Here is a 72089-nt window from a genome sequence, read left to right as displayed (position 1 = left end):
CTGAGTCACATAGGTAGCATTCATATCATGGCTGAGCTATCTACACCAAGCCACCATGAATCTTTATCTTCAATCTAGAGAATTATTTTATTGTAGAGCTTTGTCATAGCATTGCACATCCACCCAGCAAGCCCAATCCCCCAATAGCATATAGATCCATCAAACCCAACGATACATCTCCAGCTCAGCACTGTCGTGTCATCCCTAAAGTCCATTCAACAAGTGCTTGGAAAGATGAGTATTTCTCTTAAATTTTCATCATCTGCAAGCATCTACCATGTTCATTGCAAATCCTCATCTTTAAATAGGGAGTGCTCAATATATTCTACTGCACCTTGAAAGAAATCATCTCAATGTTGATTGTAATAGACATTTGATGTGCAGGCAGAACATTGTATCAGTAGATTAAGCACATCATGTGAAATTTCCTTGAAGCAACCATATTCAAGCATCATGTGATCCAAACTTTGATTAATCTGCAATGCCAGAACAAACATCAAACATCGACAGTGCCCACATTTGGTGCTGACTTGAGCACTGACATTAATCAACCATTGGCATTCTAACATTCCCAAGTCGTGGTGCCTATGAGCATTGACATCGAACATTAGAACTTGAGCACTGACATTAATCAACCATTGGCATTCTAACAACCTGAACATGGATTGGGAGCTACAAGTGGTCCCAAAATGTGCCACAGATGCTAAGAAATCCATGCGAAGAGTGAAGAAGCATTGTATATACATTCATGAGTGACATAGAATTTTGATTCATCATTGAAGCTTTCCATCCTATACTATGACCTACACAAGTACACATCCAAACATTGATCTCACAACACTGTGCAGGAGATCTGAAACTTGGGACATGTGCTCTCACTTCCTTGTCTCACCACATGTGCTCCAAATATTCATAATAAGTTCAAGTTTATCAGCAATCCATTTTTTATTCAACTTTAGTCCTTCGAAAGACCCCTAAGATCGAGTAGCTCTAATATTGCAATTTTAAGGTGGTGTTGAAATACTTCCTCTAATGTTAACGCCCTTCTTCCATTATTGCTTCATGAAGTTATTTTCATATAGGACAACTAGAATCCTTTTCACCTGCCAATTGACTATCCTACTGTAACTTTTATGTCTTCCAGATTTTGCTCTGATACCAGCTAAAATGAGATAGTTGATTAAGATGATAAGTATTGTTCTGCAAATATGATGATCTTCGAACTGTAGGAAGTATGTCACATTTATTGATTTCAATGTGTATCTTCCCATCAAGAAAGCATATATATATTATATTCAATAGCAACTTTAGGATCGGTCATGGCTCTTAATTGTGAAAGGTCACGATTAGTTGGTGTTCGGTAACTCACTGAATCCAATATAATTGATCCATATACAAGATATTGAATATATATATTATGCGCATGATTGAACTTACTTAGATATGAAGCTAGTATAGTTTTAGACTTGTTATGAAGATAATCTGACCAAAGCTATCATATATCAACAGATATGAATATCACAACTAGCATAGATGTCACTTTCAACTTAATGTTCATAATTCTTCCTACATAAATGTCATTACAGTTTTTGTACTCACCCATTATGTTTCTTTATGAAATCAGTTTATTTGCATGCTTCTCAAGTCACCAATGTTGCTCATCAATAATTTATCGTGTAAGGCCAAATCCTATGAAATTTTACCCTTTGCCAAACTATATGATTGAAGATCAATGCTGGAGACAACAACTTTTTTATAATTTCGTAGTATCAAAATATTTCTACGCATCTACATGTTTGTCAATTACGCACTCCACTTCTTTATTAATGGTATGGTTAGTTGATTAGTTTCTTCATCATTGATTTCTCTAAAGTCTATATACATGGTGTAGGGAAAGGGCTCTGAGGATATAGGATAAGTTAATGTTTTTGTTTAATATTGATGCTTGTCCAATTTGAAAATCTCCTACCTTGAATGGCATGGCTAATGATCATTGAATCGCCTTCTGCCTTTACATTGCATGCACCAAGTTTTTAATATGCATTAAGACTGAGAAGGGGACATGTCCCTTTTTTGAGCTAAAAATATTATTATATTAGCAATTTAGTTAAGTTGACCAAAAGGTAACTATAATTGGAAAAACTATATTAAACTAGGTTGGCTTTCCTGCTTATTGGACTTACAAAGTAATGAAATGTGAAGTAATGTCATATTTCTTGGCTTAAGTCTGACTGGGTTATATGTTCATTATACAATTTAATCTTTCATATTATTATTTTGTGTTCTTTATTGATTATTACAATAGCATTTGGGTGCTTTTCCAATATTTCTGTTAGAAAAAGTAGAGCACATAACAATTTGCTTGATGCATTGATGTCCTCTTTTCTTATTTTAGGAAGTTCAACCATCAACATCAGGAATTGGGCCATTTTTCAGTAGTGCCATTAACTCTGCAAGTACAAAAAAAATTTCAGGCTATACACTTCCTTCAGTAAATGTAAAAGAAGAATCATTTGCAGAGCCTCTGATAGGTCAAGTCAATAGTCCAAGCACAAGCTTTAGTTGGTATAAAAATAACAAAGCTGGAACAATCAACTTGGTGACATGACTTGGTGGGCTTGGCGAGCCAACCTGGTGTGCGTACTTGAATAGTAGACTTGGTGAGCTGACTTAAAGAGTCAACTCTTTGAGGTGACTCAGTGGGGGTGACTTGGTGGGCTGACCTGGAGAGTTGACCTAGGGCGGACTTGGTGAGCAAACTTAAAGAGTTGACTTGGTGAGCATACTTGAATTGTCAGCTTGGTGATCTGACTATGAGAGTCGGCTTGGCAAGTTGATATGGTGAGTCGACTTAAAGTGGCAACTTGGTGGTGCAAGTTGGTGAACTGACTTATCGAGGCCACTTTGTGAGGTGACTTCGCGAAGCAACTTGGTGAGCTGACCTACTAAGTGTACTTAAAGACTAACCTTGATGAGGTGCTTTGGTGGGGTGACTTGATGACAAAACTTGGCATGCCAACCAAGTTAGTTTACATGGTGAGTGAGCTTAGAGAAGCAACTGTATGGGGCAACTTTGTAAGCACACTAAGTGAGCCCACTTGGTGGGGCAAGGTGGTAAAACCATTGGGTGAGTCGACTTTGTGAGCTGACTTAATGAGTCAAATCATTGAGGTGACTGGGTGGGGGTGACTTGGTGAGCTGACCTGAAGAGTTGGCCTAGGGGGTGGACTTGGTGAGCAAACTTAGAGAGTCGACTTGGTGAGCGTACTTCAATTGTCAGCTTGGTGAGCTAACTTGGCTAGGAGTCAGCCTGGCGATCTAACATGGTGAGTGGGCTTAAAGTGGCAACTTGGTGGGGCAAGTTGGCGAGCTAACTTAGCAAGGCCACTTAGAGATGTGACATGGCGAGCTGACTTGGTGAGTAAGCTCGATGAGAAGACCTAAAGATTGACCTTGTTGAGGCACTTTGGTGGGGTGACTTGATGACCGAACTCAAAGAGTCAACTTGGCGAGCATACTAGTGCATTTGGGTTCATTTTTTGACCTTCATTGATCAAATTTTTGACCAAATTTGACCAACCCATTGGTCAAAATTTATCTGGTTGAAATTTTGACCAACTCACTGGTAAATTTTTTTTCAGGCATTCTATAAAACAGTCACATGTCTTGCATATGATATGACATTTTGCATGTATCCTGCACTCTCTCTCATCCAGCTAATGATGGATTACGTAGAGTGATCTGAAACCATGATACTAAAAAACACACAATCAAATCCAAAATGAACATGCACTACAAATGGATTGTGGAAATTTGATATTGGTAAAATTGCATGCATGTCTACCAGGACAATCACAACTTAAACATATATTTGTCCTGGTAGACATGCATGCAAAATTAACAATATCAGATTTCCACAATCCATTTGTAATGCAAGTTCATTTTGGATTTGATTGTGTGTGTTTTTTAGCATCATGGTTTCAGATCACTCTCCGTAATCCATCATCAGTCGGATGAGAGAGTGCAGGATGCATGCAAAATGTCATATCATACGCAAGACATGTGACTATTTTATAGAATGCCTGAAAATAAATTTACACCTTTCTGTTGGTAGAAATTTCTACCTTCGTTGGTCAAAATTTTTGACCTTTATTGGTCAAAATTTCTACCTTTTTTGGTTCAACTTCTTTGACCTTCGTTGGTCAAAATTTCTACTTTCATTGGTCAAAATTTTTGACCTTCACTAGTCAAAATTTTTGACCTTCATTGGTCAAAATTTCTACCTTAATCCACGAAATTTTTAACCCTCGTTGGTCAAAATTTCTACCTTGCTTGGTCAAAAATTTTGACCTTTATTTGTGGAAATTTCTACCTTTATTGGTCAAAATTTCGACTAATTCCTGTCAGAACTTGCAAATGGAAATTGAGGTTTTTCGACCAACGTATTGGTCAAAATTTCAACCAACATAAGGTTGGTCAAAATTTCGATCGAAAAAATTCTGACCAATGGGTTGGTTGAAGTTGGTCAAAGTTTGGTCGAAAATTGGGTCAAAATTTTGACCATTAATGGTCAAAGAATGGTCTCAAATGTACTAGTGAAAGAAGGCGTTAGAAAATCCTCTTCATTAAAAACTGTCAGATTTTGACAAACAGAAATAGGGGGTGTTGATTTTTTTTTTTTAAGAACCAACCTTTTTTGTGTGAGTTTTATCTTTGGATAATACCGCTATTCTTGGAGGCATATTTCAGCCTATGAGGGTTTAGCACATTTCATCCCACTTAGAATCGTGTCATCATCTAAACTGATAGCCTCCCTTTGCACATCTTGCAACCTTTGCAACTTTAATCGTAGAAGCAAGAATTTAACTTTAAATTGCATGGTAGCAATGAATATACACAACTAGTTATTCTCACTTGGCTGGCTAGCTAGAGGAATCTTACCAACACTTCTATTAAATCTATCAACAAAATCTCTCATGGATTCCCCTTCTTTGATCTTAATTTGAAATAAATTTAATAGCAACTCAACAACATCAACCGTAGGCATAAACCTCTATAGAAATTTTACCTCAAGATCATTCTAGCAAGTGATGCAACTATCTGGTAAATTCTGAAACCAATCAGCAGCATTTCCCACAAGGCTTTGAACAAACAACCTGATGGATACATTTTCTTCTTGCACACCAAGAATACCACATGCAACAATAATTGCTTTAATGTGGTCATTTGGATCCTGAGTCTTATCTCCACAAAACTTGGGAAGGTATTCCCATGATCTTTTAGGCAGGGCTAAATATTGGAACAAGGCAAATAGTCTGATTTGAGCCCCCCATGGCTGAGTGGCAACCACAACCATAATAAACACTAGAACTCCAACATCAAGATTCAGTAGGTTTGAAATATAGAGTCCCCAACCTCCATCCTTAGGGAGGTAACCTTCAGATTTCAAAGAAAAGAAAAGCACTAGAACTTGCTTTCTTCCCCAGCAGAGTTGCCAAAAACTGTTAGTAAACATTTTTGTCCTTCCAAAATTAAATACAAAGAATGACTCAAGACACCGAAATAGAAGAACAATTTCCACCTACAATTGGAAATACTATCATGAGATTGATAGCTTTCCTCTGAATTGAGAGGTACAACTCCCTCTTAGAAAGATATTCAAAGAATTTAAATAACTAGTTAACATAAAGGTTTTATAGCATTTACCCATCACTATGGGATAAATACGATTATAAGATTTAAAAGTTGTACAATGAAGAAAGAAAATGAACAAATAGCCACAGGACTACCTATCTAGTTTCTCGTATAACAAGGAAAGTACAAAGAAGCATTACCTTATTTTGTTGAATATGAATGATAATGAAAAAATATACCTAAAACATGAAAGAAATGACTGTAAAATCATTTTCAATCCAAGCAAACCATATTTAGACTTTAGAATCTGATGTATGAAACTCTCTTTTATTTCAGATGCATAACAAAATAATAACAATATTATTTTATCTCTGTCATTACAATCAAGTTGTAGAAAAATAGAAATAACACTGCTATTCCCCTCCCTATTACAATCACTGCACATAAAATGTATTCTCTCTTTTCTGTAGCTATAGAACTTCTAGTGAAGAGAAGAACCCCTACTGCATCTGAATCTTGCAATAAATAACATTTTGAGTTGTCTTTTGGTTTCCATAACCGTTTCTTGAAAAATCAGTTTAATCATTCTCATGACTCCTCTTCTTCTTTACCCCTTTGAAATTTAATAGCTAGGCCACTTTAAAGTTTCATAAATTATAACAAATCTTTTTACCAAATTTAAAATGAATTCCTTGTGCATTCTTGAACAGATGGCATGTGTTGGTTACAGATTGCAATCATAATCTTGTAACTGTCATTAATATACTGCTGCACTTAAACAGTCATAAATTTTGATCCGTCAAGAACCTTGCAAAATTTCTTAGAGAGGATTTAGATAACTAGGTTTCCTCAAACATATCCATAATTCAGCTCAATCCTATAGTCGGATTAAAAGTTGTGGGCCCCGCAACATGACTATTTTTCTTACTTCAGAATATTTGCATTTGCTGGTGCATTGACAAACCTACATATAGTTCATTATAACTTTTGACTTTGGCCAAATTTTGAAGATCTCTTTAGTGAAGATTTAGAAAACTTGATTTTGCAAAACATATCCAAAATTCAACCAGATCTGATGGTGGCGCTAAAAGTTATACCCCCCATATTGTCACTATTATTTTAATATTGTCAAAAATCTGTGGTTACTGGCTGTATTAAAACTTATAATAGTATATACATCAACACCTGCACATAAATCACATGTTGGAATTTAATTGTAAGTTGCATAAGAGCCTTCCTATTATGTCTCCACCATAAATTCCCATATTCATTTACGAATTTATCAAGCACCTAGAAAGCCAAAATATATTACTAATAATGAAATAAGGCCTGATTTTGAATTCATATCCTCCATTCTCATCAATGCATCTTTCATGGCAGATAACAATGATTTCCTTTGAATTCCATCTCATCTCATTATCCACCATCCTCTTCTAGCCTTAGGTCTTAGACTTGGAACCTTGAAATAGGATCTGAGCTTGATTTTGAATTTGAGCCACAAATTCCAACTGCTGAATGTGGGCCATTGATCTGTGAACTGCATACTTGAAACTGTCCATGAGCTTTGAACTTAAGAATGGTGGATTCTTTTCAGGCTTCACCATTTCAAATACAATTTTTAATCTCCCAATCTTGATTGAATCATAATGATTCTCGAACTTCTAATTGCTAGGGCTAAAACTAAAACTTTGAACTGAACACTGCATTTTGCACTAATTCCAACATAAACTCGTAGTTGAAGTTGAACTAACCTAAAACTTCAACTTCAACTTCAACCTCCCCATATGTGAATAGGAATGCTGAAAAATAGGAGAATGACTAGCCTATTTTTAACATTTTGTGCTAATGACAAAACTTAAACTTGAACTTGAACTGGCTGAAAGCTTCAACTTCGACTCCGACACTTGAAAGTATATATGAAATTACTAAACTTGAAGTTGAACTAACCTGAAGGTTCAACTTCAAGTTCAACTTGGGCACTCTCATGACTTAAATGTTTGACTTTAAGGCTGAAGAAAAATATAAGTGTAATAGGGAAGATTTTTCCATTTTACTAAATATTCTTGAATGATCATGTTCCTTAGTCTCCTGTCACGCCTTTCAAGAATAATCTCAGGCTCCAAAATGAGCTTTCCTTCATTGTCTAATGGTGGTAGATCAACACAAGGATTTATATGCCTTCCAACGACTTTCTTAAGTCTGGATACATGAAAAATATTATGAATCTACCTATTTTTAGGTAGTTCTATCTCATAGGCTACTTCTCCTATTCTCCTTAGGATCTAGTATGGTCCATAGAAATGTGGTTTTAGTTTTTCTACTCCATTGACTTTGAGTGAAGATTGTTTGTAGGGTTGTAATCTCAAAAATACCATATCCCCAATTTGGAATGACCTTTTACACTCATTTTCAATCAGCCTATATCTTCTATTGGTTTTGAGCATGGTGTAGGTTGTCTTTGAGAATTTTCATAATATCAATGCTTTGTTGAATGAAGTCCTTGGTTCCTGGTACCCTGTTCTCTTGAGCGATCAGATCCCCGAATATAGTGGCCTCATATCCATATAATGCCTTAAAGGGACTCATCCCAATTGACATGTGATGGGTATTATTATAACAGTATTCACCCAAGTACAACCATTTGGTCCATGCATTTTTTTGTCCTGTTACATACTTTCTAAGGTAACCTTCTATCCATTTGTTAACGATTTCGATTTGAAAATCTATTTGGGGATGATAACTAGTGCTAGGGGATAATTCAGTTCTTGCTAACCTAAAGAGTTATTTCCAAAATAAGCTAAGAAATTTTCTAGCCCTGTCACTTATGATATTCCTTGGCAACCCATGTAGTCTAAAAATCTCTTTGAAGAATAACTCTATTGTTTGTGGTGCCTTAGAATGTACGGATATGGGAAAGAAATGTGCATATTTGGTTAGCCTATCTACCATTACCAAGATGGAATCTTTTTCTTGTACCTTAGGTAATCCTATAATGAAATCCATGGAAATGCTTTCCCATTTTTTATTTGGAATGGGTAATAGTTGTAATAAACTAGTTGGGTAATTATGTTCAAATTTATTTTTTTGGCATGTTATACATTCCTGGACATATTTCACAACATCCTTCTTTTGGCCTTTCCAAGAGTATTTATCCCTTATCTTCTTTTAAGTTTTGTAGAATCTAGTATGTCCAAATAAGGGGTTGTCATGGTACTCCTTCATAATCTTCCCTTTAACTTTGGAATTTGCTGCTAGTAGTATTCTTCCTCTGTATAGTATGAGTTCTTCCACAATTTTAAATTCATCATTGGTTATGTTTCCCTCCATGATCTCCTTAGTCCTTGGATCTTTAGCATACTCTACAACAATTTCATTTTTCCAGTCACCTATGATACTAGTAAAGGTATTCAATTGGCCCTGTCTGGATAAAGCATCTACTACCATATTATGAGTTCCTTTGACGTACTTAATATCAAAATTATATGCTTGGATTTTACTTACCCATTTTTGCTGGCGATCATTAAGGTCTTTTTGATTCATGAAGAACCTCAGGCTATTATGGTTTGTTTTAATGTTGAACCTTCCACACACTAGGTATTGTTTGAATTTTGCCAATGCATGCATGATAGCCAACATTTCCTTATCATAAATTGCGTAGTGACATTCTTTTTTTTATAGTTTCTATCTTTTGAAAGCAATAGGGTGTTTGTTTTGCATTAGTACGGTCTTGATTCCTTCACCAGAAGCATCACACTGTAATTCAAAAGGTTGGGAAAAATCTGGAATAGCTAAGATTGGGCAAGAACTCATTTTTTCTTTTAACTCTTCAAAAGCCTCTTGTGCTACCTCATTCCATCTAAAATTCCCCTTTTTATTAATTCTGTTAAAGGCGATCCTAACTTGGAAAAATTCTTCACAAACCATCTGTAATAGCTGCATAAGCCCAAGAATCCTCTAAGTTGTGTTAGGGTTTTGGGTTTTGGCCATTCCCTTATTGCTTTAACTTTTTCTTCATCCATGCGTACACCCTTGGCACTAATTTTATGACTAAGATAGAGAATTTCTTCTAATCCAAATTCACACTTTGATGCTTTGGCAAATAAAGATTTAGATTCCAATATGCTTAGAACTTCTTTGATGTGTTGGAGATGTCCTACCCATGATCTGCTATACATAAGTAGGTCATCAAAGAAAAGAAGAAGGAATTTCCTGAGTTGTTTCCGGAAGATATGATTCATACATGATTGGAAGCTGGTTAGGGCATTAGTGAGGCCAAAAGGTAGAACTAGAAACTCAAAATGTTCATGATGACACCTACATGTTGTCTTTGGAACATCCTCCTTCCTCATTCTAATTTGATGGTCTCTTGAATGTAAATCAATTTTAGAAAAATGTATTGCTCCATGAAGTTCACCTATGAGTTCATCCACCCTAGGAATGGGATAGCAATTTTTAATAGTTTTCTTATTTAGTGCCCAATAATCTATACACATTCTCATTGTCCCATTCTTCTTTTTCACTAGTACTACTGGAGATGCAAAAGGACTGGAACTAGGTTGAATATGCCCCATTGCTAGGAGTTCTTGGATTTCCTTTTCAATTTCATCTTTTTACTTTTGAGGATGTTGGTAAGGGGTGGTGATCACTGGTTTAGCATCCTTTTCTAATTCTATAATGTGTTCAAATCCTCTTTTGGGTGGCAATCCTGGTGGAATTTCTTCAAACACCCTCCGATGTTTCTTAATGATAGGTTCAATATCTATATTGTGTTGTGGATTTGTTTAATACTAAACATTGTGCAACCCATTCTCCTCGACCATGCTATAGTATTCTTTCTATTCTTTTGCATGAAACTAGTTTTGTAGAATCATCAGGTATTCCTTCCAATGTTATTTCTTCTTCCTTGTGCTCAAAATGGATTTTCAAGTTTGGAAGGTCAAACCTAAAACATCCCAAAGAAAATATCCATGGACCTCCCAAAAATATATCTAAATCTAGTGGAACCACATGTAGGTCTTCTCTAATGGTGTGCTTTCTTCCTAAAGTGATTTCTTGTTGTGGAATCACCTTTATACATTGCACTAATGGTCATGTGGCTTGAACAGTAGTAAAACCTTTGAACTTCTCAGTTTTTAATTTCATTCTGTTAACAAATTTTTCATCAATGTAATTATGGGATGCTCCACTATCAACCAGTGCAATGACTTTCTATCCATTAAGAATGCATCTAATTCTTAAGACTCAATTTTTGGAGGGTTGATTCATAGTGGCTATCAATCCATATTCTTCTCCCTCTATCTCTTCTTCATTTCTTTTTTCATATTTTGCCTTTTTTTTTACTTTTTCTTCCTCAAGATCTTCTTTCATTCTTTAGATGTGGCCTCTTTTTTCACATCTATGCTCGGGTACCCAATCTATTCCACAATGGTGACAAGTATTTCTTTCTTGGTTGCACTTATGGCCTGGTTCCCATGTCTTTTGGAATTTAAAGCATAATTTTTTCCTCTTTAGTTCTACTTGATCCTTCGTAAGAATGAACTTTTGGTAGGATTTATCTTTTTTATGATTTTTTGTATTAGGTTTATTCTAGGATTTGTTGTTTGTGGTTGAAACTTCCAATCTTAATGTTGTTTCAAAAGCATCATCTAAAGATGAAGGTTTTAGGGCACTTACTAGACCTTTTAATGAATCTCTTAATCCTTCTATGAACAAGTAGGTAGAGCATTCGTCATCTACTCTTGTGACTTGGACTGATATCTTTTGGAATTCTTTAATATAATCCTCTATTGTTCCTTACTGCCTTATCTGAGTTAATTTTTTAAAATTTTCTTGAGGATGCCTTCTATCAAATCTCTTAATGAGTTTTTGAGAAAATTCTTCATAGGAAGTAATATTTTGGTGTCCTTGAGTAACAAGACCATGATGCCACTAGTCATGTGCTATGTCTTCTAGGTGAAGGATTGCGAATTGAAGTGCATCTTCTTCTGTCGTTGGACTAAGGGTAAGATAAGTGTTCAATTTTTGTAACCAAGCGCATGTAGTAAGCTTTTCTAATCCATCAAAATTTGGTAATGTTATTTAATTTATTTTACTTATAAAGTCTTGAGTTTGATGTCTTTTTTCTTTCTTATGAGCTTCTTGCCTATTGGCTTCATAGAATTCTCTGAATGTTATTAACTCTCTAATTTCTAGTTCAAGGTTGGCATAAGCTCTTGCATTCTCAATAGCAATATTGGTTGCCTATCCCTCTTCTTCCATTGTAGGACCTTCCCTAGGTAAGAAAGGGGGTTTGGGTACTTGAGATCGTGAAACCCCATTATTTTTTGAATGGTTTGACCTTATGTCTCTTCCACTAGAATTATTGTTTTTAAAATTGTTTATGGAATTTCCCATGTTTTGCAGTGCTTGAAGAAGTGCTTGATTTGATCTTTCTATTTTCTTTGCTAAGGTTTGGTTTGTCTATTCCATAATATTTCTAATTTCATTAGATAATTGTTTGCTCATTTTTGCTCCCTTTTTGATTTACTATATTTTAGGATGGTAGGATCGAGCTCTGATACCAATTGTAATGACCTCTTTTTTAATCTTCAACCTGATAATAAAATTTTAGGCATAAATTAGGAAGTCATTCAAATTAAAAAACCTATGATCCTTACTATTATTAAAATATTGGAGGAGTTGAGCATTAAAAATCAATTGATTGGTTTATTGGAAGATTTCTCCTCATAGTGCCAGATCATCTTCTCTCATCAGGTGACGATCATCTCGAGATAGTAGAATCATGGTGCAGAGGGTGCGTGAAACAAGCTCCAAGTGATTCTGACAAGTGCTCAAAATTACTTCGCCTTTCCCTTCACCAACTCCCTATTTCAAGATTTCATAACTCAGGTGAGGATAAGATTTTATGTACTATAATTTGAAATGCATCTCAATGTTATTTAAGTCTTAAGAACATATATAATTATAATGTACCAGTATCCTTTTGATTGTAATATTTAATATTTAGTATATCACGTGTTAATGTCTACTTGAACCCTATATCATCACACACACACACACACACACACACACACACACACACACACACACACACACACACACACACACACACACACACACACACACACACACACACACACACATATTTGTTATAATGTTTTAGTGTTTAAATGTAATATTTATTTATATATAGTTCATGCATTCATTTTGAAATGTTTACCATTATATATATATATATATATATATATATATTATAATGCTTGATAACATGTATTAATTTAATTCTATTTAAATATGCATTCTCATATCCATGCAAAAATCTTATTAATTCAAAACTATAATTGAAATAGCATGAACTAAATTTTGAACCACATAAGTCATAGGATATACATATCATTCAATGTTAATACCATATGTCACGAATCAATAGTGATTAATTTTAATATTATTGCATTTGATGTTTGAAGCATACGGGGTTAGGTATACCTGATCTTTAGTGCAGGGGCATTGTTTGGCAACATCAAGACAATGGAACAGATGTGCTCGTACTTCAGGGCATAGTTATAAAGTGTTTTTTGTGTGGATGACCAATCGTCCAATAATTTTATTACTGGGAGTGTGATATAATATTATTACTCCTTATTTAGTCTTACCTCTGCTTTAATTTATGGTTTTTCCTTTTTTTCTTTTTTCTGTCTTTACGTACTACACACTATGATTATTAATATATTTTGGGTTTGTCAGGATGGAAAGTCGTGTCTGCCAACTTCAATGTTTTAGGGTTAGGTTTAGGGTTTTAATTAAATATTCATAAAGTATAGTAAAGAATTAATTAATGTATTAAATTCAATATGTAATTTATGATGTTTGGTTTAATTAATATATTCTTAATATATATTGAAGAAAGAAATTAATTTATAAGATAAGAATTAATTAGAAAGACACCACATATAATAATTTCAAATACATAATTAATTAAATAATTATAATGCATGAATATTTCAAGGAATATTAATCAAATACATTAATGAAGAACTCTATTAATTTTGGTTCATGACAAATTTCATCTAATTTGATCTTTTCTTCATTCTTCCGTGGGGGCCCACATAGAAGGTGGAGTTTACTTTAGTAATTAGGAGTTAGACTCAATTTTCTAAGTTAAGTTTAGAACTATTGTTCCTGTAGCCACTGGAAATAGGACTAATCACTGTTCCTGTAGTAGTAGGTGCATAGATATACAATTAAGTAATTAGAATTTCCTTCCAAGCATTTGATAGTTGTCTTTCCTTTGGATAAACTAGATTTTCTTAATGGTTATTGCATTCAAGGTAGTAGTGACTTTTAGTGAAAACTAGAACATATACTTTGTAGACATCATCTCAAGTTCACGCTCTCAGATTGATATTTAATGTAGATCAACATAGTACTTTGGTAGTAAAGGATTTCCAATCCTAAAACTAAAAAGGTGTTATATTGGCTCGACACTGCTTGTAGAGAAAAGCTTCCATTTCTCTTGGATTGATAACACACTATTTTACACTAGACCTGATCAAGTTATGCATAGATGTGTACGAGAAGATAAGACATACAAAATTCTACATGCATGTCATAATGAACCATGTGGGAGGCACTTTTTAGCAAAAAGAATATCATCAAAGATTTTAACAACTGGTTACTATTGACCTACACTTCATAAAGATGCAGCTAATTATACATAGAAGTGTGATAAATGTCAGAGGATGGCCCAACCAACAAAAATAGATGAAATGCCTCTTAATCCACAACTAGTGTTAACACCATTTGACAAATGGGGCATGGACTTCATTAGTCCAATAGATCCTCCATCTAATGGGAAATCATATATTCTTGTATGCACTAACTACCTGACAAAATGGGTTGAAGTCAAATCCATGAAGCATGCTCATGATTATAAAGTTACCAAAAATTTGTATGAAGAAATCTTTACTCAATATGGCATACACAGAGAACTTGTCACTAACTAGGGTGCTCAATTCACTTCCAATCTAATCACAAAACTCATGAAGGAATATAATACCAGACACCAAAAATTAAGCCCCTATCACCCTCAAACTAATGGACAAGTAGAAGTTACAAATTAGGAGATAGAAGCCATCTTGACAAAGATAGTTCATTTGCACCATAGGGATTGGAGCAATAGACTACTAGAAGCCCAGAAGTTGTTTGGGCATACCAAACAACATGGAAGACTACCATACGGTTTACACCATTTGGACTATTGTATAGAAAAGTAGTAATGCTACCCATTGAGTTTGAACACAAAACTTTAAGAACAACACTAGAGTTGAACATTGAACTTCCTAAAACACAAAGAGAATGCCTACTGCATCTTAATTCTTTGGATGAGATGCACAATTCTACCCTAGAATGTACTGAAATTAAACAAATCAAAGGAAATAATGGCATGACTTCCACATTAAGAGTAAGAAATTTCAAATTAGTGGTTGGGCATTGCTCTATGATTCTGGATTTAAAGACACACCAAGCAAGCTATAGAGAAGATGGCTAGGCCCCTATGAAATAAGCCATGTCTTTGAGAATGGAGTCATTCAGTTAACCACAATTGATCTAGTACACTTCAAGTTATAAGTCAATTGACATTGACTAAAGTTGTATAAACAGCCCCAAACAAAATAAGACTTTTTGCAGCAATTTCAATAACTAGTTTCAAATGCACAACAGGTAACACTTCATATAGTAGAAGGTGATGACCTTCTACCTACAACTCTTCAATAAGAATTCCTTTGAATATGCCCATTATTAAAAATTTATGTCCACATTAAGTTCAAATTCTCCATTCAATTTCTAATTTCTTCTTTTTCAACTCATCTCATTTCTTTCTCTACCACCCACCCATCTTCCACGTCATCATTTTACAATGCTTTCAATAACATAGAAAGTTTACTGACGTATGTTGTCACTGGTGACCTTTGACTCTCATCGCCTTTATCTGGCATGTGCAATGATCAATTAGTAGGTATAAGCTTTTCAAATTTTATTCATTTTTAGCGCATAGATTTTGTTGGTTATATCTATTACTACATTAAATATATTGTTGTAGCATTATGCTAGTTCTATACCTTGTGCCAAGTATGACAAGTGAGGATACTTGTCCTTTTCTCATAGGGGGTAGGGAAGGTTACTAAATCCCAATGACATTTATACTTATTCATTAAAGATCCTCAAATCTGTACTCTCTCTTTGTTTGATTAAAACCTAGCAGCCATAGTACACAAGTGTTAAGTGCCATACCCTTATTCAAAAATAATTCCTCATTGTTAGGCTATGATATGACCCAAATTCAATTTTGATGTGACCCAAATTCAATTTTGGGATGATTCTTGCATATCTACGATTTATTGCTCATGATGAATTATTCATGATAGAAATTCACAGAAAAGAATGTGAAATGTAAAAAGGGTCAGAGGTTTTAAAAAATAAAAGAAGGGCTGAATTTGTAGAAGGGAAGAAGGTAATAGCCCAAATAGAATAGAGATAGAAATTGGCAAAGTATAAATGGAAGGATAGTTGTAGTGACGAGAACTAGTGGAACATAGTGTTTTACTTTCTGATATAGAAGTAGTGAGAATATTTAATGCATGTGGTCAGCTAGGATATTTCTTGAAACTAACAGAGTTTGATGAAGAAGTAGCTACTAAATTTATATGTACATTTGAAGAAGCTGAAGCAATAGTATGGGGATTGACAGTTGTTTCCACAGAAGAGTGGATAGTAAAAGTAACTGGGTTGCCAGTGGTAGGAGATGTTGGAATTAAAGATAGAGTAACTGAGAGGGGGGGGGGTGGGGGGTGAATCATTACAAAAATTAATCCACAAATCCTTTAGATGTCTTGATGAACTAGTTACTGCTGATACTTGGTAAACAAATCCTACAACTCGATAAATTAAGCTATTACTTATCCTTTAGCATTCATACATGTAACTGAAAACAAAATGAACACAAGAGACACTAGATTTAACGTGGAAACCCAATATGGGAAAAACCACCAAGTAACTAGTCACCAGTTTTCACTCTTCTGAAGTGAGCCCTGTTAGGAGCCAACCCTGTTAAAGGTTACAATGCACACTGTTAGGTGTGACCTTGTTAGAGGATTTAATCACCCTATTAGGAGTGGCCTTGCTAGAGGTCTTTAGAACAATTTAGCTAAACTGTCACCTTGTTAGAGGATTTACAAAATCGTTGTTAAACCAACTCTATTAAGAGATTTGAAATCATAGCTACAATGGTTAGAAAGAAACAATGAATTGACCTAAATAAGATTCAACTAAATTTTGCTAGATACAGGTCTCTGTTCAGCATCATTAGATCATCCTTGATCAAATATGGCTCTATTGCTCCTTAATGATCTTTGATCATTCTTCAAATTCGCTTCCACAATAATCAGTCTTCATATCACATTAACTTTTCATTTCTCCATCCCATGCTCCTTTGAATTCGCAACTTAACTTCTTACTTATACAATTCAAATTGTCAAGTCAGCTCATTTATATGTTATATTTACCAATAAACCATTCATCAGTCGGCTACAGATATTTTTCTTAAACAAATAAATGTCTTTTACTGGTTGACCCTGCTCTGTAAATACTACTTTTAGGAATTTCCAGAGTTAACCTTCTTGACTCGGTTAACATTACAAAATCTTAAAATCCTTTGGCTATCAAGTTTACTCAATAAGAACTCCTTTTACCAAATTACCTTTGATGACTGAGTTAACTTGGTACGAACTATTTTTGTCATATTTTTTTTGATTACCGAGTGAGCTTGGTAAGAACTGCTTTTTTCATATTTTCTTCGATTAACAAGTGAGCTCAGTAAGAACTAAATTTCTTTGATTACCTTGAAGGCTCAGTAATCAGATTTCTACTCGGTAGACATTGCAAGTTATTTTTACTAACCTTTTGGGCTCAGTAGACACTGTCTATTGCCTTGCTGACCTTTTGAGCTTGGTAGACACTATATATTGCCTTGCTAACATTCTGAGCTCGGTAGACACTGTCTATTGCCTTGTTGACCTTCTGAGTTTGATAGGCACTATCTGATGACTGATATGACATTTTTGTGACATCAAATACAACACACAATTGAACAATTGTATCCAACAGGAGAACACTACCACAATGCACATGATGCTAAATCAGCTACAGCCTAGTTTTTCATACCAACTAACTCTCCATTGGATATAACCAAGTAGGGTTGCAAAAGAATGTCTCTTCCACCACCATACAATGAGTTGGCCATACATATTGTCAATTATTTTACCTGTGAAGGAAGATTTTCATTTTAGGCACTATTTGATGACCGATATGACATTTGTGTGACATCAAAGACAACACACAATTGAACAATTGTATCCAACAATCTCCCTCTTTGGCATTGATGGAAACACAACATATCATAGCAGAATGAAATTTGAAAACAAGTCTTTTAAATGACAAAACTCCCTCTTACATATAATCTCTCCCTCTTATACAAACTCTTATTATTTTCAAATTTCAAAAAGATATGAAATATATATTCTCCTTCTTTGACAACACATGCCAAAGATAGCATTGTACCTGATGTATTGATTCATATGCAATGTCTCCATTGGTTTGCTACATCAACTGATAGATCTTCAATTTTGTTTCTATTGATGCATCACTAAAACTATATTTTAGTGAGCTTCAGATAGGGGAATGACCCCTAACTTACCTCTTCGATACAAGAATGCATCCTTAGGTAAAGGTTTTGTGACTATGTCAGCAATTTATTCCTTTGTATGCACATATTCAAATCTTATTTCCTTTTCTTGCACCAATTCTCTAACAAAGTGATACTTTATGACAATATGTTTGGTTTTTGAATGCATCACTACATTCTTGGAGATATTAATTGCACTGGTGTTATCACAAAACATAACAACTAGTTCTATGATTTATTGCTTCATACCTTTCAATAATTGTTTAAACCACACAATGTTTGAGCAATTTGCTGCTGCAACATATTCAGCTTCTATTGTGGATTGAGATGTACAATTCTACTTTTTTCTTGTCCAAGAAACCAACCTTTTTTCGAGAAAGAAAGCTCCTCCACCTGTGCTTTTTCTATCATCAATATTTTCTGCCCATTCTGCATCAGTAAACACCTTTAAATCCAATTTTCCTCCAAGTTTATACCATAATCCATATTCTTTAGTTCCTTTCAAGTATCTCATGATTCTTTTGATTGCCATCATGTGGTTTTCTTTTGGTTTTGCTAAGAATCTTGCTACAATTCCTACTGCAAGGGCAATGTCTAGTCTTGTGTGCACTACATATTGCAATTTTCAAATCATAGATCTATACAATGTCTAATCCACTTCCTTTGATTCATCATCCTTGGTGAGTTTTAATCTAGTACACATAGGAGTCCCAACTAGTTTGCAATCTTCCATACCAAACTTTTTTAGTATCTCCTTGATGTATTTAGATTGAGTGATGTAGATGCCATTTTTATTCTATTGAATTTGAAGACCAACAAAGAATTTTATCTCACCAAACATTGAATTTCAAATTCCTTGTTCATTTGTTTTGAAAATTCTTTGCAAAGATCATCATTTCCTGTGAACAAAGTATCATCTACAAATATTTCTGCCAAAACAATCTTATTATCTGGTGCTTCCTTAATGTACAAACTGTTGTTGTCATTAGTTCTTTGAAAACCAATCTAAATAAGATAGTTATCCAATCTTTCATACCATGCTCTAGGGGCTTGTTTCAGACCATATAATGTTTTATGCAACTTGCATACCATGTCCTTCTTATCTGGATCAACAAAACCTTTAGGCTGCTCAATGTAAACTTCTTCCTCCAATATGCCATTGAGAAATGCTAACTTGACATCCATTTGATAAACTTTGTATCCTTTGTATGCAGCATATGCAAGTAAGGTTCTGACACCTTCCAATCTTACAACAGGAGCAAAAGTTTCTCCATAGTCTACACCTTCTTCTTGAGAGTATCCTTTACATACTAGTCTAGCTTTGTTCCTTGATACCTTACCATCTTCATTTAGTTTATTTCTAAATACCCACTTTGTTCCAATCACATTCTTATCTTTGAGTCTAGGTGCAAGAGTCCATGTTTTATTTTTCTCTATCTGTTCTATCTCTTCATTCATAGCTTCAATCCAACTTTCATTGTCTAGTGCATCTTTAACATTTCTAGGTTCAAAATCAGCAAGTAAACAAGTGCCTTTCAACTTATTTCTTGTCATTTTTCCTTTTGATTTATCACCAATGATCTAATCTGGTGCATGATGCTTTCTAACATACTTGGCTAACACAGGCTCCTTTCCTTTTGAATGACCTGCATTGTTATCCTTCTGCATCTCAACTTTTGGTTCTAATACTGGTTGCTTAGGTTCAGTAGATGCTAACTTAGTAGCTTCTCTTTACAACTCGATTCTTGCAGCTCGATAGATGCTAACTCAGTTTGAACTTCCTGTGACTCGGTTACGAAGACTCGAGAGTTGAAGATTCTTGATTGATAGGTATACTTGGTATTGTATCAAGTTCAATGTAAACAAATCTTATGTAGTCTTCAGATTCCTTTTTTCTTTCTTCTTCTGTTCTTTCTACAAATTCATCAACTTTCACATGTGAACTTTCTATAACTTTGTGAGTAGATAAGTTCAAACATCTATATGCTTTTCTTTTGCAAGAGTATCCCAAAAATATTCCTTCATCACTTTTAACATCAAATTTACCTTTTCTAGATTCTTTCAAAATTTAACATTTGCTTCCAAATACCTTTAGATCACTTACATTGGGTTTTTAGCCATACCACAACTCATAGGATGTTTTGAATGAGTCATTTTTCAGCTGTACTCAGTTCAAGGTATGAACTACAGTGTTGATAGCTTCATTCCATTATTTGATACCAATGTCTTTCTCAATCATGAAGGTTCTTGCACAATCCATTATAGATCTGTTCCTTCTTTCTGCTATTCCATTTTGTTCAGGAGTTCTAGGTGCTGAAACCTGTCTTTTGATTCCTCTTTCAATACAAAAGTTATTGAACTCATGTGAAATAAATTCACCACCTCTATCAAACTTTAAGCATTTCAGTCTTTTACCTGTTTCCTTTTCTACTTTGGCCAAATACCATTTGAACTTTTCAAATGCTTTTGATTTCTCTCTAAGGTACATGACAGTCATCATTCTTGAATAATCATCAACAAACAGAATGCAAAAAATTTCACCAATATAACTTTCAATGCCAATAGGTCCACACAAATCAATATGCACAATTTCTAAAACTTCTTCAATCTGATAGTTCTTGCTTTTAAAACTAGTCTTTCCCATTTTACCAATTTGAGAATTCTTGCATAGACCAACCTTAGGTTTCTTTATGTCAGGAATACCTATTACTTTTTTAAATTTATTGATCTTTATTAAGTTGTCAAAGTTTACATGACACAACCTCCTATGCCATAACCAAATTTCTTCAATTTGAGAAATGAAATATGAAGATTCACCAAGTTCAAGATAAAATAAGTTACCTTTTGTTTGAGTGCCAGATCCAATTAGCTTTCCTTTGCCATCCAGAAATCTTACTTTTCCATGCATGAATTCTACTTTGAATCCATTATTGAGTAGTTATGCTACACTCAACAAATTGTGCTTTAGTCCTTCTACCCAATATGCATTATCACATACAAGTTCCTTGGTTAGTGAGATTCTTCCTTTTCCTTTTATACAACAAGGTTCATTGTTACCAAATCTTACACTGCCACCATCATAGTCTTCAAAGTATTCAAACTTAGTTTTATCACCAGTCATGTGATGAGAACAACCACTTTCTATGATCCATGTATCATTTTTGCTCATATGAGAAATGAGTGCCATTTCCTCATCATTATTAGACTCATCTTTTATAGCAATGTAGACAATTTCATCTTCTTTGTCATCATCAGAATCATTGGAATCTTTTGCCTTAAAACATGTTTTCTTACCTTTATCTTTGAATGATTTGAAGTCTCTTTTTCCATTGTAATTTTTACCTTTCTTTTCATCCTTATTTTTCTTATTTGGGCACCTAGCAGCAATATGTCCAATTTCTTCACACAAAAAATAGATTAAAGGAACCTTACCTTTGTATTTTCCTTTGCCTCTAGAATATTTCCTTGCTAGCAGAGCTTCAACCACTTCAAGATCACTATCTAAACTTTTTTCTGATTCTTCATCACTATCTGATTGTAGATCTTTCATCTTTTTCCCTTTTTCTTTGATTGAAATCTCGGCTTCAAATGCTAATTCGATGTTTTTGGCAGCTGAAACATAATTGTCATAGTTGTTAAACTCAAATGCAGTCAATCTTCCAACTATGGCTTCTAGATTTATCTTATGATTTGCTTCACATCTTCTTTCTTGAATTGTAGAGACTCTAATTGCATAAATGGGAAGTAGAGTTCTAACAACTTTACTTATGATTGTCTCCTCCTTGATATCTCCTCCAGATGCTTTGATTGCACTAACACATGCTTTGACTCTTTCAACATATTTTGCAATGTTTTCATCCTCATTTGATCAAATTGTCCTCTCAGACTTTTTGATTTGGCTCTTCTTACATTATCATCTCCTCCATCGATTTCTTTTAGCTTTTCCCACATTTCAAAGGTAGATTTATAGTCCTTGATGTCATCAAATTCTTCACAACTTAGAGCAAATGCTATATCTATCATCATAATGTTGTGGGTCTTCTTTTCAGCAATATTATTGATAGATAGTGTATCAACTGGTTCTGCATATTTTTCATCAAGGTATTTTAGTCCTGTGTCTCCAATAGAAGCTAGATGAAGTCTCATCAACCCTTGCCATGCTGAGAAGTTGTCCCTGTTAAGTCTAGGAATTTCCCTCTTATAAGACATCTTGATCTTTAGCTTAGACCTTTGAAATCTTTTCCTGTAAGCACCAAAAGCTCTGATATCAATTGGTGGAATTAAAGATAGAGTAACTGAGGGGGGGGGAATTAGTTACTTACAAAAATTAATCCGCAAATCCTTTAGATGTCTTAATAAACTAGTTACTGCTGATACTTGGTAAACAAATGCTGCAACTCGGTAAATTAAGCTATTATTTATCTTTTAGCATTCATACATGTAACTGAAAACAAAATGAACACAAGAGACGTCATATTTAACATTGAAACCCAATATGGGAAAAACCACCAAGTAACTAGTCACCAATTTTCACTCTTTTGAAGTGAGCCCTATTAGGAGCCAACCCTGTTAAAGGTTACAATGCACACTGTTAGGTGTGACCTTGTTAGAGGATTTAATCACCCTATTAGGAGTGGCCTTGGTAGATATCTTTAGAACAATTCAACTAAACTATCACCTTGTTAGAGGATTTACAAAATGGCTGTTAAACCAACTCTTTTAAGAGATTTGAAATCATAGCTACAATGGTTAGAAAGCAACAATGAATTGACCTGAACAAGATGCAACTAAATTTTTCTTGATACAGGTCTTTTTTCAGCATCATTAGATCCTCCTTGATCAAATATGGCTCTACTACTCCTTAATGATCTCTAATCATTCTTCAAATTTGCTTCCACAATAATCAGTCTTCATATCACATTAACTTTTCATTTCTCCATCCCATGCTCCTTTGAATTTGCAACTTAACTTCTTACTTATACAATTTAGATTGTCAAGTTGGCTCATTTATATGTTATATTTACCAATAAACCATTCATTTATTGGCTACAGATATTTTTCTTAAAAAAATAAATGTCCTTTACTGGCTGACCCTACTCTATAAATATTGCTTTCAGGAATTTCCAGAGTTAACCTTCTTGACTCGGTTAACATTACAAAATCTTAAAATCCTTTGGCTGCCGAGTTTACTTGGTAAGAACTCCTTTTACAAAATTACTTTTGATGATCGAGTTAACTGGGTAAGAACTATTTTTGTCATTTTTTTTGATTACCAAGTGAGTTCGGTAAGAACTACTTTTGTCATATTTTCTTCGATTACCGAGTGAGCTCAGTAAGAACTAAATTTCTTTGATTACCTTGAAGGCTCGATAATCAATTGTCTACTCGATAGACACTGCAAGCTATTTTTACTAACCTTTTGGGCTCGGTAGACACTGTCTATTGCCTCGTTGACCTTCTGAGCTCGGTAGACAATGTCTATTGCCTTGCTGACCTTTTGAGTTTGGTTGGCACTATCTGATGACTGATATGACATTTTTGTGACATCAAATACAACACACAATTGAACAATTGTATCCAACAGGAGAACACTACCACAATGCACATGATGCTAGATCAGCTAGGGCCCAATTTTTCATACCAACTCTCCATTGGATATAATCAAATAGGGTTACAAAAGAATGTATCTTCCACCACCATATAATGAGTTGGCCATACATATTGTCAAGTATTTTACCTTTGAAGGAAGATTTTCATATTTGTATGCACATCATTTTAGGTTGCTCAATTATGTAAGGCATAAATTTCCATTGAATGTTCCCAATTTATTATACAATATGTTATGCATTAGTGCTGAGGAAACCCAGAAAGGGAAGGAAAACTCTATTACTTTCCATGCCCTAATCAAATTTCTCATAGAGAGATCTCTTAGGGATGCCTCTCCCATGTCATGGGAAGAATTTTTTCAACATAAAACCCTACAACCATTGACACAACTATTGAGCAAAGCACCCAAGGTGCAGAAACCAAAAATGTGCAAGAAAATGTGCCTTTACCTACTCAAAATAAAAATGTACCTACCTCTACTTGAGCAAAGAGGAAATGGAAATTATAAGAAGAAACCTTAGCTTTGATAGTAGAAAATTAAAACCCTATAGTCTCAAAAAAAGAAAACAAAATCGGGTGGTACAGTAGCTACTCCTACACCAGAGACACCAAAAAGGGTTAGTAGGAAAATGGTCATGGTGCTTGAAGAAACCCTTATGCAAAGAAGCCCTCTAATGAAAGGTCAAACTTCTAAAGTGTCTAAAGAAACTCAGTCCACTTCACCCAAACCATCTAATGAAGAATCCCCAGTACAAGTTGTCTTAGATGATTCCCCCAATCAACTTAAAATTATAGACATTCCTCAAAACTCTGATGAGGAATGTAAGGTTGGGATGAATGAAAGACAAGATAATCCCCCTAGCAAGCCAATAGGATACTCTAGGCCATAAATAAGAGAAAGCTCAAATAATACATCAGTTAACCTATTAAAAAACTACCCTAGTTCCCTACAAGCAAACATGCTTCACAAATTTATTGGAACATTCAGGGAGGGAATAGAGGAAGAAAAATAACTATGAAGGGGAAAGTGGCCCAATTACCTTAAAAATGCTTCTTTTTCAGTTATATAACAAACATGTGTTGACAACAACCCTATGGAAAGAGGAGAAAAAGAAAATGAAGACAGTAATAACAGATCAAGGTGAAGAAATTGTAGACTTAAAAGAGCAATTGGAAAAATAGAAGCAAAAGATGGATCATGCCCTCAATTTGGCTAATCAAATAATTACTTGTAGGCCACCACCTAGGATCTATGCCATTTTTTTAAAAGAATAATTCCTTTTACTCTAGCTCATGATGACCTGTTATCTAATTTTCACCTTGCAAGCTCAATTAGGATGAATGCTACAAGAGGTTACATTCAATGTGAAATATAAGTGAATCATATGAAGTAAATTAGATAATCAATAAAATCATATGTTGTAAGGAATCTGCAACTTGAAGAATGAAGAAATATGAAGTTGTCAATTTCTATAGGAGGTGTACAAGTTTTACTAGTTGATGATTTTGAATGTTGCAGCACTTTGCACAAATGGTACAGCTATATATGAATATTTGATAATGAAAAATCATACTCAATTGAAAGATATCTGATTTTTCTTTCATTTAAATCAATTTTCAGGCATTTTCATGAAGAAATGAAAGAGTTGTGCTCTTTTTAGTAACAGTAATTTTGCCCAAAAATTTGTTCTAAGCCTGAAGTCAAGAATTAAAACTTGGGTACGGCCACATATGGATTCATATGACTCTATAAATTGGTGAGGAGTTAGATATTGATGTTAGAAACAAATTTTGTTATTTCTAAAAAAAAAATTATGTACATTTAGGGTGTCATCTAATCTATTTTCTAAAATTTATCCTATTAAAAAGAATGCTAAAGCATGTTTTTTAAAAATGCCTAGGTACTTGAATTGTAAAAGCCCAAATCTCAAGAAGTTTTAATGGATTGAACATTATTATAAAAAATTAAATAAAATGTTGTTTTATAAATCATTTTATTTTTATGTTATCTTCAAATGCAAATTGGGGAAGTTGGCAAGATAAAACATGAAGTGTAGAAGGTGGGCATTTAATTTTTGCATTTGCATTTAATGTAAATATTTAAATGGATGATATTCTTATAAGTCATTTCATTTAAATGTATTTTTGCAATGCAAAAATTGAGGAATTAATTTTATTTGATTATGCAAAAGTCATGGAAGCTTGGTGATTAGTTTCCTTTGTTGTAGTCACCTACCAGCTGATTTGAGGGAGATTTCAAATTTTAGAGTTCAGTATGATCCATGCAAATGACAAATTATACCTACCAGCTGATTTAAGAGAAATCATGGATATGCTTCCATTTTGAGGAGACAATGAATTTGTGGGATTCAAATCTATTTATTTCTCATTCTTGAGTATTGTTTTAGGAGCTCTTACATTCCATCTCCTTGTGAGTTCTTGAATTCTACCTCCTTGGAAAGATAGTGTTTTGCAGCTCAAATCTTTTTGTAATGCAATTTTTGTAGGAGTTGATGAAATCCAACTCCGCAGTCGCCAAGATCACCTACATGCAAATAGCTTGCTGAAGAGAAACCGAAAGAGCAAGAGCATGAAGCAAACAATGCAAGAGGAAATATTTCACAATAGGAAAATGAGATTGCTATGTGAATGGAATGATTTAAAATGAGAGAGAGACCGTTTAAAAAGGCCTCATGGAAGCTTGTAGAACAAGCTGGAAGGAGGTAGAGGACAAAAATGACAACTCAGCAGATATCCTCAAAAAGTGGAATATGCTAAAAAAGGAGAAAACTCCCGAGTTGTCAACAACAACCACTACATGCATTAAATACTAAATATGCATTAACCTAAGTAAGCTTAAGTAATAGAATAAATAATTAATAATTAATTATTTACTCTAACACCCCCCCTTAAGTGCAACTTAGGGAAATGCCTTAAGCTCACAAAACTAAGATGAAATGCAAAATGGGTCCCGACAACGAGGCCATGTTAGGTACCCATGTACAATGCAAGAAGAATGCAACCTCTGTAAGCGAGGAAAGAGAGAAAACCACATGGGAAAAACCCTCCCCCAAAAAAGAGGTAAAAACAACATGCTAAAAAAAACATGAAGTGAAGGAAGGAAGGCCTCAACCAATCCCCCCAAGGACAACTTCCGCCAGAAATGTTTCAAGAGACTCTCTCAAAACCATAAGTACAACCAGCCCCCCCATGAGAATAGACACCAAGCCCCCCCCATAATGATGGAGCTCCTGTAGAAATGATCGAACCAATGAAATTCCAATTTGGAAGGAACAAAGGCATGAAACAAGGAAATCCCTGCGTGAGAGGAGCAATTGGAAAGCCTAGTTGATGTCCAGAAGAGAATGTATGAGGAATCGAAAAGGGAATCCCCAAGGCAGGTGTGATGACATTGTCATGAATTTCCACTGAAGTATCTACAACAAGTGTACCTGGAGTCTCAATAAATGAAGCTGGAAGATCAGGTAGAGCGGAAGGAGAATCTTGTAGAGAGGAAAAGCCCTCATCTGGTTGTGGTGTGGCAGTCAAAATAGGGATCTCAGGAACAATACAAAGGTTCAAGTGTCCTGACTGCACCACATGATGCTCCTGCGAAAGTGAAGTAGTGTGCTCCAACAATGGAGATGGTGGACCAAAGTGTGAGAAGTTATAGAGATGAGTGGAAGGATCAACTGCCCCTGTAGCAATAAGATCTCCTGTAGCACGATCTCGAATGAAGACTGAATCAGTAGTGAACTCAACTGTCTTCCCTGATCCACTGCGTGTAATCTGAGAAATTGAGAGAAGGTTGGCAGACAAAGATGGAACATACAATACATCATTGAATATACCATCTTGGATGGGAACTGAACCTTTCCCACAGACTGGTAATGCAGTGTTATTCCCCATGAGAATGTGAGGAATAGGAGAAGCCTCAAGAGTGGAGAAGACACCTTGAGAAGATGTCATATGGTGAGAAGCACCTGAATCCAGTATCCAAGGAACCTGTGAAGAAGATGCAATGGAAGCCTGTAATGCATGACCCTTTCCAAGATCTGATGTAGATGTTGAAGAGGTGGAAGAAGCCTGAAAAGAAGACCCTTGTGAGGTAGAAGAGGATGGAGAGGAAATAGTGCTCTTCTGAAGGAGAGCGTGCAAATCAGCAATCTGTTTCTCATAGCCATCACATCTCTTCTGAAAACAACGTGCCTCATCATGAGATCCTTTCCCACAATAGGAACAGGTAGGAGTTGCGGTCTTCTTTTTCTCCTTCTTGTTAGAAGATGATGAACTAGTAGAAGAGGGATCTGATAGCTGCTTCAACTTCTGTTCCTGTGTAACCTTGGAAAGCAATGCCTGTGACTGAGAACTTGAAAGTGAATCCATTTGAGTAATCTTCGATTGTTCACGGGTTAACCGATTACAAAATATCTCAAATGAAGGCATCCTATGTCTATCACCCAAGGCATCCATAGTGGAGTAGAAAGTGGAAGAGAAGATCTGATACTGTCCCTTTAACTTTGAGAGTACCAAAAAGATACACTCATCATCTGTTTTGTTCTTCCCACATCTCTGCAAAAGTGTACGTAGAGATTTGAACTTCATCAAGAAGTCCTCAATGGTGGGAAAGTGATCAAGTGTCAAAGAAGTCAATTCTGCATCTAGTTGAAGTGCCCGAAACTCATTCACTTGTCCAAACAAAGTCTGAAATCTTAGCCAATAAGCCCGTGGAGTAGTCAAACCATCCAAGTGAAACAACAAGCTGTCTGAAATGTTGAGTGCAATAAGCCCCATGGCTTCATCCATCTTGTGCCTGTGCTGTAGAATCTCATAAGGTCATTGGAGATTAGGCTGATGCTCATCCAGACAAGACCATAGACCTCTTGACATTAGAATTCTAGTCATTTGTGCCTTCCATGTGTGGTAGTTGTGTGGTGTGAGACGGGATATAGATGGATCCGCCATTGAGAGAGAGAAGAAGACGGAAGTAGAAGGGTCTTAACTGAAGTAAATTACAGAAAAGAAAGACACCCCCCCACAAACGTACAAAAATATCTCCCAAATACCAAAAAAAAACAACTAAGGAGAGCAAAAAACTGGAAAGGAACCTGGATTTGTTGTGCAGAAAAAGCCTCTACTTTGACACCAAAAATGGAAGCTCAAACGAACTCAAAATCATGTGAAACTAGCACCAATGTGTCCGTCTCTGAGTCAGCTTTCCGACGCTTCTTTCGGATCAGAAAAAGACCTCCGTATGCTCAAGTTATAGCCAAAAAACCGACTGCTGCTCAAAAAAAATACACTTGCTGGAAAATTATAGACAGTGGCATAAATTTGACGGCCGTATGCCCGTCACAAACCTGTCGCCGGAAAAAAAATCCGTCATGGCAAGGTGATGTCACATGCCAAGAAAGTGATGTCAGCGGACCAGAATATGATGTCAGCAAATCTGTCAGCAGCCACGTGGCGGTCGGTGGTTGGAGAGGCTGCAGGGCAGCGGAGCAGCGAAAACCGCCGGTGGCGGTGGCGCCCGGGAGGAAAACCCGGCGGCGCCGCTGTCTACGATGGCGGAGGCAGCTGCACCCAGGCGGCGGATGTTCAGGGTGGTGCCGCGGTGGGAGGCGCTGGCGGAGCGGAGTGTCGGAGGCGCGCGGGCGGAGATCGGGTGGCCCCGCGATGGCGCGTTGGCGCTGCTGCGGCGGTGCCCAGTTTTTTTTAAATTTTTGCACTGTCGCGCATCCGTACAATGGTACGGCCAGACCCTGAAACGAAAAAAAAAAAAAATTTCCTTCCGGAGCTCTGTCTCCAAAAACGAAAAGTTTTATATGAATTTTGACTGTAAATGGCCTTCCGGATCCAATGGTGATGCCTGTTTGGGCTGAAAGTGCTCCAAAAATTTGCTCTAGCCCTGATTTGAAGAAAAAATGCACAAACAAACTAGGGTTTGTGACTTCAAATCACGGCTTCAAAAATTCTTCAAACAAGAAGCAGCAGGGAGGCTCTGATACCATGTAGGAGTTGATGAAATCCAACTCCGCAGTCGCCAAGATCACCTACATGCAAATAGCTTGCTGAAGAGAAACCGAAAGAGCAAGAGCATGAAGCAAACAATGCAAGAGGAAATATTTCACAATAGGAAAATGGGATTGCTATGTGAATGGAATGATTTACAATGAGAGAGACCATTTAAAAAGGCCTCATGGAAGCTTGTAGAACAAGCTGGAAGGAGGTAGAGGACAAAAATGACAACTCAACACATATCCTCAAAAAGTGGAATATGCTAAAAAAGGAGAAAACTCCCGAGTTGTCAACAACAACCACTACATGCATTAAATACTAAATATGCGTTAACCTAAGTAAGCTTAAGTAATAGAATAAATAATTAATAATTAATTATTTACTCTAACAATTTTGAGCATTTTGACTTCTAAATAAATATGCAGCAATGGTCCTCTTTGGTCTTATATATTATTTTTCATTTTTCTTCTAAGTCTTGTTAGCTTTAAGTTAGTGTGATTTTTTACAAATCCTTGGCTTAAAAGCTAAGTATTTATGAGGCATGTGAGAGATAGTTTTTAGAAAATAAGGGTAATTTGTGTGTAATCTTGGTTTAAAAGTTGTGAACAAGTTTCCTTCTTTTAAACTCTATACCTTTTTACATTTCATGCACTTGATGTTAGTAGGGTCTCTCTGTGATCAAGTTGTTACATTCATTTCAGTTGTGAGTTTTTGTTTCAAAATTGCATTACCTTCATAACATTGGTGAATCACCTTAGTTTAAGTTAAAGTTGTGTTAAAGGCATTCTCTCTATCTCTTTTCCCATCAATTTTAGTTCAAGTTTTGAGAGGTCATTCAAGAGAAGTTGGCCCTTTGTATCGAAGATTGATCCTTAACATGGCATATCCATAGGCCAAGGATCATCCCATGTTTCACTAGATTGCTAAAAGCTAATATTCAGCATAAGGACACAATCTAAGTGACAACATGACCCTCAAAGACATAAATGAAAAATTCAAGTCAGCTCAAGAATTTTATGGTTTGTACAAACTCTTCCATCTTAGTATCAAATTTGACTTTGTGAATTGTATGTGCATAATTTTATTATCCCTATAGAAACTCAATGGAATCCTTTACCTTACATAGGGGACATACACCTTAGGGACCTAACGTCCTAGATGCACAATGAAGCTAATTATGACAGACAATTGAACAACTACAAGATGAGGAAAGAACATAAGCCCTACCATTAAGAGTAGAGAGCAATAAACCAAAAGAAATCTTTAGGGATTGGTTCAGTTGACTTATGGGAATTTTCATAAGGAGATAAGAAAGAAAATCTTTGAGGCCAAAACAAAGAGGTATATGGAGAATATGATAACATGTCTTACTTTACCTTTCAGAAAGCCATGGCTGGTGTTAAAAGAAGATGGGATAGACTACCTGAGGGAGTCAAAAGATCAAAGCCACATAGTCCTATCAACCTAGAGGTAGCCCTTCACCAAGCTCCAAAATACATACAGCTGGAAGACAAAGTAGACCAAAACTTTGGTGCCCATTAACAATGTAACCATCAATGTTCATGTGGGCCTATATTATATCAACTCTGAATGACTTGACAGGTTGCAAGAGGACCATAGAAGGGAAGTCTAGAAAAGAACACAAGGATTCTATTACACCTTCAAGAGTAGCAATCAAGGGAGGACTAGATTCAAATTTTTTTCTTCAATGGCTAGAAGATACAATGCTTGAGGACAAGTATTAAAATTATCAGGGGGCAGATGATGAGGCTAATTATTGCCTCTATTTTATGTTAAATTTAAATACTCTATTTTAATACTGCGAAGACATTTGTGAACTTATGCTTAGATGAACTTACGATTAAGTAGATAGTATGTAATATTTTTCCAATATTATACATATAATGTAGTATTTCATATAACCATCAGAATGTATGTTCTAATATTTGGATTTAATTTGATTATGCTTATTTGCAAATATTTTTACATCATAACTAACATGTTAGGGAAGAAGTTGGAGGATGATCGACATCATTCAAGAAGGAACGTTAAAGTCCAGTCATGGTGGAAGAACCATAATAGTATTAGGAGACATGACTGCTACAAAGGCGGAGCTATTATTCCAAGAATTTAGGGATGAAGTATTGCTATATTCCCTCTACATTTACTATTGTATTGAATTGGTTATCCAAACTTTATTGTTAGTACCATGAACTATTATATTTCCTTCTTCTTCTTTAGCAAATTTTTAGTTAGTTTTTTTTCTTTCCTATTTTAGAATAAGTATCGATCCTCTATTTATAAGGATTGGATCAATAGTTTTTGTGCTTAGAGAAAAGTTTATGGAAAAACATTGTTGACTCTCATAGTGAGTTGTTTCATAGTTTTATGTATTTTTATTATGTATTGAGTTTTGGAATATAACGAAGTAATTCTTGATTTACATTCTGTGTTAGTAGATTAACAAAATCCAACCAAGGTTTCCCACTTGGGAGGTGGATTAGACTAGAGTAGTGTAGATTTACTTCTAGCATTTCTAGTACTTCAAGTAGGAGTTGTAAGTTTCTTCCTATAGCATCATACTTTGTGAGTGTTCCTATAGCATTTACAAGAGTAGTTATAGTGGATTTTCTTAGTTGAAATATAAGTTAACATATAATTGTATTTCCAACATTCATTTCAGTAAAGAGTTAAGTGTGTTACTTTCTTGCAACACTAGTGTAGGTTCTTTCTTTGCCTTTTACTTTCATGTAGCTTAAGCATAATGACTTCTTAAGAAACCTAGTGCACATATCATGCCAAATGTTTCAAGTATACATCCTTGGGTTGAAAAACTAAATGCAACTAATGGTGGGGGAAGTAATCCTTAGATTGAATGTACTATTTTCTAAGTAAGGCCTTGGGCATGATTATCACACACCTATTGTGAGATGGACCAATAGTTGTAGCCATCAACCAGATGATGTTTGAGTTAATGGTAGCACCTACCATTGTAGAGAAAATTTTGGCAGTATCAAAACATGGTGATAATATGCAATTTGATCAAACAAATGTTACTATTAATATTGATGATGATCCTTTTGTAAGTTTTAATCACCCTAAGTCCCATTCCAAAAACATTCAAGATCAGTTATAACTGATTGAGGATAAAAGGAAGTTAGAAGAGGAAAGGAAAAATATTGAAGAGGCCAAGTTGAAGTTTCTTGAGGAGGAAAAGAAGTAGAAAGAAGAAAAGAAGAGGAGAGAAGAAGAAGAGAAGAATCTAGAAGAAGAAAAGAAAGAATAGGAAAGGAAGGAAAAAGAGGAAAAGGAAGAAAGTGAGAGAAAAATAAGGGAGATAGCAGAGAAGAATAAAAAAGAAGATGAGACTAAAGCATCTAGCTCATCCATTCCACTATCTCTTGCCAACCTTATAGGTGATGATGATGATCAATTTGACTTGATCTCATCTTTGACCAATTTTGACTAAGAAGAACAAGAAAGTCAAGATTCTACAAAGGACATTAATGGAGGTGACTGACAGATTGCATAGCACTCTGGTAGCCAAACATATAGAAATAGACCCCAAACAATGAGCCAAAGATATAGTAAAATCTTTTGATGATGAATTTATAAATTTGTTAAGTGTTGTAGAGTCTAAGGCTCAAATTTCTCATGATGCTAATATTTTTAGCACTTTTTGTCAAAACATAAAGAATGATTTGATGAGACTTGATACATATATCTAGGAACTTCAAAGATGCCAATAATATGGCAAGGTATTATACATCAAATGTAATTTATCTCAAAAGTTGACTAAAGATTTGGATAATAAGATTGAGGGGAAGCTTAGTGAGCTAGAAGCTCTGACAAGTCAATTACAACAACCCTCTAGTAGAGTTGATGATTTTGATGGACAAGTTATCAATGTTCACACTGACATCAGGAAATGACAACTTGAAAAAGAGAAAATTTTGAGAAGATTATCATGTTGACAACAATATTCCACCAAGATAACTGGGGGGGATGGGTGAATTAGTTATCCAATAATTAAAGCATTTATCTTCTTTAAACAAACTTAACCATTCAACCAAAGTAAATAGCAACCATAATAAGATGCACGTAGACAATTATACTAGATATGTTGACTAGGGAAACCCTTGATCAAAGGGAAAACTCTAGTTGGAATGATGCCAACAAGATGATGTACTAATATAAATATTCCTTGTTAGAGGATGGACCTTGTAAGGAGTCTATTATAACATTTAGTACATAGAGTCCATGTTAGTAGACTTTGAATCCCTATTAGGAGATTCCAACCCTGTTAGGAGTTGTAGTAAAATGTATGCAAGAAGAGTCTACTACCCAAACATGCAATTTCAACTACAAGAAGAGCTCATTGCACAAACATGAAATTTAATATTATATTCTTCTTTCCTTTGTTTTATCAACTAAACCAAACACTATTAGACCTTGTAGACTAGGTCATGAACCTTGTATCCAAATATCAAACCTCATATCACACAATAGAACCTCGGGAATGAAGTTTTCTTCACTTTCACTCTACTCTACTCAACTTTGCATTCTATTGTTATGTTGCTTACAAATCACTTCTTCATTTCATCTACATATCTCATGATAAAGAAAAATTTCCTTCCTTTATATCAAGTCCATAAAAATTTCCTTGAGTCGGCTGTTAGACCTTCTAATTAATAATTATAGGACCAAATTAAGAACATGTTACACTTAGTGATAACATTAATCTTTTGCATTGTAACTTGAATAACTTTACGTACTTGCAATATTATAATGAACAAGCTTGACCAAGTTATCATCAACATGTCTTCTACACATCCTCGACCTTGATTCTTAAACAATTTTGCTAGGAGATATAACAAGTTTACCAAAACATGCCTCTATAAACTCTATCTCAGAATAGGCATCACCAAAACTTATATAACTTCTTATGGACTTATCATTTCTTCATCTAATGTTAATTAGATATACTATATCCTTAGAAGTATCTCTCATAACCTTGGCAAGTGAGAATACTCAACTAGTCATCTATACCAACTAGATCTTTCTATTGTTCTTCTATCAGATACCACAGAAAATTATTGTGTCGACATCAATGAAAAACTCAGTCATGAATGTACCATATATACAATACTTCCCCATAGGAATATCATCAGCATTCATTCTTCCAACAATCTTCCCCTTTGGCATTGATGGCAATATAGATGAAAAACATCTAGTTCCAAGAATACCAACAAAAGACTGTTCATCTTTCTTTTCAAATCCTCTTCATCAATCATTCATGCTAATCTTATCCTCGTCTTGAATTATCTCCTCAACTTGTTTTTCCTTGTGATCTTCTTACTTCTCCCATATGATTTTTTTCATGTTGTACTTCTCCCCATTGATATCAATGTCAAAGGTTTTAGCAACCATCAAATTCTACAACAACTGATTCTTACTAGCTCAAGTGTCCAACGACACTATTCAAAACTATATCCAATAAAAGTTCTAGATGACTCTATCCATCACAAATACTCCCCCATATAGGAAGCATCAACATTCAGTCTAGAAAAATAATGATTTTCTATTACATTGGACTGATGCACTCTTGCATCTTCTACTCTGATGTAGGAAGGGGCATAACCCCTCGCAAATACTCAAAAGTCTCTTTGGGATGAGGCTTAGTGAATATATTTGCAATATGCTCTTTAGTGCTCACATACTCCAATCTAATTTCCTTTTCTACAACTTTCTCTCTCAATATATGATACTTGATAGAAATGTGCTTAGTCTTTGAATGCAACGCTGGATTCTTAGGCATATTTACTATGCGTGTGTTATCACAATGTATGACAACATGTTCACTAAATTCTATCCATATGTCCTTCAGTATCTACTTTATCCAAACAAATTGATTGCAATTTTTTTCTACTACAACATATTCTACTTTTGCTATACTTTATGATGTACAATCTTGCTTCTTGCTTAACCAAGAAACCAATCCTCCTCCAAGACAGAAGGCTCCACCACTGGTGCTCTTTCTATCATCCATAATTCCTACCCAATCAACATCAATATAAGCACTTAGAGTAAAATCATTAGATCTATCATAACACAATCTGAATACTGATGTTCCTTTCAGATATCTAAATATCCTTTTGACTACTACATAATGTGCTTCTCTGGGATTAGCTTGGAATCTTGCAACAATTCAAACAACATTTGCTATATCTAGCCTTGTGTGAGTCAGATGTTGCAAACCTCTAATCATATATCTGTACTTCTTCTACTCAAAAGTGGGTATCTCATCCTTTATAGATAACTTGTGTCTAGTTACCATAGGTGTTCCAATGGGTTTACATGTTTCCAAACCAAAGCTTTTTAGTAAGTCTTTTAAATACTTAGTTTGAGAAATAAAAATTTCTTCCTTATTCTGTATGATCTACAATCCTAGAAAATATTTCATTTCTCCTATCATACTCATTTCACATTCTTTCTTCGTTTCTTCTGCAAACTTTTCACTTTTCTCATCATTTCCTCCAAATATGATATCATCAACAAATATTACCAAAGTCATTAAAACATCATCAATTTCTTTCCAATATAGATTACTTTCTACCATACCTTTGCTATATCCAAGCTTTGTAAAATGCTTGTCCAACCTCACATACCAATTTCTTGGTGTTTTCTTCAAGCCATAAAATGTTTTCTTCAATCTACATACTATGTCTTTAACATTAGTTAAAGGATAACCTTCAGGCTATTCAAAGTATACCTCTTCTTCAAGTTTTCCATTTAGGAAAGTTGAATTGATAGCGATCTAATATAATTTGAATTTCTTTTGTGTTGCATAGGCTAAGAATAATCTTACTACTTCTATTCCATATACATGAGCATAGGTCTCATCATAGGCAGTTCCTTCTTGTTGTGAGTAACCTTTACATACCAATCTTTCCTTGTTCCCTACAAATTTTCCTTGCTCATTCATCTTTTTCTTAAATACCCATTTAGTTCCTATCGCATTCTTGTATGTGGGTCTAGGGACAAATTACCATGTCTCATTCTTTACTATTTGATCCAATTCCTCATTCATAGCATGTTTCCAGTAATCATCTTCACATGCTTCATCTGCATTCTTAGGTTCAACTTAAGATATCAAACATAGTTCTTCATTGACTCTACTTCTTGTCATCGCACCTTTATCTTTTCTTCTAATGATCTGCTCAAATGGGTGATTCTTTTTCATATTCTTTCCCAAAGTAGGAGTTGTTATCTCAACTCTTGGCTCTACTGAAGGTTTTGAGCTTTGTTCCTACCTTGGCTCTCCTTCATTCTACAAATCATTATTAGTCTCAAGAAATACTTGATCATTCCTTGGTTTATTAACAACATCATCATCTAAATTGTAATCAATTATTCTTTCTTGTATCCTAAATTTCTCATCTATTATAACATTTTCACTTTCTATAATAGTCTTTTTTCTCACATTATAACATCTATAAGGCTCTCTTTTTAATGAATAACAAAGAAACATACCTTCATCACTTCTAGCATCAAAATTGCCAATATCATCATCTCTTTTTACTGCCAAAAATTTTGAAATACTTAACTCTATGTGAGTGACCAAACCACATTTCATAAGGGATCTTTTTTGTGTCTTTCTTGAATTTCACTATGTTCATATTCTAGACTACTATATTCACACCTTCTCTCCAAAACATATTGGATACATCATTCTTAGGTAACATAGCTCTTTTTGCTTATGTAACTAACATGTTCCTTCTCTCTACAATGTCATTCTATTCAGGGGTTCTCATAGTTGATAATTGTCTTTTGATTCCATTTTCTTCACAAAACTTGTTAAACTAATTTGAAGTAAATTCTACTCCTCTATCTAATTTTAAACATTTAATCTTCATACCAGATTATTCTCAACTCTATTCTTGAATATCTTAAACTTATCAAATGCCTCAAATTTATCTTTAAGAAATGCAACCCACATCATTCTACAAAATTCATCAACTAGAATCATAAAATACCTTTCACCATAGAATCGTTTAGTCTTTGTAGGACCACTAATATTTGTGTGTACAATCTCCAATTTTTCTATAGTAGTAAACTTCTTGCTAGGAAAAGAAGCTTTTTTATACTTTGCCAAAATGCACTCCTTGCAAATTGTGTTAGTATTTTTTACAATCTTAGGAAAATCTCTAACTACAAACATATTACTAGTCTTCATAATACTATCAAAGTTTATATGACAATCAGGTAAAGTCACTTGTTACTTCACATTTGATCTGGAAAGCTTTGGAAATTAGCTTTGAAGGTGATGCACATTCTAGAAAATTGAGGTTAAAAAGTTGGATTTGTGCATTTCAAGATGGTAAAATGATGGAAGATGAATCTGTAAGAACATATGTAAGATACTAGTCTTCATAAAATTGTCATAGTGGTTAAACATTATCTTCAAGGACTATGTTTCCTGAACATGCTCACCATGGATCTCCCAAAGTTATTAAGTGTTATCTTCAAGAACCTAATGCTTTGATACCAATTGTTAGAAACAATAGTCCACTAAGATAACCAAGAGGGGGAGGGGGGGCGTGAATCAATTATCCAACAACTAAAATAGTTATCTTCTTTAAACAAACTTAACCATTCAACCAAAGTAAACAACAACCATTATAAGTTGCACATAGACAATTACACTAGATATGTTAACTAGGGAAACCCTCAATCAAAGGGAAAGGCCTAGTGGGAATGATTCTCACAAGATGATTTACTAATATAAATATTCTTTGTTAGAGGATGGACCTTGTTAGGAGTCTATTACAATATTTAGTACATATTGTAGAACAAGATTTAGTATGCAAAGAACATTAACAATAAAGTAAAAATTCACAAACTAAAACTAAATTCACACATATGTTTAGACAAAGAAAAGAAAACAAGAAGTGCAAACCTCAAAAGAGAAAACACTCCATGCTTTCTTGATTTTGTAGATGTTTCCTTTGATGTGGATGTATGCTCAAGTGCTCAAAATGGCTTCAAATGGAGATGGGTAATAGCAAATTGGTAGCTTTGTGCGCTCTCAATTTGGCATTATAAGGGTATGGGTATGGATTTTGGCTCTCAAAAGGGCATGATAACTTTATCTCAAGGATTGCGATGAAATGACTTGGGAGGGGATTCAATTTGTAGGCTAAGGGCTTGAGGGATGGAGGGCTAAGATGCAAGGAGAGATGAAGGCTTAAGGAGGGCTAGGATGCACTCAAAGGAGAGCACATGTATTGTGCTTGTTTAGCACCAATGGGAAGGTGACACTTGTCACAAGGAGGATGAGTGTGAGAGGGTAGGGTAAAGGGTTGGTTAAAGGCATGATGAGTGGGGTTGAGTATGTAAGAGAGATGTAAGAGGAATGAGTGTGGAAGAAGGAAGAGTGTGGAAGATGGATGTAAGAGTCATGAGTGGGCTTGTAAGAGTCTTTTATGGTTTGTAAGAGCACTCATGACTTGGTGGTTGGGATTTTTGAGGGGAGACTTTGGTTTGGTTTAGGAAAGTCTTAAACTTGCTTAGGGAATGTGACAACATTAGGGGGTGGATTAGGCTTGGGTTTAGGATTAGATTAGAGATGTTAGAGATGTGCAAGTGGATGGCATTAATGAGGATGGGTGAGTTAGTGGCTAAGCTAGGTTAGTATGGGTGGATGGGGTGGATTAGGCTAAATGGAGGATTAGGGATAAGTTAGGGGTTTTTAGATTTGAGGATTTTATTTATCAAATAGATTTATTTAATAAATGGGGATATTTGGAATTAGATAGAAGAATAGGATTTAATTGATAAATAATAGATTATTTTATTTATCAATTAGGACTATAGATGATTAATTAAACTAATCAGCTAGGGATGGCAAAGGATTAAATAAGAATTTAATTAATGATGCCTTTAGAGATGGCTAAATTAGATTATCAAAGCGATGTAATCAAATTTAAGTTTCTACACATATATTACCTATTAGAAGACTTTGAATCCCTATTAGGAGAGTCCAACCCTATTAGGAGTTGTAGTACAATATATGAAAGAAGAGCTCATTGCCCAAACATGCAATTTCAACTACAAGAAGAGATCACTGCTTAAACATGCAATTTATTGTTATGTTCTTCTTTCCTTTATTCTGTCAATTGAACCAAACACTATTAGGCCTTTTAGACCAATTCATAAACTTTAGATCCAAATATCAAACCTTGGATCTCACAATAGAACTTCGGCAATGAAGTTTCTTTCACTTCTGATCTACTCTGCTCAACTTTGCATTCCACTCGTGTACTGCTAAAAAATTACTTCTTCATGTCATCTGCATATCTCATGATAAAGGAACATATCCTTCCTTTATACTAAGTCCATAAAACAATTTCATGAGTTAGTTGTTAGAGCTTCTCAATTAATCATTATAGGACCACATTAAGAACATGTTACACTTAGTGATAACATTAATCTTTCGCCTTGCAACTTGAATAAATCTTTGTACACACAATATTATGATGAGTGAGCTTGACCAAGTCATCATCAACATGTCTTCTATACATCCTCAACCTTGATTCTCAAAATAACAATTCTGCTAAGAGATATAACAAGTTTACCAAAACATGCCTCTTTAAACTTTATCTCAAAACAAACATCACCAAAACTTACATAACTTCTTCCAGATTTATCATTTCTTCATCCAAAATTAACTACATATACTATATACTTAGAATTATCTCTCATAACCTTGGATAGTGAGAACACTCAACTAGTCATTTGTACCAACTAGATCTTTCTATTGTTCTTATGTCAAATACCACAGAAAACTACTATGTTAACATCAATGAAAAACTCAGTCATGAATTTAATATATCATCATATTAATATATCTATAATACTCCCCCATAGGGGTATCATTAGCATTAATTCTTCCAACATATCATATTTTAGAGAATCTATAGCTCTGAAACTATCATCCATTAAAAGACGATTGGAGGAATGTGTTAAAACAAAGGACACATTCCAAATTCATATATTCTAACCTTAATGTAGTTGAGATTGCATCATATGCCTTATGTACAATTCTCACTACTGTTGAAGTAGCCAAGGACACATGAGAGAAACGTATGGACATTCTACAGGAAAATTTTGATGATTGTATGAAGATGATATCAACTTGAGGTAGCAAGACAGAAATTTTTGACAAGTTAACAGAAATTTTTGATAGGTTTTGACAGTAGTTAGACAAAACTTTTTGATAGTTTTTTTTGGACATTCTGACCTTTTCCATTGATTTCAAAGGGGGAGAAGTTGTATGAGAAAATTTTAAGTAATTTATGCATTTTGCAGTCATATCAAAAGGGAAAGCATTTGTATTAAATAAAGATGGAGCATTCGTAATAGATGGTAAGTATAGTAATGTTGTAAGTTTTGGAAAAGTTTTGATAATTAGTCAATTTTCCTACTTTGTTGTCATCAATGCCAAAGGGGGAGATTTTTGATAATTAGCTATATGTAGATATGTGAATATTTTCATTAATGGCAACACATGATGTATACACTTGTAGAAAACCTTAGAAATAAAGATACTTGGCTTTTTGGTACTCAAAAAATTGTCTAAGTATGAAAATGGTTTATAGAAATGTATTGTTTTGGATGCAACTTGTTGTTGATGTCATACTATGACTAGCAAGGTTACATGGAAGAAGAATTAAGTGATTTGAACATGTAGTTAATGTTAGTTGTAGGAATACTAACTCTGACACTTACTATACAAGTTCTAGTGAATGCAGTTATGGGTTTATTAGACATGAACAAAGAATAGTATTTGAAGTATAACTTGTTTATATGATGTTATTTTTGAGAGAGAAGTTATATTGAAATATTATACATGTTGATGATGATGTGTATAATCATGAACACCAGTACAGATAGTACAGAAAAGAGATATTTAAGATTTACCAGTATAACTATGTATAGAATAGCAAAATGTAAGGTAAAGTAATTATTTTGTTTGCAAAATAATTACCTAACCAATTAGGGATGACATCTTAGATTTTTACTCTAATTTGGAAAGTTTATTTTGGTCTTAGTTGACCTAGTAGAAATTTGTGAAAAGGCATGCTATTTATGCAAAGACATCTTGCAAGGTTATTCGTGAAGTTATGCACGAAAGTTATCAATGCAAAGTTTTGTATCATATGCAACAAGAGAGTTTTTGATAACTTGATTTTTTGATCCAAAATTGATCTGATTTTTTGATAATTTGAGGAACTTAAAGGATAAATTACTTGTTTGGGAAGTGAGCTCTTCATGTAATTGAAAGTGCATGTTTGGGCAATGAGCTCTTCTTGCATAAATTGTACCACAATTCCTAACAAGGTTGGAATCTCCTTAAAGGGATTCAAAGTCACCTAACAAGGATTGTTATGTACTAAATGTGTTTATAGACTCCTAATAAGGTCTATCCTCTAACAAGGAATATAAATACATACATACATATATATACATATACATACATACATACATACATACATACATGTTAGTATCTATTTGTGGAAATTATTCCCATTGGGGTTTTCCTTGGCTAGGGTTTCCCTAGTTAACAAAATATGGTGTTATGTATGGTTAAAAGTAATAAATAATATCCAGTTGGTAACAAAATTTTATAGAATACTGATTCACCCCACCCCCTCTCTCAGTATTCCCTATTTCTAACAACCCTAACTAGCGAATCTGATATCATTCTCAAAAAAAAATGAAACAAAACCATTTTCAAATTGACTAATTGTGAATCTAGTTTCCAAATATGCAAGCCAATAATTTTTTCAATGCATAAAGCATTCTACAAGAACAAATCTTTGACTATAACTTCAATTAATATCTTTAAAAGATAGTTTTCACCAAACTTATCATAACTTTCACACATTTTCATCAACATGACTCAAACCAATAGGAAAATAAATTTAGTTTAAATACATTTACATTGAGTATAATTATATGTTTTGATTCATCCAAATGTGTCTATACCAAACATTTCAAACTAACTATAGTCGGATATCCTCAGATCCATAAATTACAAATTTTACCAAAATGTTCATAACTTATTCATTTCTCCGTGAAATAAATTGAAGTCAAATCCAAAATAAAATTAATTCACTAAACTATCCAAAATATACATATTATACATGGTTTCCAAGCTATACATGGTCATACAAGACCTAGAACCACCACAATAACTAAAAAACTAATCAAAATAACAACTATGAATTGCTCCAAATTGATTTCAAATGTATATATTTCCTTCCATTATTTCTTTGGTTTGACCATACATCATTTTTTTATAGTGATTGTGGTTGGTTATAACTTCCAAACCACCTTTGAAACCATCTCCTTACATTTTTTTAACCATTATGCATTTTAGACAACATTTTATGCCTTTTATACATTTTGCATTACAACTTTTACAAGTTTAACTCTAAAATTGGCAAATCTTTGCATGAACACTGATACAAATAGTGTAAGGTCTAGTTAGATGATGAAAACTCCTTGGATATGCTCTACCTACACAAATATTAACTCTTACCACTAAGGGATAATATGCTAATAGACCAACCTACCAATTTAGGATTGCTTTTCTAGATTACAACTTCTTCTAGGCATCCCAATGACTCAACTTGTCTTCCTAGGGTTGAAGACTCTTCCTAGAGTGTATAGGATAGGATTACATCCATCTTCATAATTTCTTTCAATATCTCCTATACAATCTCTCAACAACAAGAGAAAACTCTTCTAGGCCTAATAGCCCTTAATTAGCCCTCTTGCTAGTCTAGAATTTGGTTTGTGCTAAAATTTCCTTAACAGGGATCTCAACTAATATCAGTTTCAAATATCCTTTTCAAAGACCTTTAATAATTCTAAGGTATTCATTTTCCAAGGTTCACCAGATGCCCTAATCTAAATTTCAAGGGTTTGCTAGGGTTTTGCAACATTTATTGATAGTATAGAGGAAATTGGAGCCCTCTCACTCACCTATGACTTGGATAACCTCTCCTTGAAACCAAAACACCTTCTTTATGTGCTCTCACCACCCAATGCACCAACTATTTCAAAATGGATTACCCTTGCAAGTTATCATCATTCCTTGTTTCAATTTCTAGCCAAGAACTACCCATTCTCACCTAAGGCTTCCAAGAAAAATTCATAGAAATACTTTTCATGCATTATCCTTGATAAGTTAAAATTTATAGGGTGTCAACTATGATTTCTCAGGATTTTAGAGGTTTCCAACCATGGGGAATGTTGCTAGACAACATTTTGTGAAGTATGCCCCAGTGATTAGGCAGTTAACAAAAACATCTATTGAAAACACCAAAAGATCACTAGAAGTATCAAACCAATGCAAAAATTAAGGTATAAGCATGCAAAAACTTAATCAAAAACAAAAAAGACTATTTGAATAATATTTTTATCAAATCTAGTCTCTTTCATTCAAATATGTTAGCATTTCACCATTAACTAATTGGCATCTATACTCTTTACACTTCCAACCTCTTCCATTTAATTTTGGAGGGATTTAACAATTCATTTGGCAACCCACTCAACCAAATATTTCTCATTGATAACTTATTTTTCCTCTTCAACCACTTTTTCAACTTCTTGGATAAGAAAATTGCAAAAATTGTTATTTTGCAACTTTTACAACATTGACATTTTTTGCATTTTAACACTTTAACTTTTATAAATCTAACCAACTTGACTCCAAATAAAACATGGAAGTTATTTAGACTCTTATTAGGCCATTTTCACTCCTACCTACCCTCTAAACTAGCCCATTAAGACAACTTTTGGCAATAATTGACCTAGTTGACAATATTTTGACAACCCAATGTTTTGACAAGAAGTTGTCTAGAATGCATCACATTATTTCTCCACATGCATAAGGACCTCAAAACTGAGGAAGGACTACTCCTTAGTCTCTTAAAGAATCATATTTTCTTGCTAATATTCTGGAGGACCTAAATCCTAGGTGCTCATGCACCATACTCCTCTAATGAGCTAAAAGTCCTTCTAGCACTTGGGAATCAGAGAATAATCAATTCCATGTTTCTTGAAGTCCACTTTTGCAACCTAAGTGGCTTCACTATCTAGATTTCTAACCCATTTGACAAGATGCTTCATGTAGGTGTTGTTTCTAATCACCTTAGCCACTTTAGAGCTCAAAATCTTCTCTACCTGCAACCTAGTTGTAGATGGTTTTGGCAAGGTAGCTACAAGGTCTTGAAAATATATATTCCCTAGTCGAATGGAAGGTGGAATAAGACCCTTGTAAGATACCAAATATGAAACATTAAAAGTAGTGGATAAACCCATATCTTCTGGTAAGTCAAATTTATAGACATTATCTCCATACTTGGGCAAAATTTTGCATGATCCCACCTTCCTCATCTGTAACTTGTGAGATTCCCCTTTAGACAACTTGTGCTTGTTAAGGTGAACCATGACATAGTCCCTAACTACAAATTGCACATCTCTTTTCCTTGCATTAGCCCCTTGATTCATCTTCACTATATTCTAATACTAATTTTATAGGAATAGTCTAAGGTGTAGTTAGACAATGCACACTCCTTGGATAATCTCTACCCTCACAAAGATTAACTCTAACCATTAAGAGATAATTTTCTAATAGACCAACCTACTAATTTAGGCTTTTTTTTCTAGATTGCAACTTCTTCTAGGCCTCCCTATGAGTCAAATTGTCTTTCAAGGGTTAGAGGCTCTTCCTATGGTGTATAGGATAGGATCACATCCATCTCCACAATTTCTTTCAATAGCTCCTATACAATCTCTCCAAAAAAAGAGAAATGTCTTCTAGGTCTAATAGCCCTCAATTAGCCCTCCTGTTGGACTAGAACTTGGTTTGTACTAAAATTTCCTTAACAAGGCTCCTAACTAATCTCAAGTTCAGATACCCTTTTCAAATACCTTTAAGATTTTTGAGGTCTTGGTTTTCCAAGGTTCAATAGATGCCCTAACCCAAATTTCAAGGGTTTTCTAAGGCTTTGCAACATTTCTTGATAATCGTGAGGGTATTTTACCCCTCTCACTCACCTATATCTTGGATCACCTCTTCTTGAAACCACAAAAGCTTCTCCTTATTATCTCACCAGTCAATACACCAATTCCTTCAAAATAGTTTACCCTTGCAAGTTATCAGCATTCCTTGTTTCAATTTCTAGCCAAGAACTACATAGTCGTGCCTAGGGCTTCAGAGGAAAATTCATAGAACTACTTTTCTTGCTCCATCCTTGATAAGTTACAATGTACAAGGTGTTTACTAACATATATTAGGGGTTAAGAGGTTTCTAACTATGGGGAATGTTGGTAGACACCATTTTGTGAAGTCTACCCCAGTTCTAGCCAGTGATCAAGCAGTTCACAAAAACATTTATTGAAAACACAAAAAGATTACTAGAAGTCCCAAAAAAATGAAAAAACTAAGGTATAATTATGCAAAATCTTAATCAAAAACATAATATGCTAGTTGAATAATATTGTCATAAAATCCAATCTCTTTCATTCAAATCTTTCAGAATTTCACCATTAACTAACTAGCATGTGTACTCCTTACACTTCCAACCTCTTCCATTTAATTTTGGAGGGATTTAAAAATTCATTTGGAAACTAAATCAACATAATATTTCTCATATATAACCTATTTTTCCTCTACAACCACTTTTGCAACTTCTTGGACAAGAAATTTGTAAAATTGCAAAAATTGTTTTTTTGCAACTTTTACAACATTGACAATTTTTGCATTTTGACACTTTAACTTTTATAGATCTAACCAACTTGAAACCAAATCAAATATGGAAAATATTTAGACCATGATTAGGCCATTTCTACTCCTATCTACCCTCCTACTCTAAACTAGCCCTCTAAGACAACTTTTGGCAATAATTGACCTAGTTGACAATATTTTGAGAACAAGTTGTGTAGAATGCATTACATGTTTTCCCCACATGCATAAGGACCTCAAAACTAAGGAAGGACTACTCCTAATTCTATCAAAGTCTCTTATTTTCTTACTAACAGTCTAGAGGACCTAAATCCTAGGTGCTCCTACACCAGACACTTTAATCACCCTAAAATGGACTTAAATGGACATTTTACATCAATTTTAGCCTTTATAAGGCATTCTTTCATATTTTGACATTCTTGACCACTTTAAGACCTCCTTGCACAATTTTGATAACTTGTTGCAACTGGCTTCTCTAGCTTTCACATCTTGACTCAAAGGACTCAAATATATTATAAATGACATAGATACATTTTGATATCTAATATAAGGACTCTTAACCTCCTTGTTTTCTTTTCCTTTAAGTACTCTTGAGCCAAATGATTAAACAATAATAGTATAAAGTGATTGGTAAAAATAAAAACTATAATTGCTTGATCATAACTCAATTCTAGATTTATCTCTATCTTTTACACACTTGATAACTTCTTTCTTTTTTTCTTCTTAGCTTGGCTTGCTTGGCTCTTTTCTCCTTCAACAGATTACTCTCCACAAAAACCTTCAATCATATCTCTTTTAGCTTCATCAACTTTCAAATAGAATCGTAATGAGATTGTCAACCACTTTGAACCAAAAAGCTAAAATTGTCATTTTCTCCTCCTTAAATATATTTCTCAACATTTCTTGATCCTTATATATTTCGTTGCTTAATTAGAATTGTTGATCTTAAGTTTACAACTGAATTCTTTCATATAATGAATTTAGACACATAGAAAATATAACTTTACATAGAACTTTGTGTCCATCCTTATCCTTCTTCAATTTCCTTTGTTAGATCCTTCTTAATTTTTCTCCATCATTGATGGTACAACAAACTTTGACTCTCACAAAATACCTTCTCAAACTTTCCAAATTGATTTCCATCAAAAGTCGGGATCAGATTCCAATTTATCAAAAATTTTAATCTAGGTATCACTCGATAAATATTAAATTTATATAGGCAACATATAACTCAGGTAATGCTATCTTGTTGGGGCAATGTTGTATTCTTCATTCCTCTTTGCAATCACTTAGGAAATATTATAGTCATTCAATAAATACAATCTCCCTTCATTAACCTTGAGACTTAGTTAAGCTTGTGAACTTCAAGACATCGCAACAATACATGATTGTAAAATAATCAAACCAAGATTGCATGATGATTGTCTAGCTCACTCAAGTACCCATTGAATGTCTTACATATCAACTTTTTCTTCATCATACTTTCTTCAAATCCTCTTCATCAATCAAATGATATGGTACTTTCCTGAGTTATCATAATGTCTAGCCAATTAATACTTTAACATCAATGACAATATAACAATTAATATGACACTTTTACATACATTCATAGCATCATCCATTGCAATATTAGTTGGGGCTAACAACCTTTCTTTTTGGCATTCATGGAAACACATAACATAAGATTTTACATTACATAAGATAATCAAATATATGCATTGTTAGCAACACACCTTTGCAATTCTGGTTCTTCAAATTGATACTTGGTCTATATCTTCAGCAACAACAAAACTTCAACTTCTTGAACATTGCTCCTCCTTTGATTATGATCTCTTTTTTAGATCTAGTCTTCTATCTTCTTCATTTGATTCTTCTCTTTATTCATTGTATTCTCCCCCTTTCAATATATTCTCTCCTTTGTTACTCTTCTCCCCTTTTGGTTATATTCAGAATTCGATATGCTCTCCCCTTTGGGTATGTTCTCCCCCTTCATACATCTTCTAATTTATCTCCACCTTTGACAAAAATTCCAAAGGTCATTATAAATTTCAAAGGAAACTTATAAAACATTGTAATTTTGTACCTTGCATTTACATGTTATATCAAATTCATCAGAGTTAACTTCACAACTTCATAAATACTCCTAAAGTTTGAACACTTTTGCATCAACTCCATAAGATATTTCAATTATTTCATGAATTGATGCAGCATACAGCTTCACATAGTGAATTTTGGATAGGGGTAGGACCTGGTGTTTACCTCTTAAATACTCAAAAGCATCCTTAGGCAATGGCTCGGTAAATATGTTAGCAATTTTCTCCTAAGACTTTACATACTCAAGCCTCACTTTCTTTTCTTGAACTCCATTGCATTTTTCTTTGCATGCATCACTAATTTTTTTGATATAATTATAGCACTTGTGCTATCAAAAAAAATAGTGACAAGCTCAGTTACTTATTCTTTCATTCCTTCCAATAATTTCCTAATCCATACAATATTTGAACAATTGATTGCATCAATAACATATTTAGCTTCAAAAGTAGATTGTGAAATACACCTTTATTTCTTTCTTATCCATGTGATCAACTTTTCTCTTAAGAAGAATGCTTCTCCACTTCTTTTTTTTCTATAATCAACATTTCCTACCCAATCAACATCTATGTAGACTTTGATTAAAGTAATCTTCTTGTATATAACATAGACCATAATCTTCAGTTCCTTTGGGATATCTAAATATCATTTCATAATAGTCAAATGTATTGCCCTTGGATTAGATGAAAACCTTGCAACAATTCTAATAGCTAGGGCAATATCTGGTCTACTATGTACAATATTTACTAGCTTTCTAATCATAGATTTGTATTGAGTTTTATCAACCTCTCTAGTAGTGTCTTCCTTTGACAATTTCACTCTACTCACCATAGGTTTACAAACAGATTTGGACCCATTCATCCCAAATATTTTCAATATTTCCTTCACATACTTGGATTGAGTAAAATAGATGCATCCAGGTGTTTGACAAACTTGTAAACCAATGAAATTTTTTATCTCTCCAAACATCGACATTTCAAATTCAATACTCATTTGATTAGAAAATTACTTACTCAATATATCATTTCCTCCAAATATTATGTCATCAACAAATATTTCAGCTATCAACAACTTGTCTTGTGATTCATTCTTCAAATATAGATTACTATTTTGACTTGTTCTAGAAAATCCTATCTTAATCAAATAAGAGAGTAACCTTTCATACCATTCTCTTGGGGTTTGCTTCAGTCCATACAATGCTTTGTTCAACTTGCAGACTATGTCCTTCTTCCTAGGTTCAACAAATCCTTGTAGCTATTCAATGTAGATTTCCTCTTCAATTATTCCAATCAAATATATAGATTTAACATTCATTTGATATACCTTTAATTTCTTGTATGTAGTATAAGCCAATAGAGTTCTTATTCCTTCTAATCTTGCAATAGGTGAAAAAAGTTCACCATAGTCAATTCCTTCTTCTTGTGCATAACCTTTGCAAATCAATCTAGCCTTGTTTCTTACCACTTATATATTCTTATTCAAATTTTTTTTTTATGAAAACTCACTCTGTTCCAATTATATCCTTATCAATAGGTGTTGGTACAAGTGTCCATGTGTTTTTCTTCTCAATTTGATCAATCTCCTCATTCATGGCACTAATCCAACAATCATCATTTAATGCAACTTTAACTGATCTAGGATCAAAATCATCTAGTAAACTTGTAACTTCTCTTATTTTACTTTGTGTTTTTACTCCAACACTTCTATCTCCAATTATTTATTTAGATTAATAGTTATTTCTCACATATTTGGCTAATATAGATTTAGTTATTTGATTCTCAACATTTCCTTCACTTGGTGGGAGTTCAACTTCCTACTTGGGTTGTATTGTCTAGTACTCATGTATGATACTTTGAGACTCAATAATCATTATCTGATGCTCAAGTGCAACCATCTAATGTTTTGGTACAACTGTCTATGACACAGGTCCTACTATATGATGCTCGGTTGGCTTGTGCTATAATTTAGGGAGAGTATCTAGTGCATCATCATAGACATAAACAAACTTGTAGTCTTTAGGTTCCTTCTTTCTTTCTATATCATTCTTTTCTACAAACTCATCAAATCTTACATTTTCACTTTCAATCATCTTGTTAGTATCCTTGTTCAAACATTTGTAGGCCTTGCTCTTATATGAATATTCTAGGAATATACCTTCATCTCATTTAACATCAAGTTTACCATTCCTAGCATCCTTGTGAATATAACATCTCCTTCCAAATATTTTGAAATAACTTACACTAGGTGTATGACCATACCATAGCTCATAAGGTGTCTTGTTTGTTTGTTTCTTTAGTTGAACTTGGTTGAGTGTGTAAAAAAAAAATGGTGATAGCTTCTCTCCAAAATATCTATGGGACCTCCTTTTCAATCATTGGTGTCCTTGTGTAATCCATGATAGAGATGTATTTCTCCTTTCAACAATATGATTCTATTGTAGAGTCCTTGGTGCAGATAACTATCTTTTGATACCATTCTCAACACAAAAGTTAGTGAATTTTGTAGACATAAATTCACCACCTCTATTAGATCTTAAACATTTCAAAGGTTTTCTAGTTTCCTTTTCAACTCTTATTTTGTACCATTTAAACATATCAAAAGCATGCACCAGTGAGTTCACTTTCATGAAAATTTCAGCCATCATCCTTGAATAATCATCCACAAATAGTATAAAGTATATGTCCCCATAGTAACTATCAATTCCAATTTGACCACATAAATCAATATGCACTAATTCCATAATATCATTGGAAGTGTGTGACTTTCTAGAGAAACTATACTTTTTCATCTTATTGAGCTAACATTATTTGCACATAACATTATCAAGTGTTTGCAGATTTGATAAGCCTCTTGCTCTTTTCTTTCTATTGATTTTCACCATGTTTTTAAAGTTTACATGACACAAATTTTTATGCCATAACAACACATACATCCTCAATTCTAGAAAATAAACTTGTATCAACCAAAGGATTAAGGTAGAATAAGTTACCTTTCATTTGTACTCTTGTTCTAAAAATATTACCTTAATCATCAAATATTTTGACCTTTATTTTCATAAATTCAAGCTTGTGACTTAAGTTATTCAACCATGCAACACTAAAAATATTATATTTGTGTCCTTGAAACCAAGATGCATGATCACATCTAATTTAATGATTAAATATTAATGATCCTTTACCTTTCACTGAGTATAGAATGTCACTACCAAACTTAATAGTTCATGTAATGCCCCGCCGAGGGATCTAATTTCCTTCCTAAATTGAATCTAGGGTTTTCTATTATTTTCTTCTCAACCAAAAAACATACATATCTAGATTCCAATTTCAAATTTTAGATTCAATGATAGAGAGTATTCAGACACATATAATAGACACGATGAAGACAGGAAGAGAAAGAGTGCAAATAGAATACGCAAAAATCATGAGTGCACCTAGACACTGATGCTAATTTTCCATGCCTCATAAGTCCATAGAAAAATCCCTTCCTTCTCCAACATTCACAATTCTTCCAAGATCCAAGCTAACCGAAACCTTCAAGTAACTAGAAGTGCTTGAAGAAGCATGGGAGCATGTAGGAACATATGATCATATAGAAGCATATGAGCTTCTCAAATACATGTAAGCTTTGAAGCTTTTCCAAACACACTAGGAGAGCCTCTATTTAAAGGCTTCTAAGATGCATCTAGAATGTCTCTAGAAACAACTAGAAGATAAGCATGACAACTAAGCATGAGTCTTCTCCAACCTTCTAGATGAGTCATAAGGTTGTAGACACCATGTGCTCAAATAATATGCTAACTCCTAAGTGTAGACAATTTTTGCATACTTAGAGTGCAAACTCCTGTGTTGTCTACATGACAACCTTGAGAATTTGCAAACTCCTATGTGAGAAAATATTAAAATAATGCACATTAATTAATATAATATTCACTTTACTCTTTTCAATTTAATTTATTTATTATGCACTAACTTTAATAATTCCACTTTTTTAACCTTAATATATTTATATTTTAATCACATAAAATCTAGAATCTTTTAATAATTTTAATATATTTTCCACTTATACATTCATTTTTGAGACTTAATTGATAAAATATTTATTAACTTAAATAAATATTATCTCATTCCAACTTTAGAATTATAACTTTTATCTTCAAATTTAATTATTTTATTTAATTAATTTCCTAATTAATTAAATAAAATAAATTTTAAAATACCATATTAATTTTCCATTAAATTAAATCTTTTAATTAGGCTTAATTAATAGAAAATACACCAAAGACTCACAAGTTAAAATACGAAAATCCATCATAGCCAAAATACATACAAAATCCAACCAAGGGTTAATATCACAAATTACGACATCTGACGCATTCGGAGGGTACTCAACTCAAATACTTTTCTTAATTTTCAATTAGGACAAATGGCTTAAAGGGTTGGGATTTGGACTTGAGAATTTATCTCCCCTCTCTTACCATTGAGATAATGCGATAGGGTATGCTCATCCTGACAATTCAGGAAAGTTGATACCCGGTACCTGCAACCTACATAAAATCCATGCATGTACAAGCACAATATATACTAACTAAATAGGCAATGGCAGGAAGTGGTGCATCATGTAGATCCCGACTGGAAGGTGACTACGACTCCCTTCCTTAACCACATTAGACACGCCATACATAAGAACAAACATGCACACCATACACATGCAAGTATGGGGTAAGTATCCATAAGAAAACACATATGATAATAAATCATCTTACTAATCATCATTAATAACTGCAAACACTAAAAATAATCATCATGCATACATGAAATGTAGAGTCTAAGTAATCTCATCACATATCAACTGAATCCATAGCACAATATCTGATGGTCTCAAAACAATGCTGCTAACCATCAACATAAAATTAGCCCTAAAAGAGTTTGACAATGATAACAAAAATGCAACCTAGGGGCAGGCATTACAGTTCCACCATCATCAATTTCTTCAATTTTTTCAAACTTACTTAGATCATCAGTCATATGATGTGAACAATCACTATCAATAATCTAATAATAATTCTTTTTAAAAAGTCAAATAAGGGTAGTTTTATTCTCATACCTTTCACCATTTGGCTCTTCCTTGATTGTAACATAGTGTTAGAATATATAGTCCACCAATATAACTGAGAGGGGGTGTGAATAATTTATGCAACTAATATCACAATTAACAACCTTATTAGATTTTAACCATATGATCAATATAATCAAGAACAGGGATAACTTCAAGAAACCCCCTTTAGGAAAAAACTATAAAATTTTGGCGAATCGAACATAAGTTCAGGGGGGGAATGTAATTTCTATTGGCGAATTATTATTTTTAAGTAAGAATTTTTTTTAATTTTATTGGTGATTGTTTTTCAATCATATGAAAAATCTATAAAATCCTCGCAAATCTTTCATTATTGATGAGAATCATGGAAAAAAGTACACATACCTAGAAACAATGATTTTATTATTATTATTATTGTTATTGTTGTTATTATTATTATATGGAGCCTAGTTAATTATCAAACTTTAAGGTTAAATTTAGCCCACTTTTATCATTGAAGTTTTCATCCAAATTATTGAATGGTGGAATGGGGGAAGCACCCCTATTATTTTTAGATGTCAGATGATCCTAAATCAAATGCCTAAACTCTATTTCAAGCCAAAATTTTAAAGAAAGTTTCCAAAGTAAAGACACATGTCCCCAATCAAATCTATTTTGTGGCAAAGTGAGAAAGGATAAAAAGTTTCATGAAAAGTCTCTAGAATAGAGAAACATGTAAAATATACATACTTAATTTGTAATTTAATTTAATCTTTTACCAAATATTGGTGAATATGATCATCAAGACAAACCTTGAAAATTGTAGCCAAAAATATTTAATTTACTACATATAAAAATTAGATTTTATTGGTGAAGTCGTCACTAAAAAATAAATATTTATGTATTATTATTGGTGATTAGCTAAGCATTGGACCCAATTTTGGTAAAGTACAGGTGACATGAAAATCCCAAAAGTGCAAAAAAGATTAGCCAAATGTAGGGTCCCCAATGAATGAGATTAGCTAATTGGCGAATATTATCCACTAAAGTTATCCTTGATCAGGAACCACAATAAGATACTCATGCACAATAACACTAGATATGTTAACTAGAGAAACCCTTGATCAGAGGGAAAATCCTAGTAGCAATAGCACCCACAAGATGATGTACTAATATAAATATTCCTTGTTAGAGGATGGACCCTATTAGGAGTCAATAACAACATTCAATACATATCAATCCTTGTTAGGAGAATCTGAATCCCTATTAGGAGCTTTCAACCCTCTTAGGAGTTGTGGAAGATAGTCAGACCCACTACGCAACCAACTTCAAGGGAAAGATCAATGAACCCATTGTCCAAATGATCTTCATATTATTCCTTGGAAAATAATAGAAATGAATTACACTTCCTTCTTCTGTCCTATCAACCATACCTCTACTCCTTATGATCTTATAAATAGATCACATAACTCGCATTCAATAATCTCTTGGATTGCTTACTCATATTTAATAAACACTCTTTTACTTTTTGCACTTCATACTCAATACAATATCTAATACTCTTTATAAATAAGGAAAAAATATTTCCTTTATACCATGTCTTCAAAATAATTCCTTGAGTCAACCTTGAGGCTTTCCTAATTAATTATAATAAGATAATTAATTAATTTACAATTACAATAGCATTGTTAGCTCATAGTATATACAAAGGTTCATATGTACGACATCAAGACCTATGCACTTGCTAATATCACCATCAAACTGTCCTCTATCACTAGTTGACCATGCATCACCAAATTATATCATTGTCAAAGGATATAATGAAAACATTAGAAATAGCTTCTTAGGTCTATGTCTCTATACTCCTCTTTGTAAATTAGGTACAACTTCTATATATATTTGACTTACATGTTGTGCACTAAACCTTCACATTAGGACATTGTATTGAACATCTCCATGAATGTACATCATGAGACAATCAAAACCTTGTCTATACAACTAAGATATTTTTTTGCTACTCTACAAGTCTTGACAAACTTACTACTATGTTGACATCAATGACAAACACAGTCATCATTGCACCATGTCAATCCTCTCTAATGCTTAGGATACTCCCCCAAAGTAGTATCATCAGCATTCATACTAACAATTTTCCCCTTTTGCATTGATGGCAACATAGATGAAAAATATCTAAGTTCCAAGATTACCAAATATTAGTTTGTTACTATTGCTTCTATTCTTCTCTTTTCAAATCCTCTTCATCAATCAAATCTGAAATCCTCTAGAACACTACTCTGTTCTTCTTCTTCTTTAGGATCAGCAATAGTTGTTCATAGTAAAAAATTCACCATACATCAAAATTCCTTATGCTACATATCTCCCCCATAAAGATATTCCTCCTTCTTCTTTACATGAAATCTTTCTAAATCTCCCCAATAAAGTAGAGACTTCCATGTAGTCTCCCCATACATACTTAGGATTTTTTTTTGATGCATATTCACGCCCATTGATATTAATGAAAAAAGCCTCATTATGTTAATTAACTACTCCAAGTCTTTAACTAGCTCAAGTGTCCAAAGAAACTATTCAAGACCAAATAGCAAGAGTCATCAATGACTCATCTCATCACAAATACTCCCCCATACAGGAAGCATTAGCATTCAGTCTAGTCTAACAATAGTGCTTTGTAGCACTAGACTAATGCAATCTCTACAAGATCTACTCAAAAGAAGGCCAATGCATAATGCCAAGCATAGATCTCAAATACTCAAATGTATATTTAGGTAAGGGTTTCATAAAGATATCTACAATCTAATCTTTAGTACTCACATATTCCAATCTAATCTCTTTTTCTATTGCCTTCTCTCTCAAGACATGATTGTTAATAGATATATGATTATTCTTAGAATGCAATACAATATTCTTAGACATACTTACTCTACTTGTGTTATCATAGTATATATGATAACAGGTTCTGCAAACTTAATCCTGATATCTTTTAGCATTTGTTTCATCCACATTACTTGATTATAATTGTTTGTTCTTGAAACATACTTTGGCTCAGTTGTACTTTGTGAAATATAATCTTCTTTCTTTCTTAGCCAAGAAACCAACCTTCCTCCAAAAAAACAATGATCCACAACTAGTGCTCTTTCTATCATTCATATTGCCTGTCCAATATGCATTAGTATATGCACATAGAGTGAAATCATTCTATCTATCATACCAAGTTCATTAGTTGGATTTTCCTTTCAAATATATGAATATCCTCTTCACTATTGCATAATGATACTACTTAGGATCATCTTGAAATCTAGCTACAATCCAAACTACATTTACTATATCTGGTCTAGTGTGAGTAAGCTATTGAAAACCTCTAATCATGGATTTGTATTTCTTCTACTCAACTATAGGTGTCTCATCCTTGCTAGATAACTTGTGACTAGTTATCATGGTTGTACCAAAAAGCTTATAACTTTCCAATCCAAACCTTTTCAACAAATCTTTCAAGTACTTAGCTTGTGAAATGAAATACCATCATAGTTCTGCACAATCTACAATCCTAGAAAAAAACTTCATTTCTCCTATCATGCTCATCTCAAATTCATTCTTCATCTCTTCACCAAACTTATCACTTGCTTCATCATTACCTCCAAATATGATGTCATCAACAAATATTACTATTATCAACAAACCATTTTTAATTTCTTTCAAATACAAGTTACTATATGTCATAGCTTTAGCAAATCCAACTTTTTCCAAATAGATGTCCAACCTTTTATACCAAGTTCTAGGTTCTTGCTTCAAACCATATAGAGATTTCTTTAGTTTTCATACCATGTATTTTTCTTCTATTAGAGGGAAACTTTCATGCTACTCAATTTATACTTATTCAAATTCTCCATTCAGGAAGGTTGATTTTACCATTTGATACACTTTGAATTTCTTATTTGCTGCATAAGCCAAGAACATTCTCAATGATTTCATTCTAGCTAAAAGGTAATATGTATCCTCATTGTCTATACCTTCTTACTATGAATATCATTTTCATACAAGTCTATCCTTATTTCTCACAACTTCACCTTGTTCATTCATCTTATTTGATATAATTCTGCTAGGAGTTGTCAACTCAACTCTTTCTTTTACTCTAGGCTCAGATCTCTCTTCTTCAATCTAATTCCCATTTTGAAAATCATTGTTAGTCTCAATTATAACTTCCATATTTTCATGGTTATCCTTTGGATCAACAATAGTTACTAAAGCTATCTCTTCTACAACTTCCTCTTTTGTAACCAATTGAAGCTCATTATCTTTATCATCACAATCATTCAAGAATCTTTCCATACTTGCTTTAAATTATTCACCTTCATTAGAGAGAATATTTTTTATAGTTTTTATTACTCTCTTAAGACATCTAGATGAAAAATGACCAAATTCTTTACATTTCCAACAAATAAAAAATTTCATACCTGTTGGTTCTCTTTCCATAAGCAAATAAATACCTTCTTCTCTTTTTTTGTCTTCTTCAAGTTTGGATCTATGTTTACTTCTTCTTCTATTCTTTTGTATGTAATAAAAGGATTTTGGATCTGGAAATGTGATGCTCAGTTCTTTACACAAATCTGATAAATTGCTAAGAAGCTCTAACCTTTGGGTGTCAAAATTTCCTCTATCTAACTTTGGACTATTAGAATTCTTTAGAATAACTGAGAGGGGGGGGTGAATCAGTTATTCAAGGTCCAAAATTCCCTATTAATACCTTTTTACTAATTTTAATGAATCCATATACTTTTCATCCATCCAATACTTAAATCAATCATATAAGCAAGTTACTGTAAATCAATATGCAATGACAAAACATCCAAAATCAACACATGACACAATGATTTAAGTGGAAACCCAATTTGGGAAAAACCACCAGTAACATGCTACTTGATTTTCACTCTTCTGAAGTGATGCCCTATTAAAAGCCTACCCTGTTAAAGGCTTACAACACACTGTTAAATGTGACCTTGTTAGAGGATTTCACCAAACTGTTAGGAATGGGCCTGGTTAAAGGTCTTTAGAACATTCACTTGGAATGTCACCCTGTTGAAGGATTTATCTAATGGCTATTAAACCAACCTAAGTCCATAGGATTTAAACTTACTGTTACAATTGCTAGAAAGTAACGATAATGGTCTTTTGATCTGATATAACTTACAACATACTTTGCAGATTTCAGATCACACTTTTAATTCAATCCTTATGCTTGGCTTCAATCACTTCAGCTCTGACTGCTTGTCTCCCTCTCAAGCTTTGTCTCCTTGAGTCTTCTTACTCATTCTACCAATGCAATCATCCTTGTGGTCATCTATTCAAACTGAGTTCTAGTGCTTTCTTCTCCTTAGCACATTCTACAGCACTTCATGCTTTTATGCTTGACCACCTCTCTCTCACTGTCCCATTTTCTTCATTAACTTATGTCTTCTTAAATAGGAGTCTAATTTGCCTTTGTCACTCAATTCTCCCTCTCTAATTTTAGGGCTTCAAAATGGGTTAGGTAGGATACAATGTATCTACCCCATATCTTATCCTCTTCTAGAAAATTTGCCAGTTATATCCTTAAAAGAAAATATAAAAATGTTCTACATGGTGTTCTGTGCCACCAGCTCATCATTCTTATCTTCCCTTTAATTCACAAATTTCTAGATAACAAAATTGTCAGCTTAGATCTGGTGAATCTTCGATTTCCAAAATAATGCAATAGCTCGGCATTATTGAGTTACTAGTGCTCGGCATCTCTGTGTTACTCAGCACCTATACCTTCTTGGCACTTGGTTCTACTCGGCACTTGGTTTTGCTTGGCACTTAGTTCTACTTGGCACTTGATTAACTCTGTGTCACTCGGCATCTGAAGTTTACTCGGCATTAACTAGGAATTTGCTCGGCTCTTTACTAGCTTTCTCGGCTCCTTCTCTCTAATGATCTTAGTTTGAGCTTTACAAAAGACTTAGCTAAAACCTTAATTGTTTGATATGTTTTAGTGTTCCCATTCTTTATTTCTTATAGTATTCCATCAAATACACTTTTTCATCAATAGCTTAGCTGATCCTTGTACTTCATTACAACATCATAACTTCAACCTTTCTTTAGGTGTTCTAGTTAAATCTTATTGATTGTCTCCACCTTGACAATCAACTAATTGATAGTATTTGGATCACTAAAGTAATTGTCATTCCTACAAGTAGCAAGTTTGACATCAATGACAAAACAATGATTGAGGACATTCTTTACCAATTCCATATATTATTTCAACAACTCTTCTTATGATCATTTCAATCATTTCCAACAATCTCCCTCTTTGGCATTGATGGCAAACCAAACTGATCAATTGATCAACTTAGTTACCACCAAGATTGTGTGTGTTGTCTTGTTGTATGTTTACTACTGATCTCATATATCTCCCTCTTTCATATATATCTCCTTCTTTTCTCTGTATGGATCAGTTTTCTGCATATTTCTCCCTCTTTGACATAAATGCCAAAGATGTAGCATCTTTATCATGAAAAATATAAGCTTTGGCTTCTTGTTGATTTGCTCCCTCTATCACCATGCTTGTGACTGATTTGGAGTTTTTGTTCCTGCTGTCATCCTTTGCATCAACCTATTAATATTTCAATGATTTATTCCTGTTGATGCAAGGCAGCTTACTTGTTTCCTTAAATAGCTTGAGTTAGGGGTATGACCCCCAACTTGCCTCTAAGATATTCATAGGCATCCTTGGGCAATGGTTTGGTGAAGATATCTACAGTTTGTTCCTTTGTGTGAATGTATTCCAACTTCACTTGTTTGTCTTCTACCAATTCTCTGACATAATGATACTTGATTGCAATATGCTTGGTTTTTGCATGCATCACTAGATTTTTGGATATGTTTATGGCACTTGTATTATTAAAATACAATATCATAGGTTTTGTTACTTCTTCTTTCATTCCATTCAATAAATGTGTGAGCCATACAATGTTTGTGCAATTGACTACAGCTGCCACATATTCTAACTCTATAGTGGACTGTGATGTACATGTTTATTTCTTGCTAGTCCAGGTAACAAGCCTTTTGCCTAGAAATAATGTACCTACACTTGTGCTTTTTCTGTCATCAATGTTTCCTCCCTAGTCTACATCTGTATATGCATTGAGCTCAAATTTTCCATTCTTTTTGTAGTATAGACCAAAGTCATCAGTTCCTTTGAGATATCTCATTATTCTTTTTACTACTATGAGATGATTTTCTTTAGGATTAGCAGAGAACCTAGCAACTATTCCAACTGCTAATGCTATGTCTAGTCTACTATGTACAACATTTTGTAGTTTTCCAATCATGGATCTGTACATTGTTTGATTAACTTCAGCTGACTCATCATTTTTGGACATCTTATTTCCTGTGTCCATTGGTGTGCTGACTAGTTTGGATTCCTCCAATCCGAATGTTTTAAGAATTTCTTTGATGTATTTTGATTGTGTAACAAATATTCCATGTTTGAGTTGATGTACTTGCAATCCAAAAAAAAAATTGATTTCTCCAAACATAGACATCTCAAATTCATGTTTCATTTTGTCATCAAAGCCTTTGCAAAGTACTTCCTTACCACCAAACACTATGTCATCCACAAAGATTTCAGATACAATAATGTCTTTACCTTCTTCTGGTTTGATGTACATGTTGTTGTTATCATCAGTTCTTTCAAATCCAATTTGCACAAGATACTTGTGAAGTATCTCATCCCATGCTCTAGGTGCTTGTTTCAAACCATAGAGTGCTTTATGTAACTTACACACCATATCCCTATTGTTTTCATCAACAAATCCTTCTGGTTGTTCAATGTAGACTTCTTCTTCTAGTATACCATTTAAGAAAGTAGATTTTACATCCATCTGATAGACTTTAAAATCTTTATAAGCAGCATATACAAGTAAAGTTGTTACTCCTTCCATTCTAGCAACAGGAGCGAATGTTTCTCCATAGTCTATTCCTTCTTCTTGAGCATAACCCTTACATACCAGTCTAGCTTTATTTCTGGTAATCTCACCATTCTCATCTAGTTTGTTTCTGAATACCCATTTGGTGCCAATCACATTCTTGTTAGTTGGTCTGGGAACCAAACTCCAAGTTTTGTTTTTTCTTATTTGATCAATTTCTTCTTCCATAGCTTTATACCAATCATCATCTTGTAATGCACCATATACTGTCTTGGGTTCAAATTTTCTGATCAGACATGATTCATATCTTAGTCTATTCCTTGTCATTGGTCTTGCATCTTTGTCACCAATTATTTGTTAAGAAGGATGATGTCTTTTTACATATTTGGATAATCTTGGCTATGTCCTTGTTTCCATGTTTTATCTTTCAGATTCAAGATCACTATGCACTTTTTTGTCAGGTTGTTCTTCATCATGTATGTTGTCTTTAGAATCAGATTGTGCATTTTCTTCATTCTGCAACTCGGCTTCTGAATGCAACTCAGCATTCACTAGTTGTAAATCGGCTGAAACTTATACCTATTGTTGATTTCCAATTTGATTGACATCATTTTCATCAACAGTCATTCCTTCATAAGAATACATAAAGGTTCTATACTCTTCCATTTTCTTTGGTTTTTCAGCTTGGACTTCTGTGTGCTCATCAAAATTTACATTTGCACTTTCCACAATTTTGTTAGTGTTAATATTCAAACACTTATATGCCTTAATTCTAGTGGAGTAACCAAGAAATATGCCTTCATCACTTTTTGCATCAAATTTTCCATTTTTAACATATTTAAGGATAAAGCATTTGCAACCAAACACTTTGAAATGTTTTACATTGGGTGAGTGACCATACCATAATTCAAAAGGTATTGTATTTGTACCTTTCTTGACTTGTACTCGGTTCAGTGTATGAACAGCTACACTTACTGCTTCTCTCCAATATTTTAGAGCAACATTCTTTTCCATTATTAATGTTCTGGCACAGTCAATCACAGATCTATTTCTTCTTTTAGTAATTCCATTCTGTGGGGGAGTTCTAGGAGCTAACATTTGTCTTTTGATTCCTTTGTCATTACAGAATATCTTGAATTCCTTTGATGTAAATTCACCACCTCTATCTGATCTTAGGCATTTGAAGCTTTTTCCAATTTCCTTTTCAACTCTAGCCACATACCACTTAAACATTTGAAAAGCATCAAATTTTTGTTTTAAGAACATAATAGTCATCATCCTAGAATAGTCATCAGCAAATAACATTATGTATTTATCTCCTCTATAGCTTTGTATTTCTATTGGACCACATAAGTCAGTGTGAACTAATTCAAGTATCTTTTTAGATGTATAGTTTTTTCTTTTGAAACTTGATTTTGTCATCTTTCCTAGCTGACATTGTTTGCACATGATATTATCAGGCTTCTTCAATTTTGGTAAACCTCTGACTTTCTTCATTTTGCTGATGTTAACTAGATTGTCAAAGTTGACATGACATAATCTTCTATGCCATAACCATTCATCATCAAATTTTGCAAATAAACAAGAAACATCATCCATATTAAGATCAAACAAATTACTCTTTGTTTGATCTCCTTTTCCTATCAGTTTACCATCAGTATCATAGATTTTTGTAGTTTTGTTTCCAAATTCCACTTTGCAGCCTATATTGCCTAACTGTGAGACACTCAGTAAATTGTAGTTGAATCCTTCAACATAGTACGCATTGTCACATGAAATTTTTTCTGTGAGCTTAATGGAACCTTTTCCTTTGATTTGACATGGAGCATCATTACCAAATCTAACACTGTTTCCATCATACTGAGTAAAGTTAATAAACTTACTTTTGTCTCCTGTCATGTGATGTGAGCATCCACTATCTATGATCCATCTGTTATTCTTTTTTATACATGTTACCAGTGTTGTGGTCTCTTCTTCATCAGATTGGTCCTTCATAGCTACATAAACAACTTCATCATCATTATCATCAAAATTTTCTTCAACAATATAACACTTCTTACCTTTTTATTTGTAATCTCTCCTGTCATCATCTCTTCTGTTCTTGTATTTGTTGCCTTCCTTGGAATCCTTTTTCTATGGACATCTTGCAGCAATATGACCTACTTCATTACAATTGAAACAAATGATAGGCATGTTACCTTTGAATTTTCCTTTCCCCCTGTGAAATCTTCTAGCAAGCAATGCTTCCAATTGTTTCACATCTTCCTCATCAGTGCTACTATCACTAGATACATAACTCATTTTTCTTCCTTTTTTTGATTTCACCTGTTCGGCATCTTTCAGTGATAACTTGGCCTTAAAAGTAGATTCAACATTTTCAGTTTTGTAGTTGTCAAAGTTGGATAATTCAAATGCAGTGAGTCTACCTATTATACCTTCAAAACTTAGATTATTTCCTAGTATACATCTTAGCTCTTGTATTGCTGATACTCTAATAGCATAGATAGGGAGCAAGGTTCTTAAGAACTTACTATTAACAGTATCTTCATCTAGTTGACCACTCAAGCATCTTATTGCACTTACCACTTCCTTTATTCTTGCACCATACTAAGCAGCATTCTCATTTTCTTCCATTTTCATGTCATCAAACTTTCCTTTGAGACTTTCTCTTTTTGCTCTTTGTACATTCTGATCTCCTCCATAGATGTTTGATAGGGCTTTCCACATTTTGTATGTAGTGTCACATCCTTTGATATCATCAAATTCAGCATAGCTGAGTGTAGAGGCAATTTTCAGCATTGTCTGGTTGTGTTCTTGCTTGTTTTTCATGTCCTCTACAGTAGGAGCACCTGTTGGAACTACATGTTTAGTAACAATTGAATTTTGGGCATAATCTCCTATGGATCCAAGATGTAGCTTCATCAAACTTTTCCATGCAATAAAGTTGTCTTTTTTGAACTTGGGAACTTCTCTCTTTGCCATTTTGATCTTTTCTGCTTGTAGTCCCTTTAAACTGAATCAGCAGTTGGCTCTGATACCAATTGTTAGAATTGTTTAGCATAACTGAGAGGGGGGGGGGTGAATCAGTTATTCAAGGTCCAAAATTCCCTATTAATACCTTTTTACTACTTTTAATGAATCCATATACTTTTCATCCATCCAATACTTAAATCAATCATATAAGCAAGTTACTGTAAATCAATATGCAATGACAAAACATCCAAAATCAACACATGACACAATGATTTATGTGAAAACCCAATTTGGGAAAAACCACCAGTAACATGCTACTTGATTTTCACTCTTCTGAAGTGATGCCCTGTTAAAAACCTGCCCAATTAAAGGCTTACAACACACTATTAAATGTGACCTTGTTAGAGGATTTCACCAAACTATTAGGAATGGGCCTAGTTAAAGGTCTTTAGAACATTCACTTGGAATGCCACCCTGTTAAAGGATTTATCTAATGGCTATTAAACCAACCTAAGTCCATAGGATTTAAACTTACTGTTACAATTGCTAGAAAGTAACGATAATGGTCTTTTGATCTGATATAACTTACAATATACTTTGTAGATTTCAAATCACACTTTCAATTCAATCCTTATGCTTGGCTTCAATCACTTCAGCTCTGACTACTTGTCTCCCTCTCAAGCTTCGTCTCCTTGAGTCTTCTTACTCATTCTACCAGTGCAATCATCCTTGTGGTCATCTATTCAAACTGAGTTCCAGTGCTTTCTTCTCCTTAGCACATTCTACAGCACTCCATGCTTTTATGCTCGACCACCTCTCTCTCACTGTCCCCTTTTCTTCATTAACTTATCTCTTCTTAAATAGGAGTCTAATTTTCCTTTGCCGCTCAATTCTCCCTCTCCAATTATAGGGCTTCAAAATGGGTTAGGTAGGATACAATGTATCTACCCCATATCTTATTCTCTTCTAGAAACTTTGCCAGTTGTATCCTTAAAAGAAAAAAAAATATTCTACATGGTGTTCTGTGCCACCAGCTCATCATTCTTATCTTCCTTTTAATTCACAAATTTCTAGATAACAACCTTGTCGTCTTAGATCTGGCGAATCTTCAATTTCCAAAATAATGCAGCAGCTCGGCATTATTGAGTTACTGGTGCTCGGCATCTCTATGTTACTCGGCACTTATACCTGCTCTGCACTTGGTTCTGCTAGGCACTTGGTTCTGCTCGGCACTTGATTAACTCTGTGTCACTCGGCATCTGAAGTTTACTCAGCATTAACTAGAAATTTTCTTGGCTCTTTACTAGCTTGCTCAGCTCCTTCTCTCTAATGATCTTAGTTTGAGCTTTACAAAAGGCTTAGCTAAAACCTTAATTCATCGATATGTTTTAGTGTGCCCATTCTTTATTTCTTATAGTATTCCATCAAATACACTTTTTCATCAATGGCTTAGCTGATCCTTGTACTTCATTACAACATCATAACTTCAACCTTTCTCTAGGTGTTCTAGTTACATCTTATTGATTGCCTCCACCTTGACAATCAACTAATTGATAGTATTTGGATCACTAAAGCAATTGTCATTCCTGCAAGTAGCAAGTTTGACATCAATGACAAAACAATGATTGAGGACATTCTTTACCAGTTCCATATATTATTCCAACAACTCTTCTTATGATCATTTCAATCATTTCCAACATGGACTATCTTTTCTTAAATGCATTGTCACTAATCTCCCAAAGTTATTAAGGTTTTCCTTCAAAGACCTGAAGCTCTAATACCAATTGTTAGAATATATAGTCCACCAATATAACTAAGATAGGTGGGGGGTGAATAAGTTGTCTAATTAATATCATAATTAACAACCTTATTAGACTTTAACCATATGAGCAATATAATCAGAAACTACAACAAGTTACTCATGCACAATAATGCTAGATATTTTAACTAGGGAAACCCTTGATCAAAGGGAAAACCCCAGTGGAGATGGTACCCACAAGATGATGTACTAATATAAATATTTCTTGTTAGAGGATGGACCTTGTTAGGAGTCAATAACAACATTCAATACATATCAATCCTTATTATGAGAATTTAAATCCCTATTAGAAGCTATGGAAGATAGCTAGACCCACTGCAAATAGCTTCAAGGGAAACATCAATGAACCCATGTCCAAATGATCTCTATATTATTCCTTGTAGAATAATAAAGATGAATGGATCTTATTTCCTCTATCCTATCAACTGGACTCCTACTCCTTTTGATCTTGTATTCATATTACAAAACTCACGTCCAATAATCCCTTGGATTTCTTTCTCACATTCAATAAACACTACTCATTTTTGCACTTCATACTCAATAAAACACTTGATACTCTTTATACTCTTTAAAAACAAGGAGAACATCTTTCCTTTATAACATATCTTCAAAATAATTCCTTGAGTCACCCTTGAAGCTTTCCCAATTAATTATAATAAGATAATTAATTAATTTACAATTACAATAACATTTTTGCCTTGTAGTAAATACAAAACTTCATACATGCGACTTCAAGACCTATGCACTTGCTGACATCACCATCAAATTGTCCTCTTTCACTAGCTAACCATGCATCACTAGATTATATCATTGTTAAAGTATATGATGTAAACATTAGAAATGGACTCTTAGGTACTCTATCTTTATACTACTCTCTATAAATCAAGTACAAATTCTATATGTCTTTGACTTATGTGTTGTGCATTAAACCTTCCTATTAGGACATTATACTGAACATGTCCATGAATGTGCATCACCAGATAATCAAAACCTTGTCTGTACAACTAAGATCATTTTCTTCTATTCTTCCAATCTTCACAAACTTAGTGTTAGGTTGACATTAATAACAAATATGATCATGAATGCAACATGTCAATACTCTCTAATGCTTAGGATACTCCCCCAAAGTAGTATCATCAGCATTCATACTAACAAATAGACCATTTCAACTACTTCCTTTTCATCTTTGGGATATGTCTGAGTATGATCTTCTTCAACAATATAGCATAACCTCTTGCTTTTGTGTTTGTAGTCTTTGTTCTTCTTGTACTTGTAGTCTTTCTTATCATTTCTATTAGACTTGCCTCGATTAGGACATTTAGTAGCAAAGTGACCAACTTCATTACATTTGAAATAGATCAAGGGTAGCTTACCTTTGTATTTACATTTACCTCTTGATAACCTTCTTGCAAGAAATTCTTCAATCACATCAGGATCATCTTTAGTTTTATATTCTATTTCATCTTTGGATTTTTTCTCTTTCTTTAGATTTTTGATGGTTAATGAAGACTTAAAATTATTTTCAATTGTAACCATACTATTATCATAATTTCTCAACTCAAATGAAGTCAACTAACCAACTAGACCATCAAGTGTTAGATCATTACCAAGCATAGCTCTTACTTCTTTAATGGTAGAAGCTTTGTTTTAGTAGTTCTTTGAGTCACCATTTTTTTTTTTCAAAGGTCTTTCATTCAATTTTTGCCTAACCATTTGTTGAAGTCTTTCCCTTGTCACTTCGCATATTCACCATCTCCCAAGTGTTTATTTGAAGTGCTTTTTGCCCCCAGTCAATGTCTCTTCCCTCAAACCACTTTGAACCACTTTGAACCTCAATTCAAAGTAGTTAAAAGTAATTCAACCAAAGGTTTTTTACTAATAATTTTTTTTGGTAGGTGATATGCACCAACTTGATGGATTTTTCTTTTGAATCACTTTGAACCAGTTCGAACCTCAGGTCAAAGTAGTTCAAAGTTGTTCAATAGCAGAGATGTTTTGGCAATATTAAATCTTGGTGTACAATGTGATGTCATCCCACAAGGAAATTTATGGTCATGTTAGAGAATAATGAGTAAAATGACATTTCTATTCCCAATGTGGAAAGTCATCATTATGGGGAAACTAGGAAATCTTTAGCCAAAAAAGTGATTGGATGTCGCATTAAAACTAATCATTACCAATACATCTAAAAAGGGAATCATTAAATGGAAAGTTTATGCAACAAGGCTTTTGAACATGTAAACATTAACAAGGATTGATGTGTCATTAATGCCTTATAATGAGCCTGTACTTTTGCACGTAAGTATTTTACCCTTAAAACTTGCTTAGTTTCCTTTATCATGTGAAGAATTGAAAGTGTGGAGAAGATGCTATTAAGGGAGACAGAGAAAATCATTGATTTTTCATCAGAATATAGGTGAGAACTTAGCAATTCTTGTTTTGTTCTACAAATCTCTATATTTTCTAGCATTATCTATTTGAAGCCTTGTTGTTTGATTAAGAATGAGTTCTATATTGTATTTCTTTGGTAATGTCTCAAGTTTAGAATGTAGAAAGCCAGACATTTATGATATGAATTTGGAGGGGGTTAAGTTGGAGAATTTATAGGAAAAATTTCTTGAATATGCTAATGATGTGAATGGCTGTATGGAAGTCCTAACCAGTGGGTTAATTGAGGCTACTACTTTTCCCCTAGCCTTTGTGAGTCCTAAACTTCTTCAAGTTTGTATTAATCACTATGAAGTTAGAAGAAAGAGTATTATAAGTAAAAATGGCAACATGATACTCTCAATATCAAGAGACACTATTGCCTCTATGCTACATTTGCTAGAGAGTACCTTTGATGCATTTTCCCCTGTTCAAGCCTAGGCCAAATATCAAGAAACCCCAAACCAATTTTGCAATACCCTGGCTATGAAATGCATCGAGACCATGTATGGTAGAGGTTCTAGGCTACCCAAGGTCATCACAAAAGATCACCTTAAACCTCATATCCATGACCTTGTAATGTTATTCATAGAGTCAAAGGTTCTAGTAATGTTCTCCTCATTGAGGAATGGATGTACAGATATATAGAAATTATTTTGAAGGGTGAACAATGGATGGACTAGGTAGAGATTATTGCCAGTTCACTGAGAGCTCAACTCAAATGTGCTTAAGGAATACTAGGAAGATTTTAGAAAAGTTCATGACATATTAGTGGATAATGTTTATATGTCTTTGAAGAAAGTGTTGATGCCTTGGTTGTCTCCTGAAGCCCAAAGGTTAATTCAACAATATGGGAGTCACTTCATATAGTTCCCTAGGTTCACTTACTTGAGGATAGGTGGATTCAAAGAAGAACCTACAAAGTTGCCACGATATTCTTTGGACTATTTTGTTTTGGCTGAAATATGCAGGAAAATTCTCTCTCTTATAAAGGATAATTTACCACAAGAGAATTGGGAAACAACTTTTCCTATAAAGCTAGGTTCATTGGTTTGTAGTAGCATGACCAATGCTTCTATCATTGGAAGTAATTTGGTTGGGTTTAATTTTGGCTCTTACCATAGTAGGAGGAAATTTGATAGTAAAAGGTATGAAATCTAGATTCTCGGCCTTGAAGTTCACCCAACGACAACTCCAAAATTGGACGACCTATGGCAAGATTGTAAGGATGAAGGAGAAGTTTTTTGAAAAGATCACTCAAGGCTGACTTTGCAGCAAATTAATTCCTTCATGTTGAAGTTTAAAACAAAGGGACTATTTGATGATGGCTTGGATATAATTGAACTTGGCTGGGAAGAATCTAGTGAGTTGAAGTCTCTAGTAGTTGACTGGAATAAAGATGAAGAAGATGATATCAATCTAAGGGCTAGATTTATACTTACCTTCATAGATGACTGGTTAAAAAAAAAGAGAAAAGGATTTATTAATGAACCCTCTTTAGGGGTGGTTTCTTTTTCTGAACCATCCCCATCTGACATCCCACTTTCTCCTGTTGTAGGTAGTATATTGGCTTAGGATAAACAAAAGACAATGCCACTTCGTTTGCAAAATACAACTCCAATTACTAGATCTTAGTCTAAGTCTAAAGTTTAGAAGCAACATAAACTTTAGAAGGAGAGAATTTTGACTCAGGGGTAGGATTTGAATGATGGCCTCAATTTTTCAGATGGTGCAGCTGACAATGTTTAGTTCATCGAGGCTCCTAAGGTAGATCAACCCATATTCCTAAATCCTACTAGAGATGTCTAGGTGATTTCTATAAGACTTGCTATTCCCTCCTAGCTATCTAGTACTAATCAGCAAGAAAAGGAATTTGCAACCAATTTCCACACTGGTGAAAGACATCATCACTAAATATGTGGCTAGGGGTTCGAAGATAAAGAAGTTGAAGACAGATACTCACCTTATCAAAGACCCAATAACAGGAAAAATCACTGCTGAAATAGCTACCTACAAGTAGAAGAAGGATTCTAGGGATATTGATGATGAAGGTTTCAAAGTTACCTCTATTGAACTGGGGACCATTAATAGGAGCACTAGTAATCACTTCTTTAAATTCTCTGCTAATCATATGTTGTCACACTCTAAGAAGGATAGCAAAGAGAAAAAGGAATTAAAAGGAACGGTAATGAAAATGCCTACATATATCAATTCCTTAATGAACCTTGGCACATTTGTGATTGTTCAAGTTCCACAACCCTTTGATCCTAATTCGGCAGGAAGTCAATAATTGATGACACAGATGCAAAAAGAGAAGTTGTTAGCTAATGTCGTAAAGGACTAGGTGGACATCATCATAAAAGAAGGTAATAAATTTATTTTAGAATTTACTAATGTTTATGCTGAGGGAGAATCATTGCTAGGAGAGAGCCAAACTTTAGTTCCAGTTTGGGAAACAGAGCTAGGTCAATGTCAAGCAGTTGTTCTTCAAGTGGTTGAAGTTGAGAGGTTTGGGGTCCTCAAGTTCCTAAATGAGAACACAATGAAAAGCATGGATCCTTGCATGTTGTTCATTATGAAAAACAAAATGGGCTAGAAGGAGTCGGTCTACAAGGAGACAATTAAAGAAGTGTAGGGCATAGAAAATAAAATTACTAAAAAGCACAAAGAACTCCTTAAGGATATGAATGTAGTTAATCCTACAGGGATCCTATAGTTTAATGACGGGAACATGGATGTTGAGATACTAATAAAGAGCTTCAATGAAGCCATAGAATAAATTAGGGATAGTGAATCACCAAGTGCCAATGATTTCACTGCATTGGCAAATATTGAATCGATGTTGTGTTTCAACAAGAACCTGATGCCGCGTCAAAGTTTAAAGATAAAGGAATTCAAATGGTAGAAGGATGTGTGTAGAACCTAGTT

This window comes from Cupressus sempervirens, chromosome 8 (genome assembly GCF_028749045.1).
Source record: "Cupressus sempervirens isolate cs-2001-9-10 chromosome 8, ASM2874904v1, whole genome shotgun sequence".
Classification (NCBI taxonomy): Eukaryota; Viridiplantae; Streptophyta; class Pinopsida; order Cupressales; family Cupressaceae; genus Cupressus; species Cupressus sempervirens.
This window is presented reverse-complemented; position numbering follows the sequence as displayed.